The following is a 72089-nucleotide window of genomic DNA, read 5'->3' as shown; positions in this document are numbered from 1 at the left end:
GGGGGGTGGGGGTGGGGGACACCATGGCACCATTGTTATAGAGGAGGGCCAATGAAAAGTGTCTTTGTTACCCTTCATTCCTTGAGGCATTTTTATTACCACTCAAAAGGCCAATCAAGTCCCAATCAAGGACAAATCTTCACCTTGAGAGGTCCACATATACTTCCAGAATGAAGCAAATGCTATTTTAATTTTCTATGAGTATATTTATTTGGCTCTGATCTAAGTCCCTGCCAGACATTTGAGTTTTTTCCAGGCATTTTGACCACCTGCCTTGCTCTCTCATTTAGAATTAGTGTCCATATGGTGACTGTCTTTCTGATTTGAGGCGCAGCTTGCCTGTCCTGTGCTATGCTTCTCTCTCCTAGTCGTGACTCTTGGCTGTGATCTAACCTTGAGCAAGTACCTTTGTGATCTTTCAAGTCCTGCTCTGGGTCCCTGGATTCTTATCTGGCATGCTGGACACTTGCACACATAGGAGCATAATAGAGATTGAGGCTTAGTTTCTGGCCCCCCTGACTTTTGTTTGGAAGATCTTGACTTCCCCTGTGTGGCCGGCCACTATAGCTACCAGAGTGTGCCAATTACATTTTATCTGTGGGAGAACCGATCTACAATGTAGGATTCTAGTTAGTTCGTAAACACTTCATGGAACACAAGACCATTAAGACACTCTCTTATGCACAGTGTCAGGAGGGCCAAATGCCCATCTGGCTTTTTGTACAAAGTCACATGTTGCTATTTTTGCTACATATGCTTTATTGCAGCTGTCCACAGGCATCTGCTCTCCTGCACTCATCACTTACTCCTCCCTGTTGCAAAAGTTAATGGCTGAGGGAGAAAGAGCCCCTCTAGATGATGGTCCAGCAAGTAAAAGATACTCTCAGTCTCACATGCCCTGTTACTTTTAATTGTTTTACTTGATACTTAAAATTTTTTAAACGAGAATGATATAGAGAATCATGCTTCCCTTATCCAACACAACCCTGCTTCCTGGCATTTTTTTCTCCAACCTCTTTTTCTACAAGAGAATCCGTTTCTCTCATTGTGTTTTGTATTACAACCACAGTTAAACATCCAAACATCAGAATTTTCTGGATAACACACAGTGTTATGAGGCTCCTCAATGCAATTAACCACCAAAACTCCTGTAGACCAGTGATGGACTTCCCTCAGTACTAATGTAGAGGACAGGCATAAATAAGAACCAGCAAAGGGTGTTTCACCATTAACGGAGAGCAAATGGGATATGTGACTAACCTGGCAAATTACACTATCCATAGATATGGCTCCTTGTTACCAGGAAAAGATAATATATATGCAGGGGATTCTAGCACCAGAACCAACAAAATAAATACTTACCTGTGAAGAGAAAGCGCAGGTCAGACACAGGTGTGGCTGAGCTGGGACAACTTTGTTGCTGGTTCCTGAGAGCCGTTTAGGGTTAATCTCTGGAAACTTTTTTTCTCATTGAAAATAACCATGTGCCCCACCTTTATAATAATCACAGTTCCCCAGATACAGGATCACCTACCTCCCAAGACAGCATGCTCCCTGAATAAGATAGTGTCAGAAGTTAGAGTCTTGCTTGTCCAGATGCTAAATGAGTGGAGAAACCCTTGCATCAGAGGGGACTGCATTAGATGACCTCTAACCTTGATTCTCCTCTCTTAGATCTAAGATTCCAGAGTAACTAAGTGGTGATTTAACAGCCACTCATAACAACATTATACACAGTAAGATAGTCATGGTTACATCCATAATTCTTGAGGAAACGGAGGCTCAGAGACAATAAATGACTTACCCCAAATCATGCACAATTAGCATCAAAATCAGGGTCAGACAACACTTTAACTTCTAGACTGATGCTCTATCTGCCAGTCTTCAAGTCTTACATGTCCAATGCAAGAGGTTCATAACAGGAAACCCAACATAAATTAAGAGAGGTGACATTGGCTCCATTGAAGGACAGACCTAGAGGACTGGCAGCAGTTTCATCATCCCTTGGGCTCCATGTCTGATTTTTCCTCTCCAGAATCTTGACCTCATGTTTCATATAACACCATAATTTCTCAGAAAGAAGACACTGCTGAGGTCACATCCCAACCTGAAGTCCCTGGAAGTTTCCTGTCAGTTCAGTCACTGTGTGCAGTACCTCTTCCTGGCCTGGCTGGACCCAACAGGCTGGGAGTAGACGCCAGGAGGGAGAGGGTCTGCTTCCACTCCAAATTCTAAAAAGAGTACATTCCATGAATTGGGAAATAATCCCAGTGTAGGAGAAAAATGCCTACCTTTGGTTCCAGCTGGGGAGAAGGCTTCTGCACTCACAGCGATGGGGACCCTGAAAGATTCACGTGTGATGTTCCTGCCAAAATGGCCACAGGGACACAGCTGCATGTTAGGGATGCATCTGCTGAGTTGTGTCATTATCATCAACATGCCATCGTCACCATCATTTCCTCCTCCTGCTCTCCTCCTCCTACCTCACCCCTTTCCCCTCCTTCTTCTCTCCCTCCTCTTTTTCCATTCTCTCTCTCATCTCTTCCCCCTACCCAAGTCAATCCATTCGGCAACATACATGGTATTTATAAAGTGTTTTCAAGCATTTTGTTCTACCATAAGGATAATCAGGGAAAAAAAACAAAAACAAAGCACTATGAGATAGATTTCCCTAAGTTTTCTAAGAGGGGGCTTAGTAAAGAGAGAACAGTTTCCTATATGACCTCACTGTACATTAGGGTATATGGAAGATTTTGCCTTAAATAAAACAATTTGAGGAAAAGGAAATCATACCAAATAAGATTTTTTTTTATTACCCTATGGACCATATCTTTAAGTATTTTATCAATGCATGTTTGCTTCAAAACAACACTATCAGGAAGATATTATTTTGTTTACTTTTCAGAGAAGGAATCAGGCATTTAAAGGTTACATCCTTGTCCAAGTACACATAGCACAAAAGAAAACTAGGATCCAACTCAAGTGGTCTCGCTACGAGTACAAGCATACCACACTGGAGGTTATGTGGTCAAACAATAATCAGTACAAAAGATCATCTGGTTTCCTCAAAATCTCACTGCCAACATGGAGCCAAGTGAGGATAAAAACCTTACTCCTACTCTGCTCAATATGACTCAAAGCTTCCTCCTCAGTATAAAAACAATAGGCCAGACACCAAGTCCATACGCTTCTAAAATGCTAGTTCAAACACACAGTTCAGAGAAGGGCTGAGAATAATAGATTTGCCCTGCTGGCAAACATGAGACTTCCTTCCTTGGAGGCATCACCTAAGAGCACTCTTTTGGAGAGAAAAATATACATAAAGGTTCAACCTGTAAGCACAGCGTTCCTGGTGTGGACCAGAAATCCCCTGTGCCAGCTGCTCTCATAGCTTATGACATCCTTGTAACTTCCTGAGGAAGTGGGTAGTAGTATACTCCTTGTTTACAGATGGGAAGAGAGGAAGTCACAGAAGTTCAGTGGCTGGTTCCAGGTCACAGAGAAGGTAAACAGCAGACAAGACCCTGGGCCAGATCTCCTGACTTCTGGTTCAGGATTGTTCTGTTCCATCTAGAGCACATCAGAATCTGAGCAGCAAGTGTCCATGATGAAGGCGCGAGTGAAGGTACTTCAGAAAGTTAAGTCTACAATTAGGAAACTTGGTTTGCAAGAACACAGGGGTTTTTGTAATCTGGTCTAGATATTGTACAACCAACAGTTCTCATCATGGAGCAGAGAGCCTAAAGCTGTTTAAACTTGAATCGTAACCACTTTGACCTTAACAGAATGCTTTTACAGTTTCTGTAAATGTCTTACCCTTTAATAATTAATTACACAGACCTCATAAACTGGATAAGCCTGACTCCACACTAATAAGCTGTTTTACTGCCCTTCATATAATTTTACTGATTCCTACAAACTTGTTTTATAATAGTAATGCTCTGCTTAAGAAAGCAGAGTGAGCTCTGAAGTTTTTACCTCCAGCTTGCCTTCTGTAGGCTTGGGAGATGGGGAGGTGGGGAGTCCCCAAAATACATAATTGGGTCACATTCGATATGCCAACTCTCTCTCAAAAAAAAAGATAAAAGTTGTTTTTAAGTCAAACTGAGTCTTTACTGAAGAAAAAAAGAATGAAAGTAAGCATAAACTACACTGGTAGCCCAGTGTGGTAGAAATGAAGTCAGCCAGCTTCTAATACACACTCTGTCTTCAATTTGTTTCCTGGAAGAGTCTGTCCCTAAAGCCATCCAATAGGCACTGGTAGCTTCAAGTCGAAGTAAAAGGTAATTCCGTTTTGGGCAAAGTGGACTAGAGCTATAAGCCAATTCTTGGTTTCATGGAAGGGAGGGATTAATGGGGCAGAGAGCCTGAAGATGCTGTATACCATGTCATCAGTACACCATCTGCACCCACGTACCCTATTTTGTTATTTTCATGTGGTTTATATGTGAACAAAAGATGAAGCTGTTATTAGTAACAGAAGACCAAACATTCATTCAATGGTTAAGTTACAGTTTCCTCATAATTGACTAGACTTAGGTCTTAATTAGGTTCTCCACTAGCCACAGTATTAACTTAACACTCAAAGTCAGTGCTGAGCCATCTGCCAAAGCCCCCATAGTCACTCACGCTGTTTTCCATCTTTGGTTAGACACCTGTGCCTTCCTCCCTCTTTCTCGCTGGCTTTCATATCAAGACCAATTTCTAATCGTAGAATCTTTTGCATGATCTTATCATGGATGATGACTGTGACAAAGAAAGATAGGAGAGGAAATGAAACAATGAAGAAGCAGCATTATTCTGTTCTTTCATTTATTTAATCAAACTTGAATAAATGAATTCCTTGCTTCACAAGGGCCTAGGACTGTAGCAGGAACAAAAAGCAGACTGACAACTGAGACTGAAATACAAGCTCTTAAAAGGCTTCCTATAAGCCTGCTTCACTTAACATGAAACGATTCCTCCCTGGGAGTAAACATTTATGTCAAAGTCATTTGTAGGAACAAAAACACATCTGTGGTATTTCAACAAGATGGTTGGGACTTACAGCAAACTCTGTTCACTTTCTAGTCTTAAGCTACCGAGTCAATGAGGTCTACCTCATCTAGGGACAGAGTCTCAAAGACTGGCCCAAGAAATGTAATTAAATTTAATTAATTCAACTATTCTTACTCTCCTACTCTTCAAAGAACCAACCAACTTATCTCTCCAACCAGATGGTGAGCTCAAAAGAGTGATAACATATTTCTTTATATTTCCATCAGTATATGTCTAAATTAAATCAAGGACTCAAAAAAAATTGTAGGACCTACTTAAAAAAAAAAAAGAAGAAAGAAAGAAAGGAACTGAGCTAGTTTGTCATGGGAACTGGGGAGCAAAGGAGCCTGAATTGCAAATCTGTGTCCACATGTTCCTGGCATTCCCAGGTGCCAGCCAAAGCCTTTAGCTCATTCCTTCAACCCTGACTCCATTAGACATATCCAATTTTGTTTTCTAGGTGCACAGATAGGAAATACATGAATTATCTTCCCACTTTGATAGAGTGATAGAATGATTTTAGCCTACTGAAAAGTGGGGCATATACTTTCATGATAGAATACGTTATTCAAACCTTAAAAAGCACTTTTAATATTTTTTTAAAGATTTTATTTATTTGAGAGAGAGAGAGAGAAATTGAGAATAAGAGAGACAGAGAGAGAGGGCATGAGAAGGGGGAGGGGCAGTTGGAGCAGCAGACTCCCTGCCTAGCAGGGAGCCTGATGCGGGACTCAATCCTGGGACTGAAGGATCGTGACCTGAGCCAGAGGCAGTTGTAAATGGATCCTTTCCTCTTTCTCATGCCATTTCCCAGACAATACAACTGAGTAGGTATGGATAGCATCACAAAAGGCAAAAAAGACCCACAGATAAAGAGACACTGTGTGAATGTTAAGAGTACACATTAAAATAAGCTTAACTAATTACAATAGCAGCTGCAAGTATATTACTGTACCCCCTAAAACCATCTTAAGTACCGTGTCATTACATGTACCAACCTCGGAAAACATTGAGCTTCACAATTCCTAAAGGCTCTAAAGTCTTCCTCTCTCACCTCTCATGAAGGAGCCAGCCTAACAGATTAATTCAGATAAAAAATGGCTACTCTGATCAGGCAGACATCTTTGGGAATCCAGCTAACTAAACACCCTGTTGTGGGGTTTCAAAGTCTAATGAATAACGCAAGAGCTGAAAAGCCTATGGGAACATTCTCACCCACCCCAGGAGCATGAGGAATACACAGGTATCACAGAGGAGATATCGCATTTGAGGATAGCTTCACTCCTAACACAGCTGGCCTTTTTCACTTTTCCCTCAGGAAAAGACCAGTGCATCAGGCTTGAGAATCAGTCAACTAAAGACTTATAAAGATCACCTTAATCTTATACATTGCTGCCAGATGAAGCCAATCAACAGGTAGTGGTAATAGTATATACTGCACGATTCCATATGCTAGTCATTGATTACGTATGATTAATACTTAAATCTACATTAATTAAAGTAAAACTAAAAATGCTATCACTCTGTTGCACTAACCGTATTTCAAAAGACTGATAGCCGCATTTGGCTAGAAGCTGCTCTGCAGAACAGAGAAGCATATTTCCATCACTGCAGAAAATTCTACTGGGAAAGATTGTTCTATAGTCTCTACTATTGACGTCTCTGGAGGAACCATGTATTAACAGAATTATGTGAGAAGGTGTAGTCCAGCTGAAATTGCAAGCATGTACATGCAAACACACACACACACGCACCCCCTCTGTAGTCCGAGATCTCTGTCTTTATGACAATCAAAGTAAATCTAGAGGGAACATCATTAATCCTTTTCTTCCTCCCACTCCTCCAAGTCCTGATTCTCCCATTCATGCTTCCATTATCCAAAGCCTGTTGAGTCAAGTCAATAGGGTCAGATGTGTTCCAAAGAAGAAGTTGAGAGTCATAGCTATATAGTTTAGGAAATGTTAATAAAAAATTACCTTGCCTAAAATCTTTTGTTCCTTCCTACTTTGCCCAAAACCAACCGTACCAATAAGTCTGGGAATCACACTGGAAGATCACCATGTCCATCCAAAAGTATGAAAATGGGATAGACAACCAAATCAAATGTAAAATCACCATTGAGTATTCGGACTATCATAGATATGTTTGGGTTCTTGTGATCAGCTTTTTTTGGCCTCAAGACATCTGGAGCCTCAGGGCAGAAGCCATCATGTCAAGTGAACATCAAGTTTACTTAACAGATAAGGGCAAATGTGGTTCTTGGTTTTAGTTGAAAGAATCTTAAAATTATTTGATTTAATTAGAATAAATAAATAAATAATCAGATGATTTAAAAAATGTATTATTTTTGGTTTACTAAGGATGATGGCCCAGTGAATTAGATATTTTACTTCCCACCAAGGAAGTTTTTAATCAATGAATGAAAGAAATTGCCATCAACTAAACACAGTACCTCAGACTTCCTTCCCAAACACTATCATGGCAGCAAGACTTGGTTTCAGTAGAAGGATCAGTATCACCTGTCATGGAAAGCATTTAATCATCTCAGTTCCATTGATAATCAGGTTCCTACATCTGAGGCACAGGGAATAATAAATGCTTTAAGCACCTACCCCAGTTTAAGCTCCCTGTATTTCAGGTATATGCTTACTTACTCTCTCCCAGGAATAAGGTAGGTTCCACTAAGTAGCTATTGCATACTGGGCATCACTAGCAGAATTTTAAGGTGGGTTAATAATCAAAAGAGCTAACTTTTATTGACTTCTTACTATATCCCAGGCATTGTTTTAAATACTTATTTGGATGCCTCATTTAATCCTCATAACTACCCTCTATGTAGATACTATTTTTACTGCATTTCCCAGCCCAGAGAAATGAGGCTTAGAAATACTAAGGTTTACCCCTGGGGATAAAAATATATGTTTATAAAAAATAAAAAATAAAAAAAAATAAAAAAAAAATAAAAAAAAAATGGGATTACCATAAAAAAAAAAAAAAAAAAAAAAAAAGAAATACTAAGGTTTTGTCCAGAATCAGATTATTATTAAAAGAGCCAGGGCTTCAACTCAGTCTGATTCATGAGCCTATACTTTTATACACTAGTCCATAAAATCATACTTGTTAGAAATAGCCTAACTGGATATTTATGTCTAATTTACCCAGTATAGAGAGGAGTGAAAAGAGTGACAGGAAACATGAGAGACTGTGGACTCTGAGAAACAATCTGAGGGTTTTGGAGAGGTCGGGGGGTGTGGATGAACCTGGTGGTGGGTATTAAGGAGGGCAAATATTGCATGGAGCACTTGGTGTGGATTGCATAATTGTATAAACAATGAATTCTGGAACACTGAAAAGTAATTTAAAAAAATAAAAATTTTTTAAAAAGTGACAGTAAGAAATACTCCTTTCAGATGCTAATCAAAGGGAGATGATTACACATAAATACTATATTATACTCTCTATATATTAGGGTTAGAATTAGCATTTGTTTTTAGTTTTGCTGTTGGTTTTTTGTTTTGTTTTGTTTTGTTTTGTTTTTGTTTTGTTTTATAAGAGTGCTCTTCTGGTTTCATCAACATGTTGAAGAAACTCCGTGATGCTGATTCTACGTGACCTCACATTCCCTGACCCATCAAGCCAGGAGGTAACACTTAGCAGTCTGCCTGTGGTGTTTAACTCCGAGAGTTAGTGTTTCTCCATAAGCAACTTTAACATATCATTTTTTTATTTTCCCTCAAATTACTTGAACAGATAAAGATTATAATAATGTGTCTTTTACAGGGTGCCTGGGTGGCTCAGTCCATTAAGTATCTGACTCTTGATTTCCACTCAGGTCATGATCTCAAGGTCATGTTTGAGTCCAACCTTGGGCTCCACAGTCTCCCTCTCTTTCTCTCTCAATAAATAAATAAATAAACAAATAAGTAAAATATTTTTTAAAATAATGTATCTTTTTATATGAAGATCTTTGAAAATTAAAATTTTGGCTTAATGTCAACTGACTTAGTTTGTATAGCTGCCATTACTGGCACACGTAAACCCAGTAGAGCAAAGAACAAAATGAAAGTGGTCACTAACAAACTTGGCATAATGTAGCCCATCATACTTTAATTGGACTAGTTGGTCAAAAAGATGATAAAACACCCATGTTCCCTAACTTGAAAAGCAGAAATATATGAGGTATTTGTAGAGAACTCCTATCACAGCCTAAATAATCAAGTTCTACTATAAATGAATCAATAATACTTTAAAATACATTTATATTTCATTTTGAATTTTATGTGCAATGTTTCTTATGTATGTGTGCATATGTATAATTTATAGATTATATATATATTATGGATTATCTATGGTTATACATATGTATGCATACATTCACACATACACACACATAGACATATACATGCCCCACCCCCCCAACCCTTATCTGCAGGTTTCACTTTCTGCTGTTTCGGTGACCTAGTGTCAACCATGGTATGGAAGCAGATGATCCTTAGGAGGTCAATAGTAGCCTAATGTTAAGTCACAATGCCTATATCATTCACCTCATATTTCACCACAGACATTTTATTGTCTCAATTCATCACAAGAAAAGAGTTCAAAACAAGAAGATACCTTGAGAGACCACATTCACATAACTTATTATAGTACGTTGCTATAATTTTTCTATTTTATTATTATTAATCTCTTTCTGTGCCTACTTTAGAAATTAAACATTATCATAGGTATTTACATATAGAATGACAAAAGACATAGAGGGCTCAGTATTATACTCAGTTTCAGGCATCCACTGGAAGTCTCGGATAAGGAGGGGCATTTTATCATAACAGGAACATATTAAAATACTTTATTTTCTACGGGGACATGAAGTTTCTGAGCCAGATATATCCTGCCCCTATGGTCCAATGGAATCTACTGGAGCTCGATATAAAATATAAATTCTTCAAAATCTGCTTTTCTCTATCCTACATTAAAGCCTAAGAAGCAAGACATTCTCTCGGTTTTGTTATAGATCAATTGAAGTTTCTGCCACTGTTCTGCTCTTTATCTCTTTGGCTATCTAAGTCATTGAACCTTTCTAAGCATCAGCCCTTTCTTCCATGTAATGGGAATTGTAACACCTCCAGATAGCTGAAAAATTAGATGAGGTCATTCATATAGAGGAGCTTAAATATTAAAACAAACTGGCTCAGGTTGGGCACTTAGTTCAAAGAAAGATTGGGTAGATGCTGGCCAACTCAAGGAAGAGAGTATATGGAAAATAATCAGCAATGATTTCTCATTATAGCCAGCACTAATACAGTAATATTAAAAATCAAGCAAATGATTGGAGAGGATTCTCTGTGGTGACCATTCCTAATAAGTTTATCAAAAAAGTTTAAACTAACTCTGGCAAGGCGCCTGGGTGGCTCAGTCAGTTAAGCAGCTGCTTTCAGCTCAGGTCATGATCCCAGGGTCCTGGCATAGAGCCCCATGTTGGGCTCCTTGCTCAGTACTTGCTCAGTAGGAAACCTGCTTCTTCCTCTCTCACTCCCCCTGCTTGTGCTTGGTCGCGCGCTCTCTCTCTCTCTCTCCCTCTGTCAGATAAATAAATAAATAGAAATCTTAAAAAACAAACAAACAAAACTAACTCTGGCATAAAAATGCAAAAAATCTATACTAAGAGATATTTATATGAGTGTCACCTGCCTAGTGAGGACTTTGAAAGGATTAATGAGCTTTTGATTCATGGCACTTTGGAACTTCTAGAAGGATATACTAAATACACACACATACACTCATGCATTAGTGCACAGACTTTTGGATAGAAAACCGAACCTGGGCACAGCATATCATGACTGAGAGGGACAGAAGCAAACAGCCTAACAGTCTTCATTAGGAAAGGCATTGTACATACACTTTCAGACTAAGATTCCACCCATGTTCTCATAACTATCAATTGTTCCCAACAGATCAACTGATTTCTCAGAGCAGGGGAGTTACAATGCAACCATTATGTCACTTGGCACAACTACAGTAGGTCCACCTATAAAGGAACAGGAGAGAAAAGAGAAGGAGGCAGCAAGATCACCACCCAGAATTGTTGAGAACAATGATGGGTAACTTATCATGTACATACATGTGCATTTCTAATGCTACTGAAATATAGGCTTCCCAAGCAAAGTTTTTCAATCTTAAAGATGGCAGTTTCTGTGCATATGTGATACTTGCAGCCTGAAAGATATCAAGAAGTTTATTTAATGAGAAAGGAAATCTAAGTGTGAAATCATAGCCCTACTAAGTAAATCCTCAGGCTTTGAATTAGTAGAAGGAAGAGAAGAAGTGCTATACCTACTATTCCTGTATATAGTAATTTACATTATCATCATACTTTTACTCATTTGAGGTATGTGACTCTCAACAAAAGAGTCTGGAGAGGTGTTATTCTTCTTTAAAAAGAAAAAAATTCAATGTTGGATTATAAGCAAATTTCCAGTCACATATACAACAAATAAGATGAGCTAGAATTTACTTATTCTCCTTGATTTTCATTTTGTCTAGTGGCCTTCAAATCAGTCATAGTCACAGCCCCAGTTAGATATGTAAGTATCACATATAAATATAGTTATATTAACATATATTTTATATAATAAATATTTTACATTTATATAATATAGAGGGGGAGTTTTGAGGGTAGAGTTATTAGGGAATGGATGTCTTCATAGAGTAGAATGGTTGAGATGCTAGAGTACTCACTTAGTAACTACCAGCTCTGTATTTATTGCATTATCCTAGAGTTTTTTGCCTAATCACCTTCTAAATTATAATTTCAATAAGCCCCATTATACTTACAAGCAACCAGGGACTGGCAAAGGTGGTAAAAATTATTTGAGTCAATTCTTAGGTTGTGTTACTGATTAGTAAAAGATATTTTCCTTAACTCTTTGCAGGATCTTTTAAGAGAGGAACTAGATAAAGAGATTTAATGCAGGAGTGATACGTTACAGTTTTTTTTTTTTTTTGATACGTTACAGTTTTAACAATGTAATGTCCAGCCCTTTGCTTCTTAGTCTAGTGACAACTATATACTTATTTTCAAAGCTTCCCTTTAAAGTCAGAAACTTTGAGTTATATAAAGCAGAGACAAAGTTATTCAATTGGTTTGGTAAGCTTCAAGTTCAAATTGCAGGATTAATTACAGCAGTTAAAATTTGAAAACTATAACAGGTTATGTAGGAATTTAGGGCCGAGTCTTGAGTACCTGAAAGGAAGAATTTTTTTTTTTTTTTGCTTCATTTATTTGATTAACCTAGTGTTGAGAACCACTATAAATCATAGCCCATGTAATGAAGGCTGAATGGTAGGGGGAAATCCTGAGTATGTTCTCATGACATAAATATCGATACTAAATGCTTTATCACAATTTGCCTTAATGCAATCTACATCTGCATACAAGATCATTCATAGTGGGTAGATTATTCTTTTTAAATGTTATTATTAAAAATACATAGATAAGCAACAGCCTACTATGTGTGCTTCTCTTGGAAGGCTTCTGACAACTAAATTATATTTTCAAACTGTGGTTTTGATTTGTATTTTCCTGATGATGAATGATGTTCTGATATTTTATGTGTCTGTTAAGATTTGTATGTCTTCCTTGGAGAAATGTCTGTTCATGTCTTCTCTCCATATCTTGAGTGGATTTTTTTTGAGTTTTGGGTGTTGAGTTTGATAAATTCTTTATAGATTTTGGATGCTAGCCCTTTATCTGACGTATTATTTGCAATTATCCTCTTCTATTCTGGATATTGTTTTTTAGTTTTGTTCATGATTTCCTTTGATGTGCAAAAGCTTTATAACCTGATGAAGTCCCAGTAGTTCATTTTTGCTTTTGTTTCCCTTGCCGCTGGAGACATGTCTAGCAAGAAGTTGTTGCAGCAAACCACAATGATATGCTACATTACACCTGTCAGAAAAACTAAAAATATCAACTCAGGAAACAACAGATGTTGGCAAGGATGCAAAGAGAGTGGAACCCTCTTCACTGCTGGTGGGAATGCAAACTGGTGCAGCAACTCTGGGAAACAGTATGGAGGTTGCTCAAAAAGTTAAAAATAGAATTACCTTATGACCTAACAATTATCACATTACTAGGAATTTATCCAAAGGATACAAAAATAGTGAATTAAAGAGACACATAAACACTAATATTTATAACAGCAGTGTCCACAATAGCCAGACTATGAAATGAGCCCAGACGTTCATTGACAGATGAATGGCTAAAGAAGATATGGTATATTATATACAATGAAATATTACTCAGCCATCAAAAAGAATGGAATCTTGCCATTTGCAATATTGTGAATGGAACTAGAATGTATTATACTAAGCAAAATGAATCAGTCAGAGAAAGCCAATTATCATACAACATCACTCATGTGGAATTTAAGAAACAAAACAGATGAAAATAGGGAAGGGGAAGGAAAAATAAAATAAGATAAAAAGGGAGAGGGAGACAAATAATAAGAGACTCTTAATTGTAGGAAACGAACTGCAAGTTGTTGGAGAGGAGATGGATGGGGAGATGAGATAAGGAATGATGGGCATTAAGGAGGTCACTTTATATAATGAGCATAGGATGATGCATATAACTGATGAGTCATTAAGTTCTAATCTGAAATTAATAATACACTATATTTAATTAACTTGAATTTTTAAATAAACAAACAAAATCACATTTTCAAACATTATAAAAGCTACGAGGCTGAATAATTATTACATTTAACAATAAAATTCTTGGTTTTTGTGGTCTTTTGCTTCCTGTAGGACAGCCTGGAGTTCTTTTTTATACTTTTTAAATGGTCTTATAATTTTTCCATCAAAGTTTTTCCTTATTCTTTGATCAAGTTAATTTGCAAATTTAGCTTAAATTAAAATAGCTCTGATTTCATCATGCAGAATTTTCTGGAAAACCTCAAGCCTCCTGGGAATAGCTAAAATCACTGCTCTTAACCATTTTGCTTCCAGCAAAAGCCCACCTTCAAACCCCAGGGCTAGCTTCCCATAATCTAGGAATTTCTTTCCTCCTTCTATTAAAGGGAAGCTAAATATTTGTGTTCTTCCCTAGATTAAAGCAGGCAGTAGAAAGGAACAGGGGATTGTTGTAACTGGGTATGATCTACCTAGGACTGGTCGTAACTCATAGAATGTCAAACCCAGCCCTAAAGACACACACACACACACACACACACACACACACACACAATTTCCCTCCTTCAACCTTCTACCCTTCTCTGTCTTTGTGGAGATGCTGGAATGTCCTGCCACAAAGCATTCATTGATAGGTTCTCCAAAAACAAGGACTATTCTAACAGCACACATTGAACAATACTAAAAATGTAACTCATTCGTCACCTACTCCCAGATATTATAGAATGACCCCTTCAACTTTTGGTCTGAACTTCAGCTCCACACACTCTGACCTAGCAGTCAAAAACTAGGAATTTGTTTGGAGAAGACAATTCATGGGAAATTTGTATAGCATGAGGCTATGAAGCTAGATCTCTCAAAATATGGGTAAACATTTGCAGAACCTCCTTAATACAGAAACTCCATTATCTTCCATTCTCTGACAGATCACTAACCCTGCTTCTTGTCTCTCTTTCCTCTAGACTAATCAGAGCTGCACTGCTTCAGCCCCATGGCCTTCGGTTGTGCTAAACAGACCAGTGGACCTTGGCTTAACTGTATATGATGTCCCCTCAACTTCTGTACCTGGAAATGGGTGGCCTTTTCCAAGTCTACTAGAGCCCAGGATTCTAGCACCCTCCCTCTGAGAGCTCTCAAAGGGCTTGCCAGTCATGTCTTCACCCCCAGCTCTGTTCTTGTCCCTTTTAGTCTTCTCGGCTGCAGTGGGCAGTGCACGCACACAAGTTTATCTAGGAGGTTGCAGGGTGAGGCAGGAGTCCTGCCTTGCCAATCCTAGTGAGAGAAGACACCTGGGTTTGGAGCCTGAATTGGTGGGAGGTGTTGAGGACAGGAGGAGCCAGCTCCCAGGCACTCTGGACATAAAGGGCCAATAGCCCTGAACCACTGATGAATATGTTCAGTCTGACTAGGGAGATATTCTGCTGGACCCAGCTTTTCCCCTCACCAGAGCCAAGAGAGGATTTTCAACTGGAATTAGTGGCACTAGGCTTTCTGGAACTCAGGACCCCTATTCCATCCAAGTTGGGAGGAGGTGATGCCAGACAGGTATCAGTTGCTAACCTGGGCTGCACTAGGCTAGTTTCTGGGGAGAGTTTTGAGACCAAACCATTGCCACACAGGGTTAGAGTAGAACCGAGGTCATGATGGAGCTTCTGCTGGTTACTCTGGCAGAGGAACTGGGTGGAAGGTCTGGTGCTGCACAGCTCCCTGCTGCCAGGGCACAGGGTAGCTCAGGAGCCAGACATACTGCAAGGAGCTCTGTACCACCAGTGGCCCCTCCCTTGGCACCCTGGGCCCTGAAGCTACTAGTCCCCCCTCTGAGCTGGTGCACCCTTTTTACGGAGACCATCTACCTTGGACTTTGGGAGTTAACAAAGGTCTACTCTACCATGTTAGTCTCAGTGACTGGACTTCCTTTACCTGATTCAGAACTCAAGCTTTGCATTTCTGGATTAGAGAAAACTCTGGAAAGGTAGCAGCAAAATTTAATGTTGAATCATAGTCTCTGCACATGTGCATTCAATCGTCATGCTCAAAAGATCCAAGGCAAGGCTGATTATCTCCTTATTGATGGGATTACGTCTAGTTAGTAAAGAATTAGATTTGAAACCAGAATGATTTTTAATACCAGATTAAATATTTTACACTATTCTTTGTAACCAACTCAAAATAACTACATATATTGAACACTGGTTATGATATGACAACTCTATAAGCACTTTGGATGATAATTTATTTGTGCAACCAATTTTGGAAACTAATAAGAAAGCTATGGTGGTTTAGGCTGAAGGAGAATCAAAAATTATTTTGTTTTCCATTTTAATTCTTCTACTTTAAAAAGTGTTCAGAAATATAGTATAGTTTCTCTACGTGTAATGCTACTGTATTGATTCAGGTAAATGTCACTCTCATTTCCCCTCTCATTTCTAAGACTTTTCTTCCTTGATGCATAGTTGGTTTCAGTACACACTGTAGGTATCACAGTTAGAAACATGATTTTTATTATTTCTTTAACTCCCTGGAATACCATTTGAGAAGGTGTCCTCTACTTCAGATTGTTTTTATAAATAAAAGAGAAAAAACTAGATAGAGCAATTGTGTTGATTTGTCTACAACCCTACCCAGGAAATGATGGGATTTTTTCTTAATATATTGTCAAGCATCAGCAAATTTTGGCACAGGCCTGAAATCAATAATTGTATCTCTGCTTACACACCAACTTAAATTGGCTTAAGAAAAGGATTGGGTCCCCTTATCTGCTGATATTGGGCTATGATGCTGTAACCAGTTTATATGGAAGTTGTAGAAGGTAAGTCCACTTTAGGAACTTGGCAATAAAAATAATATTTCTCTGTGTAATGAATGTAGCTTCTATCATAGTAGGACTAAAAAAAGTCTGTGTTTTTTTTTTTCTAACTTAAAAATTCCTGCCAATGCTGTAAAAGATAGATAGTGAGAAGGCACCACCTACCAGCTATAGGGGAAAACACACACACACATACACATTTACCCAACATTATAGAATTAGAGAGAAATGAAGAAGGGAATGTTGTTATTTCAGCCCTCAACCCAATCAATTGAATTTCTTTCTCTACATTCTTTTCAGCTATAATACTCCACTTGTATGATCATTTTATGTTTTTAGAGTAACTTCTACAATCAATGAGGAAGTGGAACATGATATAATAGCATTATCTTCTTCCACTTTCAGGTACAAAGACAGGTTGTGGCAGATTATCTATCTCATCAAAGCAAATAGGTAAAGTAGATAAAATAAAATCTAATTTTAGAAGATATCAGAAAGCTGTACACACAAAGAAAACTAGATGAACTACAACTTCAGTGAGTGGAGAGCACTTCATAGGTGAGCTGAGAATATGGTCCCCTTTCTTTTTTTAAGTACATTTTCAGAGTCTTGGCATTGGCTAAGAAATTGTATCAAAAGGAGAAAATGGTTACTAGGGATTAAAAAAAAATAAAGAGTCTGTGATATCTGTTGCAGAAATCAACAAAAATTATAACAATGCTGCTAATGAAGAACAGAAGTGTTTTCCCACAGGATTTTTACTGAGTTACCAAGTGGCAGAAAGCTCTAAAAAGCTGACTTAAATGACAGATAGAAATCTCCTGCAGCTAGAGTGGTTAAAACACAGATCTGTGAGAAATGTAACAAACACCCAAGAAGTCTTATATTTGAGACCTTAGAAATCAGAGATGTACTATGTCCAATGAAAGCTGTAATCCAGCCCTGACCCTTACAAATACTGCTTGGATTGAAATGATGATGAGCTTCTCACCAGATTTTCATATAAGAATAAAGTTGAAATTGGTCCTGAGAGAGAATAAAATTATTAAAGAATCTACTTTTTAAACACAGGCTTGTGCATAAAATTTACAAGAGTCAGGAGACAGGTTCAATCATACTTTAAAAAAAATAAATAAAAAAAGTCTCAGGGCGCCTGGGTGACTCAGTCATTAGGCATCTGCCTTCAACTCAGGTTATGATCCCAGGGTCCTGGAATCAAGACCTGCATTGGGCTCCCTGCTCTGTGGGAAATCTGCTTCTCCCTTTCCCACTCCTCCTGCTTGTGTTCCTCTCTTGCTGTGTCTCTTTCTGTCAAATCAATGGATAAAAATCTTAATAAAAAAAAAAAGTTTCACAAACCATAGAGATAATAGATTTAGCAGGTAAGATTACTAATGTTTTTACATAAACTTTATTATTGAATAATACTCATGGTAAGTGCAAAGGCATACTACAGAAGTGAAGTAAACATTGTTAAGAGAGTCATTCAAAATAGAATCTGGAGGACACGGAGGAAAGGAGGAATATCATGTCTTCTTTTTCAATTTTTGCAAAAGCATGAGCTCTTGACTTTTGTCAATTGCATCTCAACTACCTCCAGAAACACATCTTTGCATTTTGGATGGAAACAGAGATAATATAACATTTGTTAACTAAATAGCCAATTATGAGTTAGATAATTTAGCTGAGTCAGCACTCATCATAACTCAAGTCATGAAAACTTGGTTTTGCTTTATTATTATTATTTTTTTAAGATTTTATTTACTTATTTGAGTGAGAGTGAGAGAAAGATCAGGAGCAGGGAGGAAGGGCAGAGGGAGAAACAGACCCCCACTAAGCAGGGAGTCTGATATGGGACTCAATCCACATCAGGACCCTGTGATCGTAATCTGAAGCAAAGGCACAGGCTTAACTCACTGAGCCACACAGGCGCCCATGGTTTTGGCTCTATAAACCTGCACTCCCTGCTTGCAATTCTGAGCATCTTTCAATTTGGTCAACTCTGTGTCTCTCAGATTGCAATCCCTAATATTCCAAATAAACACTTTTGATTGCTTTACAAGATATTCTGGGTCAACCTTAAGAAAATAGAGGAAATATAGAAAAAAATCATTTTAAAAATAAAGATCTCTGTGAGAGATATAAGTTCCAAAAAGGGAATAAAATAGACATCCTAAAATTTAAAATAAAAGGTCTGGAATTAATAACTCATGGGGGCGGTATGAGAACAGATAGGAAGATGAACAAACTTCAAGAAGGATCAGGAGAAAAAAATTTTAAAAACCAAGAATAAATTTGAAAACAAAACAATGTAATAAATATGCAGATTCAGTCAAAGATCAAAGAATATGTTAAACTATAGTTCTTGAAGGAAATTCAATAAAAAGACAGAACTATTTGTCACAATTGTAGCTGGCAATTTTATAAAAATTAAGACATTCATTTGCAGGTTGAAAAACTGTATCTAAAGAATACAAGAAATGAGAAGTCCTGCCCCCATCTTTTAGAGTAGAGTATTTGCAGAAATTATAGGGAATGTGTCTACTTGAGAGGTTCATCTTTTTGTTTGCTTATTTAATTATTTATATTAGTAAGACTCTTAGATCTACAGTTTTGTAATTTAGGTTATAAACCAAAACTACTTTATTTTGTTGCTTCAATTCTTCCAGCTATGAACAATAATCCTAATTCTGTTAACATACTCCCATCAATGTTAGTTTTGTTTGTTTGTTTGTTTGTTTGTTTTTTAACACTTTTGGCACTGCAATGTACTTTGACTTATCTACTTCATTTTTTGCCACAGTTCTAACATGAGCCATTTTTCTGAGATCCCTGATTTTTTTTTAAATTGGAGAACAGGGTTAGAAATCAAGATCTACATGTTCGGTGTCCCTCCTTGTTATTCGGGTCTTTGGCTAGTTATTTTTAGATTATCTGTTAGTCTATTTTTAGACTATTTCAGCTAGCAAAACAGCAATACAAGGATTTGCATTTTTACCCATGTACACACACACACACAAAGACACACACACACATGTATATATATGTTTATACTTACCCATATATATATATATATATATATATATATAAAACCATCTGTATTTATACTAAATATGGTTCATATTAATTTTGTCAACACTAACCTATAATCACAACTATTATTCTAACTTCCTCCCTTATTCGTCTGTAATTTATATCTTAAAAGTGAAGAACCTGGCTCCATTGTCTGTCATCCACTTACACAGTATTCAGTTCTGGTCTACATGTATAACAGAACTGTGAGCCCAACTTCCATGAGACAATCTTATTAGAACAGTATTTATGTGCGATTTCTTTTTCCTTTAGTACAATAGCTTCCATTCATTTCCAACAATGGCATATATGTGTGTGTATATGTATGTCTGTATATATATAGTCCTTTCCAGCATTTTTATAGTTATATACACATACTTATAGATACATTTCTACTTATATGCATATATATGCATATATATGCCATATATATGTACACACACATATATATATAAAATGGTATCTTTAGGTATTTTTATACATTTTGTAAATAGTAATTAAAATGTTTTTCACTGTAAATCCTCTCTCAGTTTAGAAGTCAAGATTCATGTTTATTATAAACATGACAGCAGAGACCTAGACCAGACTGTAGAAATAGCAGCCTCAACCATAGTATTTTGTCACAGAAACAAGGTAATATAAAAGAACTTGGGTCCAAGTTAAAGGTTTTTCAGGGACCTTCCTTAGCTCAGTTACAGGTAAAGGAGACAAATGGGGAATTCATTATAAGGTAAGTCCTTCGAAGGATTACGATATAAGTGAATAAGAGTAATCCCTGCCTGGAAGACATGAACAGACATTTTTCGAAGATCACTTAAAGATGGCTAAGAGATGCATAAGAAGACATGTGTCTTGAGTGACCAGCACTCATCATCAGGAAAATACAAATCAAAACCAATGATGAGACACCACCTCACACCTGTTAGAATGATCAGAATTAACAACAGAAGAACAACAGATGTTGGGAAAAATGTGGGAAAAGGGGAACCCTCTTACCCTGCTGGTGGGAAAGTAAACTGGTACAGCTGCTCTGGGAAACAGTATGGAGGTTCCTGGAAAAGTTAAAAATAGAACTGCCCTGCGGCCCTGCAGTTACTCTACCACTCGGTATTTATCCAAAGGATACAAAAATACAGATTTAAAGGGATACTTGCACCCTGATAGTTCTAGCAACATTATCAACAACAGCCTAACTGTGAAAAGAGCCCAAATGTCCATTAACTGATGAAAGCATAAAGTTGTGGTATCTATAAATGATGGAATATTACTCAACCATCAAAAAGTTAAAGCTTGCCATTTGCTTTGGTGGATGGCGCTAGAGTGTATGATGCTAAGCGAAATAAGTCAGAGAAAGACAAATAGCATAAAGCAGGTGAATATATGGGAAGGAAAAAAAGAGAGAGAGAAGGAAACAAACCATAAGAGATTCTCTCTCTCTCTCTCTCTTTTTTAAATATTTTATTTATTTATTTGAGAGAGAGCGCGTGCACAAGCAGGGGGAGTGGCAGAAGGAGCAGGAATGGGAGCAGAGAAGCAGGTTCCTCACTGTGCAGGAAACCCAACACTGAGCTCTGTCCCAAGACCCCGGGATCATGACCTGAGACAAAAGCAGCCACTTAACTGACTGAGCGACACAGGTGTCCCCATAAAAGACTCTTAATGATAGAGAACAAAATGAGGATTGATGGAGGGAAGTACATGGGGACGATGGGCTAAAGGGGTGATGGATAGTAAGGAGGGCACTTGTTGTAATGAGCACTAGATGTTATATACAAGTGATGAGTTACTAAGTTCTACACCTGAAACCAATTTTACCATATGCGTTAATGGACAAGAATTGAAATAAAAACTTGGGGGAAAAGAAAGAATAATCCTTACCTTTATGGTACCTACCACCAACTGGAAGGGGAGGTTGTCATAGAAGTCAAAATATGACAAGTTTCAAAAGAAATAAAAGAATTAAAGGATTCATAGAAGAATCAAAGTCACGGTCATTTGAGAAATAGTAATCAAGAAAAGCCCCATGGGAGGCAAGTATAATTAGAAAGATAAACATCAAAAAGTGTTTCAGTTTCAATTCTAAGAAATGAGGGCAGAAAGCTAATGAGTTGTATCTGTATTCAACAACATGGTATATCTGGCCAACAATTAGACCACTTCAATTTAATTTGGTGTATGTGAAATATGAGTAAGACGTTCAGAGGCTTATTAGAATGCTGAGGGTATTTACAAAGTATGTATAAATAAATGGATAGTCAAAATATTAGCTTTGTAATCCAGGCAATGATGACTAATATGCAAGCATATAAGATTATTAGATAATATATTAGATTATAAAGATGCCTTCTATATGATCTGACCCTACAGCACCCACTATGAGTTTAGTACTCTAATGATTTAACGGTACCATTAAAAACCCTAGAGAGGAAGCAAACTGGCTTTTCTTATTTTGCATAAATGATGCTGTTGACCTAGAATCAATACATAGCTTGTTTGGGTATTTTCACAAGTGCAAGTAGCCCTACCAGAGCACCTAGAGTCAAAATCATAGCTGGGAATAAATAGATGGTGAAATTGGTGTATCCAGGTATGAACAGAACCGAAGATCAAGGTGTCCTCTAATTGGGGGACCTGGATGGCTCAGTCACTTGAGCATCTCCCTTTAGCTCAGGTCATGATCCCAGGGTCCTAGAATCGAGCCCTACATCGGGATCCCTGCTAGGCAGAGTGCCTGCTTCTCCCTTCCCTCTGCCTGCTGTTCTGCCCACTTGTGCTCTCTTTTTCTTTGTGTCAAATAAATAAATAAATCTTAAAAAAAAAAAGTGTTCTCTAATCGAACTAACCATAAAGCTATACAAACTCAAAAGCCATATGATTTATGGAAACTACTTTCTCTATCATTTGGTCACCATTATTTGTCTAAGAAAGGTAATACCTTTGAGGGTTTGAGTGCTGATACAGGAGATTGAGTTGCAGAGTATTTGTGTGGAGGTGTTTTCAGTGGACTTTAAGAATAGATGTGTCAAGAAGGAGGGGTCCATTATGACAACGTAGGAAGACCCTGAATTCACCTTTTCCACAGACACACCAAACCCACATGTAGAGTGATTCTTCCTGAAGAATAGAAAACTGACAAAACAACTTCTGTACAGCATAGAGGAACCACACAGGGAATGGCGGGAGGACAGAGACATAGTAACAACCGGACCAGTCCCAGTACTACAAACTATAATGGAAAGGGAGAATACTGAGAGGCTGAGAGCAGATTTGGACCCCCTGGGGCACGGGGGGGGGGGAAAGTCATGCTTTAAAAGGGCAACTAGAATATACAGGAAATAATTCTCTGAGTAAAAGGGACTACAAGCACCACTGTTTACCTGGATAGCACAGAAACAAGGTCCAGGCACCCTAGCCAGCCTGCCACTTCAGGAAGTCAGAGCCTTTAGCCTCTCCCTCAGCTTCCCACTCATGCCCACCTTAGGTCCAGCTGTCCCATTGAGGTAGCCCCCATATGGCACATACTGGGACCCATGAGTAGTACCTACTATAGCCCCGGCCATTTTACTGAAGCTATTGAGGGTGCAAAAACTCCCTGAGACACACCAGACCTGGCAATCCTACCAAGGTATTCCCTATATGGAGGACCCTGGCAATTTGTTGTCCTGTGTCTGCTTAAGTTCTAATCATTCCACTAGAGCATTCTCTATGAGGAGTACCCTCGGACTCCCAGCCCATGCTTGCTACATCTCTGGCTAGCCATCCCAAACAGCCAGACATGTGCTGTCCACCCAGAATGGACACCCAGAATTAAAGAAGAATTCTTTAATTTCCTTCAAGAATAGGGGAGGTAGCTGTTCTGCCTATTTCATAAGTCACACAAGGATACGGAGGATACAGAGAAATATGGTCTTAACAGAAGAACAAGACACAATTTCAGAAAAGAACAAAACAAACAAACAAACAAAAAACTAAAGACAGAGATAAACAACCTGCCTGATAACGAGTTTAAAATAATGGTTACAAATAGACTCAACAGACCTGAGAGAACTTAAGGGAAATTATAAAAAAGAACCAGTGAGAATTGAAGAATATCATCACTAAAATGAAAGAATCAGCAGAGGAAACGAATAGCAGATTAGACGATTCATTCATCTGGAAGACAAGATAACAGAAAACCCCAAGCTGAACAGAAAACAGAAAAAAAAGGGGGAAAAATGAAGATAGGTCAAGGGATCTCTGAGACATTATCAAGCGTAACATCTGAACTTTGGGGTCCCGGAAGGAGAAACGTGAGAAAGAGGGCAGAAAGTTCCTGAACCTGAAGAAGCAGACAGACATCCATATCCAGAAAGTACAGAGAGCCCCAAACAAGATAAGCCCCAAGAGGTCCATATTTAAGACACACAATGAATAAAAATGACAAAAAAAAAAAAATAGTGGCAGAGAAAATTTTAAAAGGAGCAAAATAAAAGCATCTCTTCGTGTACAAGGAAAACCTCATAATACCAATAGCTAATTTTTCAGCAGAAATAGTGCTGGCCAGAAAGGAGTGGCAATGATAAAACCTGAGTGCTGAAAGGTAAACACAACAGCAAAAGACAACCAAGAATGCAGTACCCAACAAGATCATTATTTACAAGTGAAGGAGAGATAAAGAGCTCCCCAAACAAAAGTTAAAGGAGTTAAAGTTAAAGGAACCTTAAAAGAATGATTAAAGGGTATTTAAGTTGGAAAAGAAAAGGTCATAATTGGAAGCATAAAAGGGGGTAAAATCGCAAGTTAAAGGTGACCTACGGTAAAGATAGTAGTAGATCAGTACAATCACCTACAAAGTTTGTTGAAGGTTAAAAGACAAAAGTAGTAAATTTACATCTAAAATAATAAGGAACTCATGAAACAAAATGATGTAAAATATGACATCATATACATAAAGGGGGATGAGTAAAAATATAATGCTTTTACAATGTGTTCCAAGATAAGTAACCATTAACTAAATATAGACTGCTTCATACCTAGGATGTTATAGAAGAGCCTCATAGTAACGACAAACCAAAAACATCTAATGGATAGAAGAACAATGAGAGAGAGAGAGAGAAAGGAACTCAAACATGACACTAAAAAGAGTTATCCAACACAAGAGAAGAGAGCAAGAGAAGGAAGGAACAGAGAAGACCTAAAACAAAACAAAACAAAACAAAACAAAAAACAACCAAACAACATCATGGTAATAAGGAAATATCTATCAATAATTATTTTAAATTTAAATGATATAAACATTCCAATCAAAAGACCATGGGTGACTGAAGGGATAAAAAAAAAACAAGAGCTATGTGCTATCCATGACAGACTCACTTCAGACCTCATGACACACACAAACTTAATGTGCAAGGATGGGGAAGGAAATTCAATGCAACTGGGATTTAAAAAAAAAAAAAAAAAGCTGGGTTACCATTACTTACATTAGACATAATACTTTAAAACAAAGACTGGACTAAGAGAAAAACATATAGTATTGCATAATGATAAAGGGATCAATTCAAAGAGAAGATGTAACAATTGAAAGATCTAGGCACCCCGCACTAGAGAATCTAAATACATGAAAACATATTAGCACTCATAAAGGGAAAATAACAGTAGGGGACTTTCACATACCATTTGTATCACTGGAAAGATCATCCAGACAAAAGGAAACAATGAGTGACTTTGAATGACACATGAGACTGGGTGGACTTAGCAGATATACACAAATACTCCATCTAAAAACCTGGAGAAACCACATTCTTTTCACGTGCACATGGATCATTCTCTAGGGTAGATCTCATTTTATGTCACAAAACAAGCCTCAATAAATGTAAGCATCTTTTCTGACTACCACTGTATGAAGCTAGAAAAAAAAGAAAATTACAAGGAAAAAAAAAAACTAGATAAAACACAAACATACTGAGGCAAAAGAACATGCTACTGAACAATAAACAGGTCAAAGAGCAAATCAAAGAGTAAATTAAAAACAAAACAAAACAAAAAAACACCTGGAGACAAATGAAAATGGAAACCCAATGGCCCAAAATTTGGGGGATATAGAAAAACATTTCTAAAAGGGAAGTTTATAGAGAAACAGGCTTACCTCTAGAAACAAGAAAAATCATAACCTAATCTTACACCGAAAGAAACAGAGAAAGAACACACAAAGCCCAATGTTAGTAGAGCAAAGGACATAATAAAGATCAGAGCAGAAATAAATGAAACAGAGACTAAAAAAAAAAATCGATAGAAAAGATCAATGAAACCACAAACTGGTTCTCTGAAAAGATAAAAACTGATAAACCTTTAGCCAGACTCAATAAGAAAGCAGAATCAAATAAAATCAGAAATAAAAGTAACAACCAACACCATAGAAATACAAAGGATTATAAGAGAGTGTTATGAAAGATTACATGCCAACAAACTGGACAACCTAGAAGAAATGCATCAAATCCTAAAAACACATGGCTTTTGGAACTTGAACAGGAATCAATAGAAAATCTGAGTAGACCGATTACTACTAATGAAATTGAATCAGTAACGAAACCCACCAACAAACAAAAGTTTAGGACCACATGGCTTCATAGGTAAACTCAACCAAACATGTCAGAGTTAATAACTATTCTAAAACTATTCCATAAAGCAGGAGAGGAAGAAAAACTTCCAAATTCATTCTAGGAGGCCAGCATTATTCTGACACCAAAATTTGGCAAACACACTCCAAAAAAGAAAACTATGGGTCAATATTCCCAATGAATACAAATGCAAAAAGTCTCAACAAATTATTAGTAACCCAATTAAACAATACATTGAAAAGGTCATTCACTATGATCAAATGGGCTTATTTCAAGGATGTAAGGATGGTTAAATATCGCTCGAATCACTCAACATAATACATAATATTAACAAAATGAAGGATAAAAATGATCATCTCAACAGATATAGAAAAAGCATTTGATAAAATTCAACTTCGGTTCATGAAAAAACAACAACAAAATTGGTTTAGAGGGAACATACCTCTACACAATAAGGACCACATACAACAAACCCATTACCAACATCATAACAGTGAAAATCAAAGCTTTTTCCTAAGATCAGGAACGAGACAAGGATGTTCAGTCATCACTTTTATTCAACGTAGTACTCAAAGTCCTAAGCAGAGCAATTAGACCACATTAAATAAATAATAAATTATTAATAAATAGAAGTGATTCATGTGATACTACACACACACACACACACACACACCCACACACACACACACACAAACCTTAAAGACTCCACCAAAAATCTGTTAGAATAAGTGAATTCAGTAAAGGTTCAGGATACAAAACTGATACAAATAAATTGCTTTCTATATACTAATAACAAAATAAAAGAAAAATTAAAAAAGCAATCCTATTTATAACTGCACCATAAATAATAAGATATCTAGGAATAAACTTAACCAAGAAGGTGAAAGACATGCTCTGAAGACTGTAAGACACTCATGAAAGAAACTGAAGAAAACACAAACCAATAGAAAGATATGTCATGCTTGTTAAACATTGTTAAGATGTCCATACTACCGAAAGCAATCTACAGATGAGGCAATTCCTGTTAAGATATCAACAGTATTTTTTCACAAAACTAGAATAACCCTAAAATTTAAACAGAACCACAAAGACCCCCCCCCCTTAAACAAAACAATCTTAAAGAAGAACAAAGTCAGGGATATCAGAATTCCAAATTTCAAGATACACTACAAAGCTATAATAATATGGTACTGGCAAAGAAACAGACATACTGATTGATGAAACAGAATAGGGAGCTCAGAAATTAATCCACACTTTTAAAGTCAATTAATCTACAATAAAGGAGGCAAAAATATACAATGGGGGAAAAACAGTTTATTTAAAATTTATGTTGTGAAAACTGGATAACGACATGCAAGTGAATGAAACCAGACCACTTTCTTATATAATACATAAAGATTAACTCAAAATAAAGACCCAAATGTGAGATCTGAAACCATAAAATTCCTCAAAGAAAACTTAGACCGTAATCTCTCATACATTGGACTTAGCAACATTTTTCTAGATGCGTCTTGCCAGACAAGGGAGCAAAATAAATAATAAACTACTGGAACCATACCAAAATAAAAGGTTTTGCACTGTGAAGGAAACCATCAACAAATTGAAAAGGCAAACTACAGAATAGAAGGAGATATTTGCAAGTGGTTAATCTGATAAGGGGTTAATATCCAAAATATATAAAGAATTTATACAACTCAACACACACACACACACACACACACATCCAGCTTAGGACAGATGACCTGAATAGACATTTTCCAAAAATAACAAAAAAGTAGCAGAGACACAATGACTTAAAGAAAAAAAGGAATAAAACATAAAAATAAATAAACACACTTTAAGTAATCTACAAACAAGGCTCCTGACATGTTTCAATTTAAACAATGCCTAGGACTACCTACTTGTTACTTCCCAGGGACTAAGACTTTATTGACATAGCTAGCTAGCCCTTTCATTGAGACACCAAAACCGTGGGGAAGTTACTAAGAACTTTGTGAAATACACCCTAAAAATATTTATTCATTTAGCAAATAGGTTCTTAGAAATATCCTTTCATGAGGTAGCCATAGTCTGTAAGGAACCGGAGGAAAGTAGAAAAATAATACAGCCAAAAGACAGAACGTGCTCAAATGGCTGTCAGAAAGTGTTACAACCTAAATTTATTTCTGCCTTCTAAAAGGTGTGTAGAAAACAACAGCTTTCAGAATAAAAATAAAAAATCTCCAGATAAAGGGCTGTTAAGGAAAGGTTTGATTGCATTGATGCGATTGCTTGAAAGCATCAATTTGAGAGCCTGTATCTATAATTTACTAAACTGTTAAGTAATGTACTATATGTCATCTGTCATATACATGATATTGTAAATATTTCATGGCTTTAAAATTTTATTCTAAGTATATGTGTTTGTATACTGGTCCAAAGGAGAGAAAAACAAACAAAAAGTTCCCTTCACTCAGTAACTAATTCTATTCCTCATCAAGATTAAGCTCTCATGACACTATGATAGCCTGGGTCTTGGTCCCCTGACTTCCCAATGCCATAAAAAAATGGCATAAAGTTCGTGGAACAAACTAGCTTTGCATTATTTTATTATTAAAAAAATACAACCATTATTTTAAGTAGATTAGTTGTAAAAACACTGGACTCAGTCAAATAAAGAATCATATCCAACAAATCACATTCAACATATCCAAACTAATTCAAGCAAGTGTTATGTCCTCTTACTCCCTCATAGCCTTCTATGTTCCCAGCTGTGCACCCCCGTAGCCCTCTATGTTCCCAGCTGTGCATAATTCTTCAGAATGTCACCTGGGGTCTCCTGGCCTTAAGACAATCCAGGTAAGATTACAGCATGTGGCCTATCAAGAAGAGAGTCGAGGATTACACTGGACAGGTTAGAGAAGGCCCGAAGATTAATGGCCCTGAAAGCCAAAATAAAGATCTGCCTTTTATTCTGTAGTCCAAGGAGAACTTAGCCAGATATACTGTCACATGAAGTTTTTGCCTTATCCCTAGATACCAAAGCTAATTGGAGCACTTTGTTGGGGGGTGGGGTTCCAGGGAGATAAAACCCAAGCACTTTCAAAGCCCCTTTACAGCATCTCTCAGTTGGTAAGTAACAATTCAAGTGAATAGGAGAGCAGAATTTGTAACAGTGTAAAGGTGAGGAGTCACACACATAGTGTGGTCGCCTGGGAAGAACCACATTCTCTGTAGACAGGAAAATGTGTGAGAGACAGGCTTTCTCTATTGGTTGACTCTTCACACCATCCTTGACAAGGGTCAGAAAAGCATGAGGAGGTTACAGGTTAGACCTTCATCATCAGAGCCTCCTTGGTGTATATCCTATGCCTCCACCTACAGTGCTGAACCTGTGATTCAGTTCCCTTCTTTTTAAGATTCTTTTTTCTTTGACAGACAGCGATGACAAGTAGGCAGAGAGGCAGGCAGAGAGAGGAGGAAGCAGGGTCCCCGCCAAGCGGAGAGCCCGATACGGGGCTCGATCCCAGGACCCTTGGGATCATGACCTGAGCCGAAGGCAGAGGCCCCAACCCACTGAGCCACCCAGGCATCCCCCCTTCTTTTTATAAGAAGGTTTCATAACATATCGGTGGGATTCAGGGAGATCACCCTTGCAGCTCACCTAGCCGATTAGCCAGCATTTTGTACACAACACATTTAATTCTTATAAAGAATGTTCAATTGCTGGTTAGTATTTCAGTATTAATAGTTTACGCTGATTCTTGGAAGTAGCTGCCACAAGTGTCCTTCAAAATTGAAAAGTCTGTAGAGGGAGTGTAGCTATTGGGCTAATGATAAATTTGCATTGGCCAGAAGCTTTCTTTATTCACTCAAATTTATCACTGACTGCTTGTGACAGCATAGTGTGTCATGACTCTTAGGATACCAGGAACCTTGCTCTGAAAATCTGTACTCACTTCCCATTCATTTATGAGTTGCATCTGGTATATGGGGGGTTTACGATCTTCCTGTCATCTTTAATGTAATGACTAAAAATCTGTATGGATGGAAATGCCCTGTTACCTGCACTTGAACACAGCCTCCTCAGAGAGAGTTAGAGTCAGCGCCTTCTTGGAAATGACTGTATATTTTGCCTAAAAGATTTTGACCTTTCATTTCAGCTATTTGAGGAATTGAGGGGAATGCTGATACGTGGCCCCCTCTGGGCTGTGCTCATCCCAAGGATACAAGCTTGAGTCACTCAGCAGCTTGCCAGGATGGAGATGGAGTAGAACACATCACAGATATTTCAGTCAGGCAACTGAGGTCCTGATGGTGGAGTCCAGTGAGCTTCCACAGTCAAAACAGGGGTGGGGGCCCAGAGTGGCTCAGTCAGTTGAACATCTCACTCTTGGTTTCCTCACAGGTCATGATCTCAGGGTCCTGGGATCTAGCCCTGCATTGGACTCTGCACTCAGGGAAGAGTCTTATTCTCCTCCTTCCCCCTTCCCTCTGATCCTCCCCCTCTCATGCTCTCTCTTTTAATAAAATCTTTTAAAAAAATGCTCAAAATAGGGAATTGAAATAGGATGCATGGTACAGAAAAAATAGACATCCAGAATGTGATGGTTCAAGCAAAATTAATAGTTCATGTTTACGTAACAGAAATGAGCAACAAAATAGGTTAGTGGTGAGAGCCTTCTCCACAGTCCCTGACGGGCCCAAGATGGTAGAAGCGCTACCATTTTCAACACGTGGCTGTCACAATTCTCTTTGTGGTTGTCTGGATTCCCACCAGCCACAGGAGGACAGGCATATAGAGGACTTTCAGAGGCTACTTTATTTCAGAAGCTAGGTCTAAAATATCTTCCACATTCCACTCTCCAGAACTCCGTCAAATGGCCACATCCAATTAAAAAAAAAAAAAAAAAAAGAAGAAGAAGAAGAAAGAAGAAAAAAAAGGATTTGAAATAGAATTTTGTGCTCAAGCAGATAAAAAGAATTGTATTATGGTAAGTGCTTCTCATAAAGTAAGCAAACAATGGTCTTTTCCAGGAAGGCTTTTTTCTCCATACTGGGAGACAGAGACTATAGCTGGAGCTTGCATTTAAAATAATTACCACTGTGTAATTTGAAATGAGTCACTTGACCTTCCTGGGCCCCTGTTTTCTCACCTACAAGAGAGTGACGAATACAAGCCTGAGCATACTATTACTGCAACAAGTAAATGGGAATCTAGTGCTGTTGGGTGCTTAAGACTCTTAATAAACAGCATCTATTATTAGAGGCCCATGGGCACAGAACCCATGTCAGAGTCTTGTTTCAATCTTGAAAAAAAAATATTTACTCATAATCTGCTCAAAATTTTCTATTACTTTACCCTCTCTGCAAGCTAAACACATATGTTCTAGTTGGAATAAGTTCTTAAGCAGAATTCGGTTTAAATATCTTTTCTTTCCCCACCCTCAAGGAAAAATTCATCTCCACTGAAGAACTTCTATGCATGTGTATTCATTTGTACCCTGCAATTCAGAAGAAGCGGACCTTTTAGAAATATTAAATCAGAATTTAAAGGTATCGACGTCTACATTCAGGGTTGCCCTGTTGTATTAACAGAAAAGAATATTGCACACTTTGGTCTGCTTTTAGAGCAATGAACAGGTCTAAAGTTTATGAAAGGTTCTTATTAAACCAAAAAATTTGGGAAATGGCAATATATTTGCTTCCTTTTTCCATTCTTTTAAATCAAAGAAACTTCACAATTAGTGGTTACTAGAAAACGTCATCATTATCACTGTGTATATCAAGATCCTTCGGAGAAATGGCAAAAATGAGGTATTTATTTTGAGATTTAAGGATCTGGCTCATGGGATTATGGGGCCGGCAAACAAGGGTTCCAAGAGAGCTGACGATTTAGTTCTAGTCTGAGTATAAAGGCCCACGAGCCAGGGTGTAGTCTAAAAACGGACAGACTCCAGACCCAGAGGAACTGATGTTTTAGTTTGAGTACAAGGGCAGAAAAAAAATCTGACATCCCAATTTTAAGGCAGGTGGGCAGGAAGAACTCTCTTACAGGAAGGATGCTAAATCTTCTTGTTCTATTTAAAATTTCCACTAATTTGATGAGGTTCTCCCACATGAGGGAGGACAATCAACTTTATTCAGTCTACCTATTAAATATTCATCTAAAAAGGAAAAAAAAGACAAATTCTCATGGAAACACTCAGGATAAGGTTTGACCAAATAGCTGGGAAACTTGTGGAGCCATCAAGGTAACCAAAACTTTTTTTTTTTTTTTTTTTTAAGATTGTACTTTTTATATGAGTGAAGATAACAAACCAGGGGGAGGGAGGTAGAGGGAGAAACAGATTTCCTGCTGAGCAAGGAGTTAGACAGGAGGCTTGATCCCAGGACCTTGGGATCATGACCTGAGCAGAAAGCAGATGCTTAACCAACTGAGCCACCCAAGCGCCCAGCCACCAAATTTAATTATTAATATCATATCACCACCACTACCATCATAATAGTAATAGAATACTATTAAAGCAAACCTTCCAAGAGACACTCTTACTTGTAGTATCTATCGATTTAGTGGTAAGTGAGAAAGTAGTAAGAATGCCCTGTCTTAGAAGTATGTGACTTTTTTTTTTTCCGCCAGAAATTCTTTATGTATATGGCTTAAATATCAGTGTTGTATAAATGTCCCCTGGTTTGTTTATGGATACAGAGCTTAGGAAGGTCAAATGAATGCTAATGTCAGCCCATCTCTTACAGGGAAGGTCGACGACACCAGGAAAAAGAAAGAAAACTTGTTTAATATTTTTTTCCTCAAATGTCAATTACACTTATTTTAGTCCATCCCATTTCCTCTACTGGACTAATTGATACGACTTGGCAAAAGACAAACTGTCTAGCCCTGACTGCCATTTCTCTGCTTTAAAATGTGATAGGAGACAAATTAAACAAGTTACTATTTCCCATGCACTTATTTCTAGGTCTATTTTTTATGAAGCATATATTGATGGTTTATTATATGCCAAGCCCTTCTCTAGTGCTGAGGACAAACAGGACAGCCAGGAGAGATGGAATTTCTGTTTTCATCCAACTTACATTATAATCAACCAGATGCAACAGTTTTTTGTTGCTCAGCAATATTGTGTGAACATACTCATCCCGGTCCTGAGTTCTGTATTTCTGTATGTTTGTGTAGTTTGCAACCCTCCTTTAAGTGTCCAAATCAAATACTACTGATGTCTTAGAATTCTTGGGATGACATAGCAATACACCATAGACTTCTTAAACAACAGAAGCTCATTTCTTAAATTTAAAAAAATACATATATATACACACACATATATATGTGTATACACATATGTGTGTGTGTGTGTGTGTGTGTGTGTATATATATATATAATTTCTCACACTTCTAGAAGATACAAAATCCAAGATCACAGTGACAGCAAGGTAGAGAACATAATCCTGGGGTCTCTTTTCTAGACCATCACCATGTTTTGAGTTCACATAGCCCTTTGTGAATGCACGGGGAGAGAGAACAAACTCCAAGCTGTCTTATCTTATAAAGTCAGTAATCCCATCATGAGAGTCCCTCTTAATAACTTTATCTAACCTAAAATACTTTCCAAAGCTCCCCCCCCCCAAATACCATTGCACTTGGGATTAGAGATTTAACATTTGAATGGAGGGTGGGGTATAAACAGTTAGAGAGTAACAATTTGCCTCTGCAAAAAAAATTAGGGACCTATTTCGAAAAACATCTTTGTTTTGCAAATTTGCAAAACTTTGCAAAACACCTTTCTTAAAAAACACTTAAAACACTCTTCCTTACCAGAGAGACAGTACATTTCTCACAGATAGGTTTATAACAAATCATTATTTCTTATTACTATACTGAGCCCCCAGGGCTCATGCATATTAGTTACTCCACCAATATTTACTAAATAAATGAGTTCAAACACTATCTCAGTAGGTCCATATTTAGATTAGGAATTCCAGGTCTTCCGTCCAGAATTGCAGAAAACATCACCACACGGGTATAAGCATCACACATTATTTCTCAAAATAAGCAGGCTTTCATTATTTCTACTCGAACTGCAATTTTTTCATTGACTTTCAAGTATCAAAAATACACTGGACTCTTCTCCACTTTTTCCTACTGAGTATGTATAAAGAATCTTAGACCTAAAATAAACCTTTAAGCCATCCTTCTCAGTAGTTCCAAAACCTAAGCATCTATGACCAGACACCATCCTCCAGAGATTATTTAAATTATTTTGCTAAAACCTAGGCAACGGTTTTTTAAAAACACTTAGCAAGTGATTCTAATATATACCAGGTTTGGGAATCAAGAATTTAGAGCAATTTTCTTGTATTATACATTTGAGAAAACTCATTACCCATTACAGCAAAAAAATGCAAGGCCAGAGATGTCAAGTGATTTGTAGGGTAGGGGATTGTCATCCAAATGATCTCAGTATAGCTGACCAAGTTTCCTGCTTTATATTACATTTGACCAAATCATGCATTCTTTCTTCTTACATTCCTGAGTCACGGCATATCAGCCAATACTTATCAAAGCCCTACCACCCATACATTCATCACCTGCCAATAGAACCAATGCACGTTCTCCTGAACTTGCTGTAAGGCTTTCATTAAACACGAATATTCTTTGATTTGGTTTGAGGAACAGTATTTGTTTCCATGACAAAACTTAACCCCATCTCACAGCACAGCCTCAGCCACTGGTCCAGACTCTAAACAAACTGGCCATAATCCCAGTCCCAAAGTTACTACATGGAAAATCTCTACAAGGACAAATGTGTACTGGATTTTCTTTTTCTCAGGGTTGTTGTGAAGATTAAATAATAGAATACACATAAAATCTTACACATAATACTTAGAATGCATTTTTATCATTGTTCAACAGTAACGATCGCTGTATCACTATAAGCTACTTGTACTTTTTCTATGATGATAATCAGTGATGTCTTGCAATTCTGATATTATGTACCTACATTGCTGACAAAATGAGGAAGATGATCACTTCTACTTAAAGTCTTTGGTGAACCATACAGGGACCTTGAATTTAGATTTCACTTAATTTTTACATTTAATGAATGAAGTATGCTTTATTATCTGTAGTGTGCTGATGAAAAACACTGTAGCCTGGAGACATTCAGATGCCCAGTATCACCTAACTCCTGTCATCAATCTGCTTGTTATGAGCATCAAACTATGCATCTTTATCTTTATAGTTTTTTTTTTTCCATACTAGACTCTCATTTTGTTACAGTATTTAGCAAAATAAGCCAGATTAAACGCACAGGGATCTAATTGTTAATTGAAAGCTAAGGTTATCATTTAGGTCGTGACAGATTGCACCACCGACATTTTCAAAGTCAGTATGACCATCAGCAACAATCATGATCTACAGCTATATGAATACATATAAACATTTATACTAACCTATCTGAGTCTGCTAGGCTGCCATAACCAAAATTATGGACACTGGATGTCTTAAACAACAATAACATATTCCTCACAGTCAAGGAGTCTGGAAAGTCCAAGATGAAAGAGCCAGCACATTTGATGTGTGCCAAGGATCCTCTTCCTGATTGGCACTGGGCTGCCTTCTTCTCTTACCTTAAATAGCTAAGAGACCATCTCTCTTGTGTCTTTTCTTGTAAGTGCACTAATCTCATTCCAGAGGGCTCTAAACTTATGCCATGGCTAAGCTCATAAAGGCCCCATCTCTAATACCATCATGTTGGGGATTAGGACTTCAATAAGTGAATTTGTGGGGGTAACGAGACATAAACACTCAGCTCATAGGATAAAACCTGTGTGTAAACAAGATCGGCCTCACATCTCTTTACCTCCAATCATGGTGACCTTAACTACTTGCAGTGCCTGCTTTCCTCCTCTGGCTATGTGCATATTTCTCAGACTTAGGGCTCAATTCAAGTGCCCACTTTGAAGTGGGTCACATACACTTGATTTTTTCCATTGAATTCCTATTTCAACCATGGTCTGAACCACACATTCATGAGGCTTATTTATGTGTCTTCTGTTCAGTCTGCTTTGGTTGAAAGTCGCTATCACTGAAAATCTCTTAAGTGAGGAGAATGTAACGGAAGAACAAACAGAGGCACCTGGAACCGAAAGATGGGTCACAGAGCTGGGAGGGCCTTGGTAGGAACTTGGATCAGGATCTGGAAGACATCAGGAATCTTGAACACTCCTTTCTTTTAGCTCATCTCTGCCTAAATGAACTAGGAAGACCTGGTTTTAGTTGTATTGAACTTTTCAGTGATGATGGAGGACAGTTTGCCACTAAATCAGGAGGATTGGGCCCTCATCTATGTAACTGTTTCTTGTGGTCACCACCTTGACATCCATGCACATAAACTGTTTATTTTCATTGCTTCATGGCTTTAAATTCAGTGTGGCAAAGCTGCTGATGTAAGGTTGATGGTGGCTCAATGGATTAGGCCTCTGCCTTTGGCTCAGGTCATGATCTCAGGGTCCTGGGATCGAGCCCCACATTGGGCTCTCTGTTTAGCAGGGAGACTGCTTCTCCCCCAATCTCTGCCCGCCTCTCTGCCTGCTTGTGATCTTTCTCTCTGTCAAATAAACAAAATCTTTTAAAAAAATAAAATAAATTTAAAAAATCCAATTTGAAGTAAATAAACCTACATGCAATCACTTTTGTGGCCTACCTGCAATCACTCTATATAAAGAGGTCTCTTTAGATAGAGAGACTACTAGCCAAACTGAAGGAGAGAAAGGAGAGGGAGAGAGGCATTTATGAGAGAAATACGACACATTTTCTTCCCTTCCATTTCACAAGTTTTTATTGAATTTCTATTATATATGAGAAGGCCCAGTGCAGAATGCTTTGTGGGATACAGGGAAATAAATGACACAGAGTCCTAAGAGCTCACAATCTAATACAGGAAAGATAGATGAGCCTAAGTAATCCTAATTCATGGCAGGCTGTAAAGTGTGCTTGGATGTAAAGAAGGACAGACTAACCCTGCAGGCAAAGATAGTCTTGCTACTCCGGGAAGGAGAGAGACTTCTCACCGGACACTGCAGAACATAGAATTGAAGATCATCTTGAAATTGAAAGTACTTCTCCCCAGTCCCCCCCACGCCCCCCAACCCAAAGCAAGTCTAGTAAAACCCTCAAGGGCTAAGATTGTATACTCATTACATGCATGTAAACAGTTGTATTAAGTGCTTATATGAAGTTTTATCATATGCTCATTTGTCACGGCAGACAGAGTTTTAACAATATTCTTAAGGCATTTCACTAGTAACAAATGGGACTATAAAGTAATGAAACAGTTTTTAAGCCTATATGCCTGAATTTATACATTTATGTTATGAATTTTGTTACTGAATCCATAAAACGGGAGTGCGATTCTTGGTGTTTAGAGGTTGCATATTATGTAAAGCCCTTATATTTAGGTCTGGCTGAATAAACAGGTCTTAGTAAAATATACCTGCAAATACACTGTCCTTATAGAGCACCATATTCCTGGGCCCTAATGGCAGATACAGTTTAAGAAGTTCCACTAACAGAACAAAGCACATTTATTTTTGTTATTTTCCTTCACACTTCTGCTTGGCATCCCCGGTATATCCCGTGCTCATCATGGAAACCTCCCCATCAACCATCTTCTACCTTCTTTCAATACTGTTTATACGGTGTACCTCCCTTTCCCGATTTTATCACCTTTTTTTCAAAATTGTTTTGTTGTTGTCTGTTTTGTTTTTTGAGAGTTTTTTTTTTTTTTTTACTTGTAGGACTGGCCCTGTCCTCTGGGATGAACGTAATATTTCTTAGCAATTAATGTCAAAATTGCAATCCCAATCTCTAAATGAAACTCGGAATTTGGCATCTATCATTTCCCTATTCCAATATCAAACCCCTTCCATATAATGTTTGACAGTCTCTAGACTGAGAAACATCTGAAGCAATCATGAAACCATTTAAATGTGTATGTCATAGTTGAGACATCATTACTAAGAACCGTATAAGCTGTTAATAGTCTGAGAATGCAGGGGTTGCATGTGAGACCCTACAGAGAAACAGGTAATTTCATTTTGGATTTTATTTTTAGTTGTCATAAATAAGACTCCAGCCTATACTGAAAAACTAGTAACAAAAAGACAAAATATACTCCAAAACTTCCATCCAAAAGCCAGGTCTCCAGGTTTATATTTGTAAATCTATATTAAAAACCTTATTATTTTTTCATTTATAATTTTTATTTTTTATAAACATATATTTTTATCCCCAGGGGTACAGGTCTGTGAATCACCAGGTTTACACACTTCACAGCACTCACCAAAGCACATACCCTTCCCAATGTCCATAATCCCACCCCCTTCTTCCAAACCCCCTCCCCCCAGCAACCATCAGTTTGTTTTGTGAGATTAAGAGTCACTTATGGTTTGTCTCCCTCCCAATCCCATCTTGCTTCATTGAATCTTCTCCTACCCACTTAAGCCCCCATGTTGCATCACCACTTCCTCATATCAGGGAGATCATATGATAGTTGTCTTTCTCTGCTTGACTTATTTCGCTAAGCATGATACGCTCTAGTTCCATCCACGTTGTCGCAAATGGCAAGATTTCATTTCTTTTGATGGCTGCATAGTATTCCATTGTCTATATATAGCACATCTTCTTGATCCATTCATCTGTTGATGGACATCTAGGTTCTTTCCATAGTTTGGCGATTGTGGACATTGCTGCTATAAACATTCGGGTGCACGTGCCCCTTTGGATCACTACGTTTGTATCTTTAGGGTAAATACCCAATAGTGCAATTGCTGGGTCATAGGGCAGTTCTAATTTCAACATTTTGAGGAACCTCCATGCTGTTTTCCAGAGTGGTTGCACCAGCTTGCATTCCCACCAACAGTGTAGGAGGGTTCCCCTTTCTCCGCATCCTCGCCAGCATCTGTCATTTCCTGACTTGTTGATTTTAGCCATTCTGACTGGTGTGAGGTGATATCTCATTGTGGTTTTGATTTGTATTTCCTTGATGCCGAATGATATGGAGCACTTTTTCATGTGTCTGTTGGCCATCTGGATGTCTTCTTTGCAGAAATGTCTGTTCATGTCCTCTGCCCATTTCTTGATTGGATTATTTGTTCTTTGGGTGTTGAGTTTGCTAAGTTCTTTATAGATTTTGGACACTACCCCTTTATCTGATATGTCATTTGCAAATATCTTCTCCCATTCTGTCAGTTGTCTTTTGATTTTGTTCACTGTTTCCTTTGCTGTGCAAAAGCTTTTGATCTTGATGAAATCCCAATAGTTCATTTTGCCCTTGCTTCCCTTGCCTTTGGCGTTGTTCCTAGGAAGATGTTGCTGCGGCTGAGGTCGAAGAGGTTGCTGCCTGTGTTCTCTTCAAGGATTTTGATGGATTCCTTTCTTACATTGAGGTCCTTCATCCATTTTGAGTCTATTTTTGTGTGTGGTGTAAGGAAATGGTCCAATTTCATTTTTCTGCATGTGGCTGTCCAATTTTCCCAGCACCATTTATTGAAGAGGCTGTCTTTTTTCCATTGGACATTCTTTCCTGCTTTGTTGAAGATTAGTTGACTGTAGAGTTGAGGGTCTATTTCTGTGCTCTCTATTCTGTTCGATTAATCTATGTGTCTGTTTTTGTGCCAGTACCATGCTGTCTTGATGATGACAGCTTTGTAATAGAGCTTGAAGTCCGGAATTGTGATGCCACCAACATTGGCTTTCTTTTTCAATATCCCTTTGGCTATTCGAGCTCTTTTCTGGTTCCATATAAATTTTAGAATTATTTGTTCCATTTCTTTGAAAAAGATGGATGGTACTTTGATAGGAATTGCATTAAATGTGTAGATTGCTTTAGGTAATATAGACATTTTCACAATATTTATTCTTCCAATCCAGGAGCATGGACATTTTTCCATTTCTTTGTGTCTTCCTCAATTTCTTTCATGAGGACTTTATAGTTTTCTGAGTATAGATTCTGTGCCACTTTGGTTAGGTTTATTCCTAGGTATCTTATGGTTTTGGATGCAATTGTAAATGGGATTGACTCCTTAATATCTCTTTCTTCTGTCTTGCTGTTGGTGTAGAGAAATGCAACTGATTTCTGTGCATTGATTTTATATCCTGACACTTTACTGAATTCCTGTACAAGTTCTAGCAGTTTTGGAGTGGAGTCTTTTGGGTTTCCCACATATAGTATCATATCATCTGCGAAGAGTGATAATTTGACTTCTTCTTTGCCGATTTGGATGCCTTTAATTTCCTTTTGTTGTCTGATTGCTGAGGCTAGGACCTCTAGTACTATGTTGAATAGCAGTGGTGATAATGGACATCCCTGCCGTGTTCCTGACCTTAGCGGAAAAGCTTTCAGTTTTTCTCCATTGAGAATGGTATTTGCGGTGGGTTTTTCATAGATGGCTTTGATGATATTGAGGTATGTGCCCTCTATCCCTACACTTTGAAGAGTTTTGATCAGGAAGGGATGCTGTACTTTGTTAAATGCTTTTTAGCATCTATTGAGAGTATCATATGGTTCTTGTTCTTTCTTTTATTGATGTGTTGTATCACTTTGACTGATTTGCAGATGTTGAACGAACCTTGCAGCTCTGGTATAAATCCCACTTGGTCTTGGTGAATAATCTTTTTAATGTACTGTTGAATCCTATTGGCTAGTATTTTGTTGAGTATTTTCGCATCTGTGTTCATCAAGGATATTGGTCTATAGCTATCTTTTTTGATGGGATCCTTGTCTGGTTTTGGGATCAAGGTGATGCTGGCCTCATAAAATGAGATTGGAAGTTTTCCTTCCATTTCTATTTTTTGGAACAGTTTCAGGGAATACGAATTAGTTCTTCTTTAAATGTTTGGTAGAATTCCCCCGGGAAGACGTCTGGCCCTGGGCTTTTGTTTGTTTGGAGATTTTTAAATTACTGTTTCAATCTCCTTACTGGTTATGGGTCTGTTCAGGTTTTCTATTTCTTCCTGGTTCAGTTGTGGTAGTTTATATGTTTCTAGGAATGCATCCATTTCTTCCATATTGTCAAATTAACGGCGTAGAGTTGCTCATAGTATATTCTTATAATAGTTTGTATTTCTTTGGTGTTAGTTGTGATCTCTCCTCTTTCACTCATGATTTTATTTATTTGGGTCCTTTCTCTTTTCTTTTTGTAAAGTCGGGCCAGTGGTTTATCAATTTTATTAATTCTTTCAAAGAACCAGCTCCTAGTTTCGTTGATTTGTTCTATTGTTTTTTTGGTTTCTGTTTCATTGATTTCTGCTCTGATCTTTATGATTTCTCTTCTCCTACCGGGCTTAGCGTTTCTTTCTTGTTCTTTCTCCAGCTCCTTTAGTTGTAGGGTTAGGTTGTGTACCTGAGACCTTTCTTGTTTCTTGAGAAAGGCTTGTACCGCTATATGTTTTCCTCTCAGGACTGCCTTTGTTGTGTCCCACATATTTTGATCCGTTGTATTTTCATTATCATTTGTTTCCATGATTTTTTTCAATTCTTCTTTAACTTCCCGGTTGACCCATTCATTCTTCAGAAGGATGCTGTTTAGTCTCCATGTATTTGGATTCTTTCCAAACTTCCTTTTGTGGTTGAGTTCTAGCTTTAGAGCATTGTGGTCTGAAAATATGCAGGGAATGATCCCAATCTTTTGATACCAGTTGAGTTCTGATTTAGGACCGAGGATGTGATCTATTCTGGAGAATGTTCCATGTGCACTAGAGAAGAATGTGTACTCTGTTGCTTTGGGATGAAATGTTCTGAATATATCTGTGATGTCCATCTGTTCCAGTGTGTCGTTTAAGGCCTTTATTTCCTTGCTGATCTTTTGCTTGGTTGATCTGTCCATTTCAGTGAGGGGAGTGTTAAAGTCCCCTACTATTATTGTATTATTGTTGATGTGTTTCTTTGATTTTGTTATTAATTGGTTTATATAGTTGGCTGCTCCCATGTTGGGGGCATAGATATTTAAAATTGTTAAATTTTCTTGTTGGAAAGACCCTTTCAGTATGATATAGTGTCCTCCCTCATCTCTTATTATAGTCTTTGGCTTAAAATCTAATTGATCTGATATAAGGATTGCCACTCCTGCTTTCTTCTGATGTCCATTAGCATGGTAAATTCTTTTCCGCCCCCTCACTTTAAATCTGGAGGTGTCTTCGGGCTTAAAATGAGTTTCTTGTAGGCAACATATAGATGGGTTTTGTTTTCTTATCCATTCTGATACCCTGTGTCTTTTGACAGGGGCATTTAGTCCATTAACATTCAGGGTAACTATTGAGAGATATGAATTTAGTGCCATTGTATTGCCTGTAAGGTGACTGTTCTGTATATTGTCTCTGTTCTTTTCTGATCTACTACTTGTAGGCTCTCTCTTTGCTTAGAGGACCTCTTTCAATATTTCCTGTAGAGCTGGTTTGGTGTTTGCAAATTTTTTCAGTTTTTGTTTGTCTTGGAAGCTTTTAATCTCTCCTTCTATTTTCAATGATAGCCTAGCTGGATATAGTATTCTTGGCTGCATGTTTTTCTCGTTTAGTGCTCTGAATATATCATGCCAGCTCTTTCTGGCCTGCCAGGTCTCTGTGGATAAGTCAACTGCCAATCTAATATTTTTACCATTTATGTTACAGACTTCTTTTCCTGGGCTGCTTTCAGGATTTTCTCTTTGTCACTGAGACTTGTAAATTTTACTATTAGGTGACAGGGTGTGGGCCTATTCTTATTGATTTTGAGGGGCATTCTCTGAACCTCCTGAATTTTGATGCTCGTTCCCTTTGCCATATTGGGAAAATTCTCCCCAATAATTCTCTCCAGTATATCTTCTGCTCCCCTCTCTCTTTCTTCTTCTTCTGGAATCCCAATTATTCTAATGTTGTTTCGTCTTATGGTGTCACTTATCTCTCGAATTCTCCCCTCGTGGTCCAGTAGCTGTTTGTCCCTCTTTTGCTCAGCTTCTTTATTCTCTGTCATTTGGTCTTCTATATCACTAATTCTTTCTTCTGCCTCATTTATCCTAGCAGTGAGAGCCTCCATTTTTGATTGCACCTCATTAATAGCTTTTTTGATTTCAACTTGGTTAGATTTTAGTTCTTTTATTTCTCCAGAAAGGGCATTTATATCTCTCGAGAGGGTTTCTCTAATATCTTCCATGCCTTTTTTGAGCCCAGCTAGAACCTTGAGAATTATCATTCTGAACTCTAGGTCTGACATGTTATCAATGTCTGTATTGATTAGGTCCCTAGCCTTCGGTACTGCCTCTTGTTCTTTTTTTTGTGTTGAATTTTTCCGTCTTGTCATTTTGTCCAGATAAGAGTATATGAAGGAGCAAGTAAAATACTAAAAGGGTGGCAACAACCCCAGGAAAATATGCTTTAACCAAATTAGAAGAGATCCCAAATCGTGAGGGGGGAGAAAGGGGATAAAAAGAGGTTCAAAAAGGAAAAAAGAAAAAAAAAAGAAAAAAGAAAAAAAAGAAAAGAATTAAAAAAAGAGAAAAAATAAGAAAAATATAAAAAAGAAAAAATATATATATTAGATAAACTAGTTAAAAAACGTTAAAAAAGAAAAAGGTAAAAGTTAAAAATAAATTTAACCAGAAGGCGAGAAAAAAACCAAAAATAAAAAAGAAAAAAATTAAATTAACTGCAAGACTAAAAAAAATCACAGGGAAAAAGCCATGAGTTCCATGCTTTGCTTTCTCCTCATCTGGAATTCTGCTGCTCTCCTTGGTATTGAAACCCCACTCCTTGGTAGGTGAACTTGGTCTTGGCTAGATTTCTTGTTGATCTTCTGGGGGAGGGGCCTGTTGTAGTGATTCTCAAGTGTCTTTGCCCCAGGCGGAATTGCACCGCCCTTATCACGGGCCGGGATGAGTAATCCGCTCGGGTTTGCTTTCAGGAGCTTTTGTTCCCTGAGCGCTTTCCGTAGAGTTCCGGAGGACGGGAATACAAATGGCGGCCTCCTGGTCTCCGGCCCGGAGGAGCCGAGAGCCCGGGGCCCCACTCCTCAGTGCACCCTCAGAGAACAGCGCCCAGTTACTCCCGTCTGCCTGACCTCCGGCCGCGCTCCGAGCTCACCGAGCCTGCAACCGGTTCAAGGTTACACCAAGCTGTGAGCTTACTGTCCGCTCTGTCTCTGTAGCCGGCTTTCCGTTCCAATATCCGCAAGCTCTGCGACACTCAGACACCCCCGATCCTTCTGTGACCCTGCGGGACCTGAGGCCACGCTGACCCTGCGTGAGCTTCGCCCCGGTTTAGCCTCTGGAGCAATGTCCCTCAGCGGAACAGACTTTTAAAAGTCCTGATTTTGTGCACCGTTGCTCCGTCGCTTGCCGGGAGCCGCCCCCCCCCCCCCCGGGGGTCTATCTTCCCATCGCTTTGGATTCACTTCTCCGCCGGTCCTACCTTTCAGAAAGTGGTTGTTTTTCTGTTTCCAGAATTGCTGTTCTTCTTCTCTTCGATCTGCCGATGGATTTTCAGGTGTTTGCAATCTTTAGATAGCTATCTAGGTGCTCTCCGGCTAGCTGAAGTAGTCTCAGCCTGCTACTTCTCCGCCATCTTGACTCCTCTCCAAAAATTTTTTTTTTTTTTAATTATAAAAATTTTTAACATAGGTTATTCACTTCAGGTCCGTAAATACCCACCAGCCATTGTACCTTATGTACTTTCTCCTAAGAACTGTAGGCCTGGAGATAGCCCCGCTATTACTGGATAGGAGGTTAGGAGTGGGGGTAGGAGAATAAGGATCAACCTGTGTGCTGAGCCCTTAGGTATTTTTATATTTTTTGAGTATTAAGTAGTACTTATTTGTTGGAGAAATGGATAATTTACGAAATCAGTGACTGTGACAGGCTTCCCATTTTGGAAATGTTCAATCAGTCTAGAGTAGAAAGGGAAAACTTGGAAGTTTCTCATATTTTTCAGAAATAGGCAAATTACTGAAAATGAATAAGAAATGAGGAAAAGTTGAGTCCCAGTTTGCTGGGAAAATGCCATTGAACCAATGAATGCTTTTTCTCATGGGATCATTGGCAGGGTGTGTACAATGGTGATAAGCAGTTGGATGTTGTTAGCTGTGCCCAGAGTGGAAATGGGGCAAACCAGTAGTACCAAGACAAGATTTGTGATAGTTCAATTGTGTCAACCCAAACCAACCAGCCCCTACCACTCCACAACCATCTTAAATAAATTCATGATCTAAGCCAAAACAATGTCCTTCATAGCCAAATATGGTTTCAAAATAAGTTTTTTTTTTTTAGCCTCTATTTACAAACAGATTTGCCCCATATAGAAAGTCAATGACTTCTACTGTTTCTAAGCACAATTATAAAATTATCAGGACACCTGGGCATCTCAGTCAGTTAAGCATCTGCCTTCAGCTCAGGTCTTGATCCCAGAGTCCTGGGATTGAGTCTCGTATGCGGCTCCTCACTATGGGCAGCCTGCTTCTCTCTCTGCTGGCTGCTCCCCCTGCTTGTGCACATGTTCACTCTCTCCCTTTCTCTGACAAATAAATAAAACCTAAAAAAAAAAAAAAAATTACCAAAGCATCCAAAGTAAGAACACGGACTCTGAACGAGAGACTGCACCCTCTAACCAGCCTTAGAAACATGTTAAAAAGTCTTCTCTGATGAGTTAATTATGGCCCAAATTTATCTCCCTGATAAATTTGCCCTAAATCAATCTGGACCTGACAGTGATAATAGTTTGCTTACAAATTGACCATCCTTCATTATTTTAGCTCTGGCTTAGCTTGCATGTGATCAGAGAAAGTTGGCTGGTTTTCCCTTCAAATAGGAGAGGAGAATGAGATAAATTACCAAATGAAACCAGGGATCAAAGTTCATTTAGCATAAATGCCCAATTCAATAGTGGAACCCATGGTAAGTTAGTGTATTTTTGCCTAATTACATTTGATTATTGTGATATTAATGCCATGATCACAGCTGTTGCAATGTCCTATTGAGGAGACATTCCTCCCCTTGAAACATGTGACTTGGAATTAAGACTATCAAAGATGATTTATTTCGAGCTCACATTTGAGAAAGGGGTAATTGGTTTGGTTCCCTTCCATTAAAGAAGTCAAAGCATTGTGACAGAACACAGGCTTTTCCAACTGGAGAAAAGGAATCTTATGGAAAGAACAGTGAGCATGACCCCACGGTTTATGGTGAAATAGCTAACATGATCTAGAAACTGAAGTTGCATAAATACACAGTATTAAAACAATTGAATGCTGCCATGCTTTTGCGCTGTTTTGTTTTCCCCCTACGGATGTCCTCCTCTCTCCCCACATTTTCCTAGTGAATTTGTCATCTTCTTTTAAATTTCAGCTCAAGCATTATCTTAGAAGTAATAGACTCTTGATTTCTGCATGTAGAGACTTGGCTGTAAACATCCTCAATAATAATTACAAACTCTAGCGTTCATTTGAGCCTGCATGTAAAATGGTATCATGATAGTGGGAACTATATACCACATTTGATTTTAGTTATCTGTCCACATATCTGAATGTCTTATTAGATGCTAGTTTCTTACATACAAGAAATTGCTCAAACTTATATAAGCAATATACAGTACAGTGATAACATAGTATTTAATATTGCATAAACATGTTTCTATCAGACTAAAAGAGGTGCTTGTGTCCTCCATCTCCCAGAAATGTTGTAAGGACCTAATAAAATGATATTTGTGAAAGCATTGTGTCAATTCTAACATGCTATATAAATGTCATAAATTATAATCTCCCAACTGGAAAAATTAAATCTATATGAAAAATCACATGGCCTCTTATGAAATCTATGTGCAAGAGAACTCTTGCTTTCTGATTTTGTCTCTACTATTATAAAATATATCAATAAATGTGAACATGGGATCTTGTTTGTTTCTTCACAATAATATAGGAAAACATAAGGCAGCAAGAAAAACAGAGAAGGAACTTGTTTTTAGGGGAGAAAGTCCCTACCACTGAAGCCCTAGAGCCAGGACACCCATGGGTCATTTTGTCTTATTACCATTTCAAGCCTCAGAGGCTTGGGACAGCCTTAATCTTTATTATGTTCCACATGAACACACAGGTAAAGAAAGGGACAGTGTATATCGTCAAAAGGAAAAGAGAAGAAATCCTCAAGATGCATATAGATGATGAATCCAGTCTTAACACAGCTCTTCCGGGGACTGACCCAAATTTGTCACAATGCCAATCACCAAATATTTACCAAAACAATTTATTTCCGGCTTTACTTCTGTCATTTGTTGTAGATATATCTGGTAGGATTAGATATGGAAATAGAGGGAACTCTCTCCTTTGGTGAGTACAAGCTCTCTGAGGGGAAAGATGACAGGATTATCTATCTATCTATTTATTTATTTATTTAAAGATTTTATTTACTTATTTGACAGACAGAGATCATAAGTAGGCAGAGAGGCAGGCAGAGAGAGAGGAGGGGAAGCAGGCTCTCTGCTGAGCAGAGGGCCCGATGTGGGACTCGATGTGGGACTTGATCCCAGGACCCTGGGATCATGACCTGAGCTGAAGCAGAGGCTTTAACCCACTGAGCCACCCAGGCACCCCAATGACAGGATTATTTAATTGCGTCAGTAAGTTTTATACCCTAGACTAGAACTTGGCACACAGTTGGAAATTGATAAATATTTTTGAGTAAAAATGAGTGAATACCATTATGAGTGGTACATTTAGTAAGAAACCCAACTCTATATTTTTAGGGTTGGGGAAGAAGTATTGCAGGAGGCTAGGAAAGGGAATGGGAAGTAAAGGAGATCTGACTCTTATAAGAGAACCAGGCACCATTAATCCAGAGACCAATTTCTTCCAGTAAAGAGCTGGAACAGATGGGATCAGGGAGACTCCTCTCTCCAGAGTCTGCCCAGTAACTGTGGTACTGGGTCTTCATCAGAAGGACCAGAAGTTACAGAAGGTAGAACTCTGCTCTGGCTCTGTGATTACTTATGAACATGACTTGAGTTTTCTAAGTTCCACTTTCCTAATCTCAAAACCTATAAGGCAGCAAGAAGCTCACTCAGTGATTATCAAACATTACTCCCTGGTACATTGTTTATGGCAAGAAATAACCAAGGTCAATATCTGTGGGTTTATGACACAGATTTAAGGTAACTATGGCAAAGAATAGACTTCCTTTGACATATTAACTTTTAATTATCTAATTAAGGTAAATTGTTTCTTTTTTTTTAAAGATTTTATTGATTTATTTGACAGAGAGAAATCACAAGCAGATGGAAAGGTAGGCAGAGAGAGAGAGAGAGAGGGAAGCAGGCTCCCGGCCGAGCAGAGAGCCCAATGCGGGACTCTATCCCAGGACCCTGAGATCATGACCTGAGCCAAAGGCAGCGGCTTAACCCACTGAGCCACCCAGGCACCCCGGTAAATTGTTTCTTAAACATTGTAATAAATCAGGGTTTAATTTAAAATAATCTTACATACAAAATGTCTAAAAACACACTCATCCTCCTGGAGGCTGAAAGAACAGCCTTTTCTAGCTCATCACTGGGTAGGGAAGCTCAGGGCTACCATCATCTTTCCAAGTATCTTCTAGATCCTAAATCTCATGATTTTTCTTAATTTAAATCAGATAACTCTTATTTTCCCTTCAAACCCACTTTTTCTTCCCCTGTCTTGATATTCTAGCCTAAACATTTTTATTTTCAGAGTTAAGTTACTAATACACTGAAATTATTCAAATTACTTTAGTAGTTCCATATGCAAAAAATCATCCTGCATTAATAAAATCCCTTTCCTTCTGGCCACACTGCCTCCAAATGCCTCACCTTAGGACCAGACATTACTCTAAAATGTTAAATAAAAGATATTTTCTTCACATGTTTTCTTTTTCAAAAAGTATACAGTTACTTTATCTCAATATTCATACCAGCTGGTCTATTGTTCTTTACATTAAGTTGTTAGGAAAAGACCAACTGTGGATTGAATTGCTATTCCTTATTTTAATTCTCTTGGTCATGCTAATTATAGTTCATAATATCTATTTTTTTTTTCAGTAAACTTTTTTCCATTGTTTAAGTAACTTGATAGCTGAGGATTAAACAGTATTTGACAATAGATATCGATATTGTAAAGTTCTAGTATTATGTAGTACCAATAGTGCATTCTAGGATTAGAGTTGCTAGAAATAATTAGCATTCTTTATTCCAGCTTCCAAATTTAAGAGTGGCCTGGATTACTTATAGAGGCCAAGCGAAAAGACTCCAATGTTTGAAGCCATTGAGGCAACTCTTGTCCCCATAGAAGTCACAGAGAACTTGAAATTAGAATAACCATATGATTCCTGGGGCACGAAGTTATAAGGTACAGCCTCAGAAAACCAATATCCCCCAAATATTGTTAAAAAAAAAAAAAAGGTAAAAATCCTAGGTGAAATGGCAAAGATGTTTCTCTTGGGCATTGCATGTGACAACTTAATTTTGCAGAAAAGGAAGTGCTAATAACATACTCGTCAACATACTGTCTTCAATGAATCTCAAGGGGGACTTATATCTTTGTCCTTTAAACTTGGCTAACTATATATTTTCATCACTGCATGTCAGATTAAAACACAATGAAACAAGACCCCAAAACAACTTTCATTAGTTAATATAGTATTTGTTCATATTGATAAATCAGTGGTTGTCCATTGTCTTTAACTACATGTTAGAGTATTTCTTGATGGCAAGAAAGAATGAATAAAAATATTTTCTTGCTATAAGATAAAATGTAAAAACTGGATACCTTCACATACACTTACTCCTCAAACCGCTACAACACTTTATTAAAAATGATTATAAGGAAGTGAAAAATACTTCCAGAGTAGGGCACTGAGAACATGGAAAACTTATCCCTTAGAAAAACAATAACAACACTGGAAAAAGTAGAAAAAAACATGCCTTTCTGAAACTGGAAATTAACTAAATGCTTTCAGCAATCTGGGGAGTTGTTTTTTTTTTTTTTCAGCACAACAGTATTCATTATTTTTGCACCACAACCAGTGCTCCATGCAATCTGTGCCCTCTATAATACCCACCACCTGGTACCCCAACCTCCCACCCCTTACCCCTTCAAAACCCTGATTGTTTTTCAGAGTCCATAGTCACTCATGGTTCACCTCCCCTTCCAATTTCCCCCAACTCCTTTCTCCTCTCTAATTTATCCAAGAAAAATGACTGAGTTACATTTTCAACAAAAAGTTACAAGACATGTAAAGAAACAGGAAGCACAAAATATCATTTACTTTTCATAAGAATAAAAATCAGTTGATAGAAAGTATTCCTGAAGATGTTCATAAATTGGACTTATTAAACAAAATCTTTAAACTAACCAAAGAATTCAATGAAGACATGTCTAAAGAACTAAAGGAAGGCATAAGAATGAGATTTCACTAAGTAAAAAATATTTTAAGACTTTATTTATTTGAGAGAGAGAGAGAAAGAGAGAGCAAGCATGAGAAGGGTCAGAGGGCAGAGGGAGAGGGAGAAGCAGACTCCCTGCTGAGCAGGAAACTTGACTTGGGCCTCCAACCCAGGACCCTGAGATCATGACCTGAGCTGAAGACAGATGCTTAATGGACAGAGCCATCCGGACACACCAACCGAAAATATTAATAAATATATTAATATGATTAAAAAAGAATCCAATAAATTATAGAATGTAAAATATAATAACTAAGATTTTAGAAAATAGACCAAATTTGAGATGGCACATCAACAAATAGAAAGGAAAAAAATAAAACAGACGGAATACTATCAGAGTATGAAGAGTCTTAGAAGGAGAAAAGAGACAAAAGGGAATAAAGAATATTTGGATACATGCTTAAAACTGTCTAACTCTGAAGAAAAACAATCTTCAAAATCAAGATGATCAATAGACTTCAAGTAGGAAAACTCAAATGAAACCATACCTAGAGATACTGTAATCAAAAGGTCAGAAGAAAAGGACAAAAAGAATCTTGAAAGCAGTAATACATACATTCAATTCATTATGTGCTAGAGATTCTCAATGAGGTTAACAGCTGGGCTTGTTAGAAACCATGGAGGTAGAAAAACAGTGGGAGGATATTTTCAAAGAAGTGAAAGAAAATCATTATAAACTAAGAATTTTATATGCAAGAAAATCTTTTTAAAATGAGTGAGAAATGGAGATATTTCCAGATAAACACTGAAGCAATTTGTTACTGGCAGACTACACTCATATCTAAATAAATAAATAATAATAAAATCCTTTAGAATGAAATAGCACCAGATATCCAAACAAATACACATGGAAAAATAAAGATCTTTGGTAAAAGTAAATATCAGTAAATAAAAGAAACATCATGAATGTATATGTTTGTCTCAGATACATTCATTATTTAAAATATAGCTGAATACAGGAAAAGTTATAATGCTGTATTGATATAACTTACAAAGATGTAATATGTGGGTTAGTAATAAGACAAAGGAGGAAGAGAATAAAACTGTATTGGAGAGAAAAGTTTTTGTACACAACTGAAACTAAATTGGTAGCATTCCAAATAAACTGTTTTAAGAAGTTAATTGCAATTTCTAAGACAAATGTTAATTTAAAACAAACATGGTAAAGAAGAAACAAAGGAATTAAAATGGTCCACTAGAAAATATGTACTTAATATAAACAAGACAATAAAAAGGAAAAGATGCACAGAAAACAAAAAGCAAAATGGCAGAAATAATTCCAGCCATATCCAACATAACATTAAATTTGAATGGATTAAATATTACAATAAAAAAGTAGAGATTATTTTTAAAAATTCCAACAATATGCTATACAAAAGAGATCCACTTTAGACTTGGAAAAAAAAATGCACTGAAGGATGGAAAATCAAAAAAATATATATGTACATGTAAAATGTAAACAGCAACTTTAAGAGACCTGGAGTAGCTAAAATAATGTCATACAGAGTAAACCTTCAGGGGGGAAAAATGTTTCTAGAAACAAGGAATACATTTCATAATGACAAAAAGAGCCCATCTATCAGTAAGACAACAATATAAGCAGATACATACCTAATTGTGCCTTAAAATAAACAGAGAAAAAATTTACTGATTTGAATTGAGAAATAAAAATTTAGTAATAATGGTTTGAGATATCAATACCTCCTTCCCATAACTGACAAAATATCTAATCAGAACACCAGCAAGGAATTAGGGACTTGAATAACACTTTTAACCTATAAGACTGAACAAATCTGTAGAAAAATCATCCAATTATAGCAGAATGACTATTTTTCTTAATGGCACATAAAGCATTTTCCAGACTAGAGAATATATAATGAGTAGAGAATTCATATAATATAGGTTTTCTGACCACAATGAAGTTAGAAATCAGTAACACAAATTTAGAATAGCCACAAGTATGTGGAAGTTATATATACCCCTGAGTATATATAATATATGAGCCCGAATGGGTCAAGGAAGAAAGTAAAAAGAAATTTTAAGAATACTTCAGGACAAATGAAAATGAAGACACAACATACTAAAACTTTTGAGATACTTTGACATCACTGCTTAGAGGCAAACTGATAGCTATAAAACTGATTTTTTAAAAAGATTTTATTTATTTGACAGAGATACACAGAGAGAGGGAACACAAGCAAGGGGAGTGGGAGGGGGAGAAGCAGGCTTCCCGCTGAGCAGGGAGCCTGATATGGGGCTAGATTCCAGGGTCCTGGTATCATGACTTCAGCCGAAGGCAGACGCCCCGCAACTGAGCCAACTAGGCACCTATAAATGTTAATTTTTAAAAAAGGTAGTATTTGAGAGAGACTTCTACCTTCAACTACTAAGAAGAGAAAATTAATCCCAGAAAAAAATAAAAGGAGAGAAAGAATTCTGACTAGAACATAAATAAATGAAATGCCGTATTTCTTCACACACATTCTTTTTAGAGACAGAAGCTTTCCAACCGATTCTAGTGTACACCCAGCATAAAGAACAATGGGCTATATCAGACCGATTTCATGAATAAAATCAATGCTATCCATTCAAAGTCCGTAGACTGAGAAAAGGGTAAAGAGAACCCAGAAGACTACTATTTTACAACATTAAGGATCCATTAATATAAAAATGAGGTTTATCCACTGTTTCAAGGTGAACAAATGTGGATCCTTGTTCCTCTCGGTATGTTTGCATAATTCCACCCTGCGGGGGACCTCATGCCCCCTCTTATGAAGAATAAAATCTCCCATGGACTCCAAATAATGAATTCAGAAAGTCAGAGAGTTGGGAACTCAGAACAATTTCTTTGTTCATCTCTCACTTGCTCTCAAGAAGTTACAGTCTCTATATGAAACAATGGAGCATGGGGTTTGGTGCATAAACAATGAATCTTGGAACACTGAAAAAATAAAATTAAATTAAAAAGAAAAAAAGAAACATTAGATGATGAAAGCAGGGCTCTATTCTAGGTGAGCCTGGATAACTTATCTTCTCTTACAGATTGCCCTGTCTGTAAATTCACATTGCCTCACATTCTCTTGAATTAGAATATATTTTTTAATGTCAACTGGTAAGTTTTTTTCTGAAGCATAAATACATTGTCGGCTGCATGACGGTACACATTGGGACATTAACTTCATGTCCGTGGGCTAGTCTCATCTCCAAGTAGAAGTGTATGTCAGAGCAAAATAAAACACCGAGGGAAAAGAGAAGTTTAGCATTAAAATAACTCCCAGAGATGTGCCTACATTTTTCAGGAAGGAAGGATTGTTGCAGAGACCCATACCATGGGTAACAAAGGTATTTTTGACTTTTGAAAGAAGGTTCAGCTTTATTTTATTTCACCTTTAATTTAACCAGCATCTGAACCAACACAGACAAGCAGCTCAGCACAGGTAAAGGACACTCTTGGCACTTGTTCTCAGGGCAAGAAGGTGATAAGGAACTTTACAAATCCTATCACTACTTACTTGTCCTTTCTCTTCTGACTGTGCTTTAACCTATTTACCAAAGGAGGTCAAATAGGACAATAGGGGTCCCAGCTGAGAGATATTTACATCCTAAACATAAATGTTTAGGTCTAGAGAAGATGGACGCCCAAGCAGAGAATTATGGGTGATGTATAATCCTCAAGAACCAAGATTAATGTTTGAGAAAGGAGGTTCTAGCAACTTATTTCAGGCATAATATAGTGGTCAAAGATCTGGAAACTTGCCACTTAGAAGAATAAATAAATTTCTTTTTTTCCCTAAGGATTTTATTTTTATTTATTTGACAGAGGGAGAGAGTGCTTGGTAGAGAGCAAGAACACAAGCACAGGGAGCTGCAGGTTGAGGGAGAGAGAGCAGCAGATTTCCTGCTGAGCAAGCGCCATCCCCAGGACCCTGGGATCCTGACCTGAGCTGAAGGCAAACGCTTAACCCACTGGGCCATCCAGGTGCCCTGAGAATAAATAGATTTCTACAAGAATTAGCAGCCAGGGAACTGGGAGCTGCATATGATTCAGGTCTTTACAAATTGGTGCTTCTATGTTAGATTAAGAAGTGAAATTTTATGGGGCTCCTAGGTGGTTCAGTGGGTTAAGCCTCTGCCTTTGGCTCAGGTCATGATCTCAGGGTCCTGGGATGGAGCCCCGCATTGGGCTCTCTGCTCAGCGGGGAGCCTGCTTCCCCTTCTCTGCCTGCCTTCTGCTCTGCCTACTTGTGATCACTCTATCAAATAAATAAATAAGACCTTTGAAAAAAAAAAAAAAAAGAAGTGAAATTTTATGATCCCAGATGGAACATACACAAGGATGTTGATGTAACAGAATATCCCTTCATATATGTGGAATGTATTTTTTGCCATAAATATAAGAAAATAGCTATCAAATAGTAGTACTTATCAATATGTACCATAGTCTGTATTATCCCTCTGTTCCCTCCCTCCCCAATCAATGATTACTTCTTGTGTGGTATTCGTAGGTCTAAAAACACTAGGCTGGATAGGGCACACCAATGCCTCTTTTCAGATTTCTGATTTTTGAAGCAGATAAAGCAAATGGAGAGGCTTATTCGACTTGGTCTTGGTCAACAAGAACTTTGCTTGGTAAAGAAACAAATACTGAACTTGCAGGAATGACTGATCTCAAACTCAAAGTAGCAAAACTTTTTATTGTGTTGAATGCCTACTGTATCTTTGTTGCGACTTACGTGTGCCACTTTGCACATTCCTTGTGAAAATCTAGCCAGGGGGGATTCTTACCTCATTGTTTGACACTGAAACTGATGTTTACGATGATAAAGTCACTTTAGCAGCGTCATTCAACTACATTTGTGCCTAAACGTGATCACTGCCTTTCTGATTTCAAGCCTGTGCTCTTCTATTTATGCGGCAGATGCCAAGATTCACTGACTTTGCCACCCACGTCCATTAATGACGTATTTCCAAGTAAGGTTTTTATTAAAAGGAAAAGAAGGCTTACCTCCTTCCTCCTTTTGTTTCTAATACCTGATTAATATTATCATCAAAAGGGGTGCTTCATTCATAGTGTATAATCTCATCATTTCTAAATTTCATATAGTATTTTAGGACTGCCTTAATTGTTAACATATCTTTACCACTTCAGTGTGGCTTAATATAGTTCTTAATGTTTTATCTAGGACGTCATGAGTTTGATGCTCTATTAATGCTTTCTGGTTTTTTTCTAGTTATTCCAAAATTCTCATCCATATAAAAAGATATCTGTATCAATCAAAATCCATCAGTGGAACTGATGCTAGTGAAACTAGCAGTCTCTTCACTTTACGTCCTGTTTTAAAGATCTAACATTATGTTTCCAATGCAAAGATTTTCTAATATAGTGTTGATTAGTTTTGTGAATTCCTTCAAGCTCTGACATGCATCCTTGCTTTGACCTTGACTCTGCCTAGTCAGGCCAATTTCCATCTCACTGGATTTTTATATTCAGACTTTTTCTCTCTATAGAGCAGGTCACCTGTTTTGTTTTGTTTGTTGTTATTGTTGTTGTTGTTGTTCTGTGTTTTTTTTTTGTTGTTTTGTTTTTTTGCAGCTCCTCTTGACTATAGGCTATATCCATTTCATTTCTTTCCTGGACTTCACTCATTGTGGTGATAAAATAAGAATCAGGGGGGCTCCTGGGTGGTTCAGTCATTAAGCATCTACCTTTAGCTCAGGTCATGATCCCAGTGACCTGGGATCTAGCCCTGCATTGGGCTCCCTGCTCAGTGGGAGGCCTGCTTCTCCCTTTCCCACTCCTGAGGTTTGTGTTCCCTCTCTTGTTGTCTTTCTGTCAAATGAGTAAATAAAATCTTAAAAAAAAAAAAAAGAATCAGACACATGACTCACAGAATACCACCAACTATAAAAGTCAGCAAGGCACTTATACCTGGCATGGTTAGGGCTTAGGAATCAGGAAGGTGTATGAAAGTCAGTTTCAGAAAGATACTTAAGTCACCCTAAGAATCAGAAATATCATGTGAAAAAAATGATGGCATCAATACATCCTTGATGGCATTGATATGAAAAATAACTGAAGAAATGTGCTAATGTTCATATCATAGTACTAGTCAAAAAATAAAATTAGGTACTGCTAAGAAGGTAGAAGGTGTATTACTCTATCATTACCTTTACAAGGAGAGCAGAGTCCTAAAATCAGTCCTAAACATTATTCATCTTAGCTCCCTCTGGACTATATAAAGGTGGGTCTTGCTAGCTGCTCTGTCTTGCCCCATGATCTCATCTTGGATCTTTGTCTGTCAGTTGAGGCTGGAGACTGTTGTGTGTATTAATAGAAAAGCAGCTCTTAGAAACCCATGAGACCTAAATAAATATCTTAAACAATGGAAAAATGAAAGCATTTTTTAAAAAAAATTTTCATCTAAACTGAACTTTGTTACAGGGACCTGCAATTTAAGAAGTGTGCCCAATAAGACTTATAACAATATATAGCTTAAGTTATAACCAGCAAACCAGAGACATTAGATCCTATGGACAATGGCTTTGGAGGTAACAACAACAACAAAAAATATTTGGTCAGAGCAGCACATGGAATGAATTCAGAGAACCTCAACCTTGAAGGCTTCTGAAACAAGGCTTACTAAGATTTTTCCAGAAGCACTTGTGTTCTCCTGTGCTGTTCATGTAACTCCCCACATCTATCCCCTAATTTGTATCTGTCACTACTTATTTCTTATTGATATTCTTTTGAGATCTTTGATGATTCTCTGCCCTTGAGATCATCTTGTTTTTCCATTCCTTTTTCACCTAGTAAATAACAAGTTGTTTCTATTCTCATATTCTTTCTCAAGCACATGCATATGCTTGGGTGCCCTGATCTGAGAAAGTCGCAGATAAAACTACTAAAAACTAGAATCAAAGGGCCTTGCATAGTGAGTAAGCAGAATGAATAAGAGCCTTGATTGAGCAGATGAAGAGTTAAATTCTTTCAATCCCAGAGCATAAAGTCCAAGTCCTAGTCTTGGACTAGGGTTCCTAGGATTTCCCTAGGAATAAATCATTGCTTGAAAGTAGACAGAAGAGTATGTTGTCTGTTTGTGGTCATTTGGCCTGGCATAGACAAGGTGTAGATTGGTACTCAGGGAGTGTTTTTTTGCCAAAGAAAATTCATCATCTAGATTTTACTAGAGGCTGAAGCCCTATAAAAAGCTTGAGAAGAGCAAGGTAGCAGATTGAAGTGTACAGTGTACAGTGCCTTGGAATCAACAAATCTAGTTTTGAGTTAGTCTGCCACTTAACCGGCTTTATGAAAAGGAGTAAACTTTTATCGCTTTTATGAGCTATGGTTTCCTTGTTAGTAAAATGTATTTACTATTAATACCCAAATTGAAGATATTAAAGGAGATACAGATGAAAATACTTCAAGTATTAAGTGGTTTGTAAAAGAACAGATATTGATGTGTTAGAGGTTATTTTTCTGATGATGTTAGTGAAGGAAGACTTAACACCTGTCCTTGGGTCTTACAGTCCTACCCCAATGTAGCAATACTTGTATTTCATACTTTCTTAGGTTAGGCAAATGTTTATAATACTTTACAAGGCTTAAATACAAATAAAAACAGAAGCAAAGAAAACTTGGAAGAATTTCCTTGAATTTGTAACAGAGCAAATCACTTTATATGGAGAGGGAAGCTTTGATTTTTGATAAACCAAAATGATGCTCACTTTAGGGTATGATAGATAAACAGTAATTTTATCATGAAACATTGTCAAGACCTGTCCCATTTCAGACAATTTTTCTTTTGTTCACAGAATCAGAGGTAGACTAAGAAGACAGACCACATATTCTCCCTAAAGTCAGAATCCTGACATTTACCCATGGGACAAAACTGCTGTTTTTCTTTTTAGGGGTCACCTAGAATCCCTTGTTCCTCTTTTGTTCTAGTTTCTGATACATTTTGCCACTGAATAGCAGTGAAGTATGCTGACTACAGATAGAGCGGATTTCAACTGGAGTTAACAGTTTCAGCACAGAGAAAATTGAGAAGGACAAAAAAAATTTTTTTTGGCTTTTAAAAAAGGATTACTCTCTTCATTGTTGTTTAGCTAAAGTAAGGGACTTCCTAGCAGCCCATCAGGAAGGAGTATGTCCAGTTGGATTTCTAAATTTCAAGTGATTGTCCTCTTATAATTACTCTTGAGAACACATTCAACCCTAGAAAGGAGCTAAATGTTAGGAATTCTTCCTTACTGCAATATTTCCGTTGCATTTACTTGTAAAGATTTCTTCTTAATTGCACTAAAGAAATCACTTAAAAATTTTAAAGTGAGAAAAAGAAATTAAGAGGTTGTTTGTCATTGGGAGGAAAGCTTAGGTGTAAGTAATAGCAGAATATCCTTTAAACACACACACACACACACACACACACACACACGAGGAATAGGAGGAAAATATAATAATAAGTATGATTAAGAACTAAGGTGAGGAGTCAGCAGTGGTCCACATCAATAACAAATTTCCTCCCTTTTACTGGGTGCTCCCTGAGTTTCAATGTGCCTGGAGATTTTGATTTTTTGTAATTTCTATAGATTTGATCTATTCTCAGGCAGTTGACTTCAAATGTATATTTAATCCATTAGTAATATTTACTATTATCCCTTTTATTTATATAACAAGGTTTTGAATATAAGCCATCTGGGGGACAACTGGGGCAAGTGAAACAGAGAAGTGGCTTGACCTTGCTCCACACTATAAGGCAACTTGATTTCCTGAAGACCCCCACACTCCCTTTCTGCCTCCCTCTATGACTGTCAGTTGTTGAAACCTGGATTCTCAGAAAGATGGATTTCTGAAACTAACAAGAGGGTAGACAGGCAGCCACAAGGGTACACTACAGTTTCCTGAGCAAAAAGGGAACCAGATTTTTCCCCATTCAATAGTTCAACAGCAGAGATTCTAATTGAATGTTATATGTTCAAAAACATTAGATGCATTTGGGGGAGGGGGTTGAGAGATGGATTACAAAATAAGAGTGACATTGTAAGTATTACTTGTTTCATGTCATAGGATCTTCATAGCACTTCCTCTGTAATAGAATTAGGCACATTTTCACAAGTAATTGTGCCTTTCCAGTTAAGTTATAAACTCTGAGACTAGAAAATTTTCTCTTGGGTTCTATTAAACCTCAGGTACCTAGGCCAGTACTTGCTACATAGTAGCTATATTATTATAGTGCTTGGTACATAGTGACAACACTATAAATTCTTGTTGGATAAATGACTGTGTATTGTTGAAAATAGGCTCATTGTAACATTTTGCCAGGCATTAGAAATGACCAAATGGTAATGGCTTAAATTCAAAGGTCTGTAGATAGCTTTTATAAGTGATTAGAATTATTACCACATACCTGTTCTAAGAGAAAGTTTAAACATATATGCAGAATACACAAATCAAGAGAAAGATATTCTGTGCTCATGGAATGGAAGATATATTGTTAGAATTTTCATATTACCCAAAGGGGGGGGGGAGGAAGACTCAAAGAAACCCCTGTCAAAATTCCAAAGTCATTTTTCACAGAAATAGAATGGATCCTTAAATTTGTATGGAACCATAAAAGACCCTGAATAGCCAAAGCAATCTTGAGAAAGAACAAAGTTGAAAAAACATACTCCCTGATTTCAAACTGTATTACAAAACTATAGTAATTAAAATAGTGTGGCATTGGCATATAAGAATATACATAGATGGGGTGCCTGGGTGGCTCAGTGGGTTAAAGCTTCTGCCTTCGGCTGAGGTCATGGTCGTAGGGTCCTGGGATCAAGCCCCGCATCAGGCTCTCTTCTCAGCAGGGAGCCTGCTTCCTCCTCTTTTTCTGCCTTTCTCTCTACTTTAATCTCTGTCTATCAAATAAATAAATAAAATCTTTAAAAGGAAAGAATATACATACATCAATGGGACAGGATAGAAAGCCCAGAAATAAAACTACATGTATATAGTCAATTAACTATGACAAAGGAGCCAAGACTATACAATGGGGGAAGGGCCTTTTCTTTAATAAACGGTACCAGGAAAGCTGGACAGTCACACAGAAAGAATGAAACTAGGCCACCGTTATCTTACACCAGACACACAAATTAACATAATATTGATTAAAGACTTGAACATAAGACCCGAAACCATGAAAAAAATCCTAGAAGAAATTAAGTGGTATGTTTCTTGCCATTGGTCTTGGTGATGATTTTTTGAATCTGACAACAAGAGAAAAAGCAACAAAACAAAAAACAAGCAGGATCAACCTGGATAGACCAATATCTAGTAACAAGATTGAAGCGGTGATCAAAAACCTCCCAAAAAACAAGAGCCCAGGATCTGATGGATTCCCTGGGGAATTCTACCAAACTTTCAAAGAGGAAATAACAACTATTATCCTGAAGCTGTTTCAAAAAATTGAAGCAGAAGGAAAACTTCCTGACTCTTTCTATGAAGCCAGCATTACCCTGATCCCCAAACCAGGCAAAGACCCTACCAAAAAGGAGGATTTCAGACCAATATCACTGATGAATATGGATGCTAAGATTTTCAACAAGATCCTAGCAAATACGATCCAACAGCACATTAAAAAGATTATCCACCATGACCAGATGGGATTCATCCCTGGGCTACAAGGATGGTTCAACATTCGCAAATCAATCAGTGTGATAGAACAAATTAATAAGAGAAGAGAGAAGAACCACATGATCCTCTCAATTGATGCAGAAAAAGCATTTGACAAAATCCAGCATCCGTTCCTGATTAAAACGCTTCAAAGTATAGGGATAGAGGGAACATTCCTGAACCTCATCAAATCTATCTATGAAAGACCCACAGCAAATATCATCCTCAATGGGAAAAAGCTTGCATCCTTCCCGTTGAGATCAGGAACACGTCAAGGATGCCTACTCTCACCACTGTTGTTCAACATAGTATTAGAAGTCCTAGCAACAGCAATCAGACAACAAAGAGAAATAAAGGGTATCCAAATTGGTAATGAAGAAGTCAAACTCTCTCTCTTTGCAGATGATGTGATTCTTTATATGGAAAACCCAAAAGACTCCACCCTCAAACTACTAGAACTCATACAACAATTCAGCAATGTGGCAGAATACAAAGTCAATGTACAGAAATCAGTGGCTTTCTTATACACTAACAATGAAAATACAGAAAGGGAAATTAGAGAATCGACTCCATTTACTATAGCACCAAGAACCATAAGATACCTGGGAATAAACCTAACCAAAGAGGTAAAGGATCTGTACTCGAGGAACTACAGAACATTCATAAAAGAAATTGAAGAAGACACAAAAAGATGGAAGACCATTCCATGCTCTTGGATCAGAAGAATAAACATTGTTAAAATGTCTATACTGCCTAGAGCAATCTATACTTTTAATGCTATTCCAATCAAAATTCCACCGGTACTCTTCAAAGAGCTGGAGCAAATAAAACTAAAATTTGTATGGAATCAGAAGAGATTCTGAATAGCTAAGGAAATGTTGAAAAACAAAAATAAAACGGAGGGCATCACGTTACCTGATTTCAAGCTTTACTACAAAGCTGTGATCACCAAGACAGCATGGTACTGGCATACCATGATACTGGCATAAAAACAGACACATAGACCAGTGGAACAGAGTAGAGAGCCCAGATATGGACCCTCAATTCTATGGTCAAATAATCTTCGACAAAACAGGAAAAAATTTACAGTGGAAAAAAGACAGTCTCTTCAATAAATGGTGCTGGGAAAACTGGGCAGTTATATGTAGAAGAATGAAACTCGACCATTCTCTTACACCGTACACAAAGATAAACTCAAAATGGATAAAAGACCTCAATATGAGACAGGAATCCATCAGAATCCTAGAGAAGAATATAGGCAGTAATCTCTTCGATATCAGCCACAGCAACTTCTTTCAAGATGTCTCCAAAGGCAAAGGAAACAAAAGTGAAGATGAACTTTTGGGACTTCATCAAAATCAAAAGCTTCTGCACAACAAAGGAAACAGTCAAGAAAACAAAGAGGCAACCCACAGAATGAGAGAAGATATTTACAAATGACAGTACAGACAAAAGGTTGATATCCAGGATCTATAATGAACTCCTCAAACTCAACACACATAAAACAGACAATCATATCAAAAAATGGGCAGAAGATATGGGCAGACACTTCTCCAATGAAGACATACAAATGGCTATCAGACACATGAAAAAATGTTCATCATCACTAGCCATCAGGGAAATTCAAATTAAAACTACATTGAGATATCACCTTACACCAGTTAGAATGGCCAAAATTAGCAAGACAGGAAACAACATGTGATGGAAGGGATGTGGAGAAAGGGGAATCCTCTTACACTGTTGGTAGGAATGCAAGTTGGTGCAGCCTCTTTGGAGAACAGTGTGGAGATTCCTCAAGAAATTAAAAATAGAACTTCCCTATCACCCTGCCATTGCACTACTAGGTATTTCCCCCAAAGATACAGATGTAGTGAAAAGAAGGGCCCTCTGTACCCTAATGTTTATAGCAGCAATGGCCATGGTCGCCAAACTGTGGAAAGAACTAAGATGCCCTTCAACGGATGAATGGATAAGGAAGATGTGGTCCATATATACTATGGAGTATTATGCCTCCATCAGAAAGGACAAACACCCAACATTTGTAGCAACATGGATGGGACTGGAAGAGATTATGCTGAGTGAAATAAGTCAAGCAGAGAGAGTCAATTATCATATGGTTTCACTTATTTGTAGAGCATAACAAATAGCATGGAGGACATGGGGAGTTAAAGAGGAGAAGGGAGTTGGGGGAAATTGGAAGGGGAGGTGAACCATGAGAGACTATGGACTCTGAAAAACAATCTGAGGGTTTTGAAGGGGCGGGGGATGGGAGGCCGGGACTGGGTGGTGGGTATTATAGAGGGCATGGATTGCATGGAGCACTGGGTGTGGTGCAAAAGTAATGAATACTGTTATGCTGAAAATAAAAAATAATTTAAAAAACAAACAAACAAAAAAATAAACAAAAAAGCAAGTAGGACTATATCAAACTAAAAAACTTCTTCAGGGCAAAAGAAAGCATTAAGAAAAGGAAAAAGCAACCTACTGAGTGGGAGAAAACATTTGCAAATCATGTATCTGATAAGGGATTAATATAAAAAATATACAGTTCAATAACAAATAATCTAAAATATAGGCAGCATACATGAATAAACACTTTTCCAAAGAAGATAGACTGGTTACCAGTGGTTCAAGAGCAAAAAAAAAGACATACAGATGGCAGACAGGTACATAAAAAGATGTTCTATATCATTAATCATCAGGAAAATGCAAATCAAAACCACAATGAAATAGTACCTCACACCTGTTAGAATGGCTATAAATAAAAAGAAATAGGAAGTTTTAATGAGATGTGAAAAAAAGAGAACCTTTGTGTGCTGTCTGTGAGAATGTAAATTAGTGCAACCACTTGGGAAAACAATATGTAGGTACCTTAAAAAATTAAAAACAGAGCCTGGGTGACTTGATCAGTTAGTGACCTGTTCTTTATGTCTGCTCAGGTCATAATCTTAGGGTCCTGGGATCTGCCCCGTGATGGGTTCCACACTCAGTGGGGAGGCTGTTTGAGTACCCTCTCTTTCCTCCTCCCTTTGCTCTCCTGACTCATGCTATCTAAAACAAATAAATCTTAAAAAAAAAATTAAGAACAGAACTATCATATGACCTAGCAATTTCATTTATAGTTATTTTTCCAAAGAAAACAATAGTATTGATTCAAAAAGTTATAGGAACCCCATGTTTACTTCAGATTTATAATAGCCAAGATATCGAAACAACCTTAATGTCCATCAATGGATAAGTTGATTAAAAATTGTGGTCTACAATAAACATTCGGGTGCACGTGCCCCTTTGGATCACTACGTTTGTATCTTTAGGGTAAATACCCAATAGTGCAATTGCTGGGTCATAGGGCAGTTCTATTTTCAACATTTTGAGGAACCTCCATGCTGTTTTCCAGAGTGGCTGCACCAGCTTGCATTCCCACCAACAGTGTAGGAGGGTTCCCCTTTCTCCGCATCCTCGCCAGCATCTGTCATTTCCTGACTTGTTGATTTTAGCCATTCTGACTGGTGTGAGGTGATATCTCATTGTGGTTTTGATTTGTATTTCCCTGATGCCGAGTGATATGGAGCACTTTTTCATGTGTCTGTTGGCCATCTGGATGTCTTCTTTGCAGAAATGTCTGTTCATGTCCTCTGCCCATTTCTTGATTGGATTATTTGTTCTTCGAATGTTTATAGCAGCAATGTCCACAATAGCCAAACTATGGAAAGAACCTAGATGTCCATCAACAGATGAATGGATCAAGAAGATGTGGTATATATACACAATGGAATACTATGCAGCCATCAAAAGAAATGAAATCTTGCCATTTGCGACAACATGGATGGAACTGGAGCGTATCATGCTTAGCGAAATAAGTCAAGCAGAGAAAGACAACTATCATATGATCTCCCTGATATGAGAAGTGGTGATGCAACATGGGGCTTAAGTGGGTAGGAGAAGAATCAATGAAACAAGATGGAATTGGGAGGGAGACAAACCATAAGTGACTCTTAATCTCACAAAACAAACTGAGGGTTGCTGGGGGAAGGGGGTTTGGTAGAAGTGGGTGGGATTATGGACATTGGGGAGGGTATGTGCTTTGGTGAGTGCTGTGAAGTGTGTAAACCTGGTGATTCACAGACCTGTACCCCTGGGGATAAAAATATATGTTTATAAAAAATAAAAAATTAAAAAATAAAAAGAGATGCAGGAAGCAACAACTCTTGTTTTCGAAAATAAAAATCTAAAATTAAAAAAATATTGTGGTCTACATACACAGTGGAATATTATTCAAGTATAAAACATAAATTCTTGCTATTTCTGATTATATGAGTGGAACTTGAGGACATTATGCTAAATGGAAGAAGTCAGAGAAAGACCAATATCATATGATATCTCTAATGTGTGAAAATCTAAATATTCATGTATATAAACAAAACATGTGTATAAGTAAAATAAGATTTATATATGCTACATAAATTTTGTACATTTAAATGTAACAAGTTCACAGAAACATAGTACAGATTCAGGGGTGTGAATGCCAGAGGTATCGCAAAGGAAGGGCTGAAGAAATGGATTTTTTTTTTTTCTGTTGAATTAAAAAAGAAATTCAAATACTTAAAAATCTGCCAAGGGAAAGCTAGTTTCTTAGGCAGTTTATTACATTTCTTTATCCATCAGCATGTTTTAAGATTCTTACAAGTGCCTTCAATAGATTCTGTATTTTGTAATTATACCTGAATAGAAACATCTCTAAATACATTCCCAAGTAATAATCTAGTAATTACTGTTTACCAGGTAACTCTTCCCATTTTCTCCTTGGGCTTCTCCTGGCGTGTGTGTGTGTGTGTGTGTGTACACAGAAATACACATCCATATACAATCAATATACACATTGTTTCAGAATATAAAACTAAGCAGTGATGTACATCTTTGCTTACATGTGTTTCCCTGAAGCTAGTACACTGTTAAATACTGCTCGCTTAAATTTAAAAACTTAAATTTAAAAACTTCAGCAAATTAGGGAGGCCTTCAGATTACATTTTTTCCTTACAGAGCAGATTTTTGTAATATTTAAATTCAAGTTTACTTTTAAATTTCAAGAATGAAGAGATCTCCTGGTATCATGTAGGAATTACTCATCAGAATAATTCAGAAGTTGCATTATTCAAAGTTATGAATAAGTGGAACTTAGTGTATAGAGTCCAGTGGCTTCAGGTGTCACTGTAATGAATGAATTATATGATTCCATTTGAGTGAAGGCAGATTGTTTTCTCCCTATGGTACCTCAGAAGCAAATGCTGGGAGAAATAAAAGTAAATTTATTGTAATGATGTCCTTAGAGGAAAATGTAGGAGCTTGGGAAACATAAGCAGGAGTGCAACTATCCTCACTGTGCTAAAGTTCAGTTGATGAAGTTTCTCATATAGAGTAGGGTAGGAAGTTAAAAACACAGGGAAGCAGAATCAGAAATAGCAACTTATGTTCACATCATTTCTAAATATTCCAAGTTGAATGCAAATTTCAGTGGATTATAACATTATGGCTCAAATTGAACTGCCAACTTCAAGACCCACTTCCCTAGAGGAAGTGATGTGAAAAGAGGAGAGCATCAGGCGGGATCCAGGTAGGTTGGGTGACCTGAACCATGTCTTACCTCCTACAGGAGTCCCTCCTTCACCTCCTCCTCCACAAATGCCCATGGTCTCTTCTCTCTTGAAGCATAAATGCTCTGTCAGTTTCACTCACAAGGCCTTGAGGTTTTACAGCTTTGCATAACTTCAGTAGTGGGTGAAATAGTTTCACTGGGAACTAATGAAACTGAAATTTTGTGTTTCTAAGTTTGTATTTATAATGCTGCAATGTTGTTTAAAATAGGAGTACCCAGGGGGAGGAGTCAAGATGGCGTAGAAGTAGCAGGCTGAGACTACTTCAGCTAGCAGGAGATCAGCTAGATAGCTTATCTAAAGATTGCAAACACCTGCAAATCCATCAGCAGATCGAAGAGAAGAAGAAAAGCAATTCAAGAAACAGAAAAACAATCACTTTCTGAAAGGTAGGACTGGCGGAGAAGTGAATCCAAAGTGACGGGATATAGACCCTGGGGGGAGGGGCCGGCTCCTGGCAAGAGGCGGAGCGATGGAGCACAAAATCAGGACTTTAAAAAGTCTGTTCCGCTGAGGGACATCGCTCCAGAGGCTAAACCGGGGCGAAGCCCACGTGGGGTCAGCGTGGCCTCAGGTCCCGCAGGGTCATAGAAGGATCGGGGGTGTCTGAGTGTCACAGAGCTTACGGGTATTAGAATGGGGAAGCCGGCTACAGAGACAGAGCCGACAGTGAGCTCCCAGCTCAGGGTTACCTTGAACCGGTCGCAGGCTCGGTGAGCTCGGAGCGCGGCTGGAAGTAAGGCAGACGGGAGTTACTAGGCGATGTTCTCTGAGGGCGCACTGAGGAGAGGGGCCCTGGGCTCTCAGCTCCTCCGGGCTGGAGACCAGAAGGCCGCCATTTGTATCCCCGTCCTCTGGAACTCTATGGAAAGTGCTCAGGGAACAAAAGCTCCTGAAAGCAAACCGGAGCAGATTACTCAGCCTGGCCGCTGGTAAGGGCGGTGCATTTCTGCCTGGGGCAAAGACACTTGAGAATCACAACAACAGGCCCCGCCTCCAGAAGATCAACAAAAAATCCAGCCAAGACCAAGTTCACCTACCAAGGAGTGCAGTTTCAATACCAAGGAGAGCAGCAGAATTCCAGAGGAGGAGAAAGCAAAGCACATAATTCATGGCTTTCTCCCTATGATTCTTTTTTTTTTTTTTTAAGATTTTATTTATTTATTTGTCAGAGAGAGAGAGAGCGAGCGAGAGCGAGCACAGGCAGACAGAGTGGAAGACAGAGGCAGAGGGAGAAGCAGGCTCCTTGCGGAGCAAGGAGCCTGATGAGGGACTTGATCCCAGGACGCTGGGATCATGACCTGAGCCGAAGGCAGCTGCTTAACCAACTGAGCCACCCAGGCGTCCCTCTCCCTATGATTCTTTAGTCTTGCAGTTAATTTAATTTTTGTTTTCTTTTTCATTTTTTTCTCTTCTTCTGCTAAAATATTTTTAACTTTTACCCTTTTCTTTTTTAACGTTTTTTAACTAGTTTATCTAATATATATTTATATATCTTTTTTATACTTTGCTTTATTTGTTTTCTTATTTTAAATGTTTTCTTTTTTTTTTTTTTCATTCTTTCTTTCTGAACCTCTTTTTATCCCCTTTCTCCACCCTCACGATTTGGGATCTCTTCAGATTTGGTTAAAGCATATTTTCCTGGGGTTGTTGCCACCCTTTTAGTATTTTACTTGCTCCTTCACATACTCTTATCTGGACAAAATGACAAGGCAGAAAAAATAGCCACAAAAAAAAAAAAAAGAACAAGAGGCAGTACTAAAGGCTAGGGACCTAACAAATACAGATGTTGGTAATATGTCAGATCTAGAGTTCAGAATGACAATTCTCAAGGTTCTAGCTGGGCTCGAAAAAGGCATGGAAAATATTAGAGAAACCCTCTTGAGAGATATAAAAGCCCTTTCTGGAGAAATAAAAGAACTAAAATCTAACCAAGTTGAAATCAAAAAAGCTATTAATGAGGTGCAATAAAAAATGGAGGCTCTCACTGCTAGGATAAATGAGGCAGAAGAAAGAATTAGCGATATAGAAGACCAAATGACAGAGAATAAAGAAACTGAGCAAAAGAGGGACAAACAGCTACTGGACCATGAGGGGAGAATTCGAGAGATAAGTGACATCATAGGAAGAAACAACATTAGAATAATTGAGATTCCAGAAGAAGAAGAAAGAGAGAGGGGAGCAGAAGATATACTGGAGAGAATTATTGGGGAGAATTTCCCCAATATGGCAAAGGGAACAAGCATTAAAATTAGGAGATGCAGAGAATGCCCCTCAAAATCAATAAGAATAGGCCCACACCCTGTCACCTAATAGTAAAATTTACAAGTCTTAATCACAAAGAGAAAATCCTGAAAGCAGCCTGGAAAAAGAAGTCTGTAATATACAATGATAAAAATATTATATTGGCAGCACACTTATCCACAGAGACCTGGCAGGCCAGAAAGAGCTGGCATGATATATTCAGAGCACTAAATGAGAAAAACATGCAGCCAAGAATACTATATCCAGCTAGGCTATCATTGAAAATAGAAGGAGAGATTAAAAGCTTCCAAGACAAACAAAAACTGAAAAAAATTGCAAACACCAAACCAGCTCTACAGGAAATATTGAAAGAGGTCCTCTAAGCAAAGAGAGAGCCTACAAGTGGTAGATCAGAAAAGAACAGAGACAATATACAGTAACAGTTACTTTACAGGCAATACAATGGCCCTAAATTCATATCTCTCAATAGTTACCCTGAATGTTAATGGGCTAAATGCCCCAATCAAAGGACACAGGGTATCATAATGGATAAAAAAACAAAACCCCCATCTATATGTTGCCTACAAGAAACTTATTTTAAGCCTGAAGACACCTCCAGATTTAAAGTGAGGGGGCGGAAAAGAATTTACCATGCTAACGGACATCAGAAGAAAGCAGGAGTGGCAATCCTTATATCAGATCAATTAGATTTTAAGCCAAAGACTATAATATGAGATGAGGAAGGACACTATATCATACTCAGTCTGTCCAACAAGAAGATCTAACAATTTTAAATATCTTTGCCCCCAACGTGGGAGAAGCCAACTATATAAACCAATTAATAACAAAATCAAAGAAACACATCAACAATAATACAATAATAGTAGGGGACTTTAACACTCCCCTCACTGAAATGGACAGATATTCCAAGCAAAAGATCAACAAGGAAATAAAGGCCTTAAATGACACACTGGACCAGATGGACATCACAGATATAATCAGAACATTTCATCCCAAAGCAACAGAATACACATTCTTCTCTAGTGCACATGGAACATTCTTCAGAATAGATCACATCCTCGGTCCTAAATCAGGACTCAACTGGTATCAAAAGACTGGAATCATTCCCTGCATATTTTCAGACGACAATGCTCTGAAGCTAGAACTCAACCACAAGAGGAACTTTGGAAAGAACCCAAATACATGGAGACTAAACAGCATCCTTCTAAAGAATGAATGGGTCAACCGGGAAATTAAAGAAGAATTGAAAAAATCATGGAAACAAATGATAATGAAAATACAACGGTTCAAAATCTGTGGGAAACAACAAAGGCAGTCCTGAGAGGAAAATATATAGCGGTACAAGCCTTTCTCAAGAATCAAGAAAGGTCTCAGGTACACAACCTAACCCTACACCTAAAGGAGCTGGAGAAAGAACAAGAAAGAAACCCTACATCCAGCAGGAGAAGAGAAGTCATAAAGATCAGAGCAGAAATCAATGAAATAGAAACGAAAAAAACAATAGAACAAATCAACGAAACTAGGAGCTGGTTTTTTGAAAGAATTAATAAAATTGATAACCCCCTGGCCAGACTTATCAAAAAGAAAAGAGAAAGGACCCAAATAAATAAAATCATGAATGAAAGAGGAGAGATCACAACTAACACCAAAGAAATACAAACAATTATAAGAATATACTATGAAAAACTCTACGCCAACAAATTTGACAATCTGGAAGAAATGGATATATTCCTAGAAACATATAAACTACCACAACTGAACCAGGAAGAAATAGAAAGCCTGAACAGAGCCATAACCAGTAAGGAGATTGAAACAGTAATTAAAAATCTCCAAACAAACAAAAGCCCAGGGCCAGATGGCTTCCAGGGGAATTCTACCAAACATTTATTTATTTATTTTTTTTAAGATTTTATTTATTTGTCAGAGAGAGAGCGCGAGCGAATGTGAGCACAGGCAGACAGAGTGGAAGGCAGAGTCAGAGGGAGAAGCAGGCTCCCTGCGGAGCAAGGAGCCCGATGTGGGACTCGATCCCAGGACGCTGGGATCATGACCTGAGCCGAAGGCAGCTGCTTAACCAACTGAGCCACCCAGGCGTCCCATTCTACCAAACATTTAAAGAAGAACTAATTCCTATTCCGTTGAAACTGTTCCAAAAAATAGAAATGGAAGGAAAACTTCCAAACTCATTTTTTGAGACCAGCATCACCTTGATCCCAAAACCAGACAAGGATCCTATCAAAAAAGGGAGCTATAGACCAATATCCTTGATGAACACAGATGCGAAAATACTCAACAAAATGCTAGCCAATAGGATTCAACAGTACATTAAAAGGATTATTCACCACGACCAAGTGGGATTTATTCCAGGGCTGCAAGTTTGGTTCAACATCCGCATATCAACCAATGTGATATAACACATCAACAAAAGAAAGAACAAGAACCATATGATACTCTCAAAAGATGCTGAAAAAGCATTTGACAAAGTACAGCATCCCTTCCTGATCAAAACTCTTCAAAGTGTAGGGATAGAGCGCACATACCTCAATATCATCAAAGCCATTTATGAAAAACCCACTGCAAATATTATTCTCAATGGAAGAAAACTGAAAGCTTTTCTGCTAAGGTCAGGAACATGGCAGGGATGTCCATTATCACCACTGCTATTCAACATAGTACTAGAAGTCCTAACCTCAGCAATCAGACAACAAAAGGAAATTAAAGTCATCCAAATCAGCAAAGAAGAAGTCAAACTATCACTCTTCGCAGATGATATGATACTATATGTGGAAAATCCAAAAGACTCCGCTCCAAAACTGCTAGAAATTGTACAGGAATTCAGTAAAGTGTCAGGATA

Source organism: Mustela nivalis (assembly GCF_964662115.1).
Source record: "Mustela nivalis genome assembly, chromosome: 2".
NCBI lineage: Eukaryota > Metazoa > Chordata > Mammalia > Carnivora > Mustelidae > Mustela > Mustela nivalis.
This window is presented reverse-complemented; position numbering follows the sequence as displayed.